This window comes from Oncorhynchus masou, chromosome 2 (genome assembly GCF_036934945.1).
Source record: "Oncorhynchus masou masou isolate Uvic2021 chromosome 2, UVic_Omas_1.1, whole genome shotgun sequence".
Lineage (NCBI taxonomy): Eukaryota > Metazoa > Chordata > Actinopteri > Salmoniformes > Salmonidae > Oncorhynchus > Oncorhynchus masou.
The window spans coordinates 46300689-46366181 of record NC_088213.1 but is presented as its reverse complement, the minus strand read 5'-3'; the positions used below and the strand labels follow the sequence as shown (position 1 = coordinate 46366181).

The window sequence follows — 65493 nt, the reverse complement described above, 5'->3', positions numbered from 1 at the left end:
TAGTGTGTAATTTCTAGTGGAGCATTAGCCATAATTTCAATGAGTTGATTAAAAGTCTTTGGTTTATTACTGAGCCATTTGTGCCACTAGGTGGGAGTATTGGTTACAGATTTCATGTCCACACTGCATCTCCAGCTGTTGGCTGTTTACTTGTACCGCAGAGAGCCTGGGCGTCACCATGCCAAGCCTACTCATCTCTAGACATGCCATGACCATAACATTGTCATTTGCTTTCTTCTTAACTGTCTTTGAACTTTTGGTGTCAACATGGCATCCGTAAAACAAGTTAAGTTTCCAAATTCTGTATGGCTCTGAGTTGTTTTTCTTCTGATTAATGTAATTCTTATTTCATGTCTGAACTTGACCTCAACCCTTTCCCCTCTGTACATCTCACATGTCATTGACAGGCCATCATCAATGTTTTAGGAAGATGTTTATGGGCTGTTTTAACTGAAAGCATTGTATTCACTAAACCTCAACTAAATCTTGTAATGAATGATGTGTAAATTGAGGTGACTAAACTGCTTGGAGTAACCCTATATTGTAAACTGTTATGGTCAAAACATGTTGTTACAACAGTAGCTAAGATGGGGAGAGGTCTGTCCATAATAAAGCGCTATTCTGCCTTAACAGCAAAAACAACAAGACGGGTCCTACAGACCCTAATTTTGTCAAATCTGAACACGTGGTAAGGTGCCACAAAGAGGGACTTAGGAAAATTACAATTGGCTCAGAACAGGGCAGCATGGCTGGCCCTTAAATGTACACGGAGAGCTAATATTAATGAAATGCATGTCAATATCTCATGGCTCAAAATGGAGGAGAGATTGACTTCATCAGTACTTGTTTTTGTAAGAACTGTTGACAAGCTGAATGTACCGGGCTGTCTGTTTAAACTCCTGGCACACAGCTCGGACACCCATGAATGCCCCACAAGACATGCCACCAGAGTCTCTTCACAATCCCCAAGTCCAGAACAGACTATGGGAGGCACACAATACTACATAGAGCCATTACTACATGGAACTCTATTCCACATCAGGTAAATGATGCAAGCAGTAGAATCAGATTTTTTTTTACATAAAAATACATCTTATGGAAGAGTAGCTGCTGCCTTTGCAGCTGCTAATGGGGATCCCTAATAAATACAAATCTGTGTCTGGGAAACCCACCCATAGTGTGAACAAACAATATACAGTACCAGTCAAAAGTTTGGACACCTATTCATTCCAGGGTTTTTATTTTTACTATTTTCTCAACTTTGAAAGTTTATTCAAGTGCAGTTGCAAAAACCACCAAGTGCTATGATGAAACTGGCTCTAATGAGGGCAGACACAGGAAAGGAAGACCCAGTTACCTCTGCTGCAGCCACCTTGGTCAAATTGCTGCAAAGAAACCAATACTAAAGGACACCAGTAAGAAGAAGAGACTTGCTTGGGCCAAGAAACACAAGCAATGGAATCGGTGGAAATCTGTCCTTTGGTCTGATGAGTCCAAAAATTAGATTTTTGGTTCCACCCACCGTGTCTTTGTGAAACGAGGAGTAGGTGAATGGATGATCTCTGGATGTGTGGTTCCCACCGTGAAACATGGAGGTGGTGTAGGGGTGCTTTGCTGGTGACACTGTGATTTATTTAGAATTCAAGGCACACAACCAGCATGGCTACCACAGCATTCTGCAGCGATTTGCCATCCTATCTGGTTTGTGCTTAGTGGGACTATCATTTGTTTTTCAACAGGACAATGACCCAAAACACACTTCCATGCTGTGTAATGGCTATTTGACCAAGAAGGAGAGTGATGGAGTGCTGCATCAGATGACCTGGCCTCCACAATCACACGACCTCAACCCAGTTGCGATGGTTTGGGATGAGTTGGACTGCAGAGTAAAGGAAAAGCAGCCAATAAGTGCTCAGCATATGTGGGAACTCCTGCAAGACTGTTGGAAAACCAGGTGAAGCTGGTTTAGAGAATGCCAAGAGTGTGCAAAGATGTAATCAAGGCAAAGGGTGGCAAATACTTGTGATCGCAAATACTTGTGATTTGTTTAACACTTTTTTTGGTGACTACATGATTCCATATGTGTTATTTCATAGTTTTGATGTCTTCACTATTATTCTACAATGTAGAAAATAGTAAAAATAAAGAAAAACCTTTGAATGAGTAGGTGTGTACAAACTTTTGACTGGTACTGTAGGTCTTAGGCTGAGAGTATATACAGGTATATACAAGGCCCTGTGATGAAATGTGTTGGCATTTGTATTATTTCTCTGAATTTAGATACTATAATGATAAGGGGCTAAAACATTTCAGTCTCTTTCAAACACAAGTACCTTGAACATCCTTTTAATTGAACCCCTGGCCTAAACCTGCTCCTTTCTTTTCTCTGTTACAAAGTGGTGGCTGATTCTTTATATGGTTTCTTAATGCATAGTCTGACATTTTGTCTTCTTGACATTCCTGGTCTCCTTCATAGAGCTTTTCTCTAAACTATACCAGAGGTGAAAACATTCCCAGTCATAGCTGTTCCCGATATCATAGACAGGCACATTGTTGGCCCTACATTTTGTTTGAGGGCCAAGAACGGTGACGATTCATGAGGATCTACTAATGAGGCGAGCTGACACAAAGACAATGGTGATGAGTACACCGGACCTGCCAGGCCTGGAAGAGGTTTCCGAGGGGCCCAGACCACAGCGTTGTCTCAGCTCAGCAGAGCAGCATGGAATCTGGTGTGGGATAGGCACTAACTAACGCCATTCACCCACAGCTCATTAACCCTTCACCTCTTGTTCAGCTGTGGCTCTCTCCACAGAAGAGAGGAGGGCAAAGAGAAATCTCTCACACGCAAACCCACGTACATGCTTTTCCTTCGTGCACCATTAACTTTGATTTGAGTTTGTACTGTATGTTCTGAATGCTGATTATATGTGCAGCCTTGGTGGTTGTAGTGCAAGATGCAGATAATTAAAACCCAAACCTGCCTTGTTACTAAATGGATCTCAGAGAGAGGACTATTTGCATTACCCACAGGCCGGGCTGAGCTATACTGGTAATGATGCACGGACCGGTTTGTGGTTTTACTTTACCTTCTATAACGGTATTTGAATGTTTGGTTTGTTAATTGCGATGTGCCGTGTGTATCATCCATTTTTATTGTTTATTTCGCTACTTGAGTAATCTCTCGCTCTGCTCTCAATGGCGCTTTCCACACACAGACCTAGCCCCGCACCCTGTCATTGATTCAAGGAGCGCATTTGTTGTTGCTTGACCATGAGACACTTGCGTTCAGTCTGCATGGTCAATGCAGCACATATAACAATGTTGATGAAAACTATGCTGTTTTCACTTTGCTTCTTAATATAAATCCACTAGCTAATAAACTATTTGTTTGTGTTTCTTACATATGCAAACAGCTAGTTTGTAGCTTTCATTAGCAAGTTAGGCCTAAATCTTGTCAGCCACTAATCGCTAATGCTAATTGCTAGCTAGCTAATAAATTAGTCAGAGCAAGCTTAATTAGCTATACAGCCTCATAATACCAGAGGTGGTGTAGACCTAAATCAGCATGTTGTTTGAGAAACAGTATCTTCTAAATCAGAGAGGAATATGTGAAGAAAGAATATGTTAGCTTCATGAAGTAAGTGTTTCCCCTAGGAAACACTTATCAACACTTTGGTTCTTACCCTGTCACAATAATTTCTCCCTAGCATTTTCATTCATCGTCATGTCAAACAACACTGTATTTAAAGTTCCCACTATTATATTCTAACTATAAAATTAGAATAATAATTATATTTACATGATTCCAACAGTTCACCCAAGTGTTTTCTCTAAATTGCAAGTCAAATCACAATTGCAACATTTGGTAAAAAATAAGGCCTAGATTGTTTTCCCATATCGTGAAGCCCTATGTGGAAGTGTGTAAATTATTTTAAATGAGTTCAGGAAATTCAGAAATTGATAAAAATACTGAAAATTATTTTGGTTGAATTGAACAGTATAAAACAATCAGAGTTGGAGAAAGACATATTGAAATCACTTTGTTTGGGGGCCACCGCATCGCAGTGCTTGTGGCGCCACTACAGACCCAGGCTGTGTCATAACCGGCCGTGACCGGGAGTCCCATCAGGCGATGCACAATTAGCCCAGCGTCTTCTGGGTTAAGGGAGGGTTTGGCCTGGGGGGACTCCTTGTGGCGAGCCAGGAGCCTGCAGGCTGACTTTGGTCGTTAGTTGAACGGTGTTTCCTCCCACAAATTGGTGCGGCTGGCTTCCGGGTTAAGAGAGCGCGGTTTGACGGGTCATGTTTCGGAGGACGCATGACTTGACCTTCACCTCTCCCAAGCCCATTGCGGCGTTGCATCGATGATATCACGAAATTTGGGAGAAAAAGGTTTTGTCAAAACAAAAAATATAAAGAAGAAATCACTTAGAATGTATGTGTTGCCACCCTAGGGTCACAGACTGTTCATAAAGCAAATTCAGAACAATTTTTATTATTCAAAAACAGAAAAATACTGCCAAATAGCATCATACCATCCAATATTTTGTCCATAATCACAAGTCACTGCCATCAGCTGTGACTTTGTTGATATTTATTTATTAATTTTGTTATTTTACCTTTATTTAACTAGGCCAGTTAAGAACAAATTCTTCTTTTCAATGACGGCTTAGGAACAGTGGGTTAACTGCCTGTTCAGGGGCAGAATGACAGATTTGTACCTTGTCAGCTTGGGGGTTTGAACTTGCAACCTTCCGGTTACTAGTCCAATGCTCTAACCACTATGCTACCCTGCCGCCCTGATATGGTAGGAGTAGTTTGAAGTTACGCTATTATGGATATCTAATCCATAATCTGTTTCAAAGTAGGGAATGTGTTGTTGGAAATGTGCAGAGGGAAGTAAGGGTTTTGTGATTCAGTTACTGTGGTTCCATCCCAATTATCTTTCCATCCTCCTGAAGTGTGCACTCATTCAGAACTCATTAGTCATTTTCTTTGAAATCCATGAAGGGACGTGAACAAGTGCACACCTCGGGGGAAAATTGATGGTGGTCTGCCCTCATATTGTTAGTCAACCCTGGTTAGCCTCCTACATGACAGCACTGCCAAAGCAGAGGGAGGTTTGCACAAAGGCATGTAGTCCAGCCATAACATCACTCGTGTTCATGGGTCACTCGCCTTGGGCTAGTCTGCAATGGGTGTGTAAAGTGTGACCAACAGGGTCACAATGGTGTTTGGAGAGTTTAGGTCTCGTGCTTCTGACTCTGAAGCTCTGTTATCTCTATTGTCATACTGCACCTCCTTAAAGTTAAGGTTATATAGTCTAGTGTAACTCTGAAAAGTAGGATTGCTTCGGGTGAGGGTTAAAGCTTTTGAATTCTGGTTGCCTGCCACAACCACAGCAGTGATCCGCCAGAGCCATCTAGTTGTAAGTCAGGATCATAATATGTAGTGAGCATGACTGCTCATCTCTGTAGTAGGCAGGAAGGGCACCTCAGCTCTCTCTTCAATGCACATATTTGATATATTGCATTTGTTTACAATATGGCTGGCTTTAAGGTCTTTCACAGGGTCACTGAGGCACTGACACAATTATTGAACTAAATAAGATATCGGATTTCAAGTTTCAATAGCTCTTTAACAAAGCTTGCCATGGCTACTAAATTGATATATTCTGAAACAGTGGAGGATGGAGGAAATCCATGCTTTTAAATAAATAAATTGAGAAAAAGCCTATCCCTGAATCCCAAACCAACCCCTAGTCCTTACACCCGATTCATTTGTGTAGACCTGAGCGGGTTGGATAAGTGTAAGCAATATGGTGACAATTCCACCTGGCCTATCAAAGGGCAATAACATATAACTAGTAACTGTAACGGATTACATTTAGAAAGTAACCTACCCAACCCTGCTTCTACATCTCTGTCTCCTCCCCTTTCCCCTTTAATTCTGCTCCTGTTCTCCAGGATCTAGGAGTTGTGCCATGCTCCGAGAAGCCTACCGTATCCCTTCCCCAGACCTGGATCCACTTGATGTCCTCTAGGTGTTCTGCCAAACTCTGAGATCCCACTTTTCATTACATTATCTACAGCTGCTGTTATTGTCATGTTGTTTCGTCTGCTAAAATGAACTGTGCTCGCCATATCATTGTGGGCACAGTGTTATACACAGACGCACGAGATACAGAACACTAGCACTGCAAACACTCCAAGAGTGAAGAGAGCAGCTGTGCCTGGACTTTGCCGTCTCCCTCTTCAAGTCCCCCTTCCAAGACTAGCTGCCTGTTGAGGGAAAAAGACATGCAGATCCACCTATAGCGCCCACCTCCTCGCTATCCAACATGATATCTTAGGAAAACATTCCTCTGTCACAGATATCAATAGGCCATGCTCATGCTCACTTATGTTAATACATTGCATTTAATGATAAAAGATGTGTTAGAAGGTTGATGCTTATGTCAATGCATCACAGTCAATTGAAAAACACAAGTGTCAACAAATTGACAGTTATTTCAATATATTGCATTCAATGGGAAAAGTTGAGTGTCAAAGAATTGATGCTTATGTCAATACATTGCATTCAATTGGAAAAGATTAGTGTCAACTGTCAACCAATTGACACTTATATCAATGCATCGTATTCAATGGGAAAAGATAAGTCTCACTGTCACGTCCACTCTCACTCTCGCTCCAGCTCCAGCTCCCCCACTCCAGCGCTCGACATCAACGGTCTACATTTACATTTACATTTAAGTCATTTAGCAGACGCTCTTATCCAGAGCGACTTACAAATTGGTGAATTCACCTTCTGACATCCAGTGGAACAGCCACTTTACAATAGTGCATCTAAATCATTTAAGGGGGGGGGGGGGTGAGAAGGATTACTTTATCCTATCCTAGGTATTCCACTAACCACCACTAACCACCGGTCCTGGCAACCCATCTTTATGCACACCTGGCAACCATCATTACGCACACCTGTGTCTCATCATCAGTCACACCTGGACTTCATTACTCCCTTGATTTACTTACCCTTTATATAGCACTCTTTTGTTATCAGTCATCAGGTAGTATTGTTATGTTTCATGTCAGATGCTTCACTTGTTTTGTATCGTGCCATGTTAGTTATTATTAAACTCACTAACTGCACCTGCTTCCTGACTCCCTGTGTCAATGTTACAGAATAATACCTCTACAAATGGAAGCTGCAGTTAACCAAGAAATCTCCCAGATGGTCAGCGAACAAGAACACCTACTTCGTCAACACCATAACCAGCTGGCTCATTTGAGAACAGCTATGGATGAGGTCCTCAGCGTTCTTCAATGAGTAGACATTACTCAAGGGGCGTCATCTCCAAACAGCGGAGGATTCTCTACCACAAGTTGACCCAGCGAGCCAGTATCCCAGCCCATCCTGCAGTCCGTCCTGGTCAGCGATACCCGATTGTCCCCCCGGACAAATATGATGCGACTCCATTGAAATGCATTTGCTCTTATGGCTTCCAGTGGAAACACCAGTGCATCTAAATCTGCTTTATCCTCTAGGTATTCCTTGAAGAGGTGGGGTTTCAGGTGTCTCCGGAAGGTGGTGATTGATAGTCCTGGGAGTTTGCCCCAACCACCGAGAGGTCCAAGGTTGCTGGACGGACGTTGGAGCGGGCCACGGTCATCTGGGAGAGAGGAGAGGAAGAGCTGGGTCCCTATGAGGGGTTCATGGCTCTGTTCAGGGTGGTCTTCGACCATCCACCAGAGGGCAGAGAGGGGGGTAAACTCCAAATACGACAGGATGTCCAGACCATGGCATAGTACGCGCTCACCTTTCGGTTAGTGGCAGCATTCAGCGGATGGAATGATCTGGCGCTCCGCACCTTATTCAGAAGAGGATTGCAGGAGGAGGTCCAGACGGAGTTGGCTACCTTGGACGCTATCATCACGATGGCCATCTGTCTGGATAACCTTTGGGAGCGTCGGTACCCCCATCGCCTCTCTCCCTCCTCCGTTGATCATTCAGAGCCTGAACCCATGGAGGTGGGAGCCACACATCTCTCCGCGGCTGAGCAACGCCATCGTAGAAAGCTGGGCCTCTGTCCTTATTGTGGACAGGAGGGGAAACAGCTTCAACGGTGTCCGGTACGTTCTAACCGGGGGTCCACGGGAGTAGAGGGACAGCCACGTGGTCACCCGTCTCCTGGGTTAGGCACTTTCCCCCAAACCTTTCCTAGAAACAATTTCACTTGCTGGCTGTCCTTAATGTTTTGTTTCTACAGCTCTTGTGGGGAATTGTATTGACCAGGCCCTCGCTTCCTCCCTTAACATCACCTCATTCCCTCTCTCCTCACCTTGTCCGGTTCAAGCACTGGATAGTCAACCACTGGGATCTGGGACAATCACACACAGCACCACTCACCCTCACCATGGAATCCATAATACCCTTCCTCATTAGTGCACCTGTACACAAGATCATCCTATGCCTCCCACAGTTTCAACGTAATAACCCTACCATCTCATGAACGAGGATGAAAATCACCGACTGGGTACCTCAATGCCGGAAGACCTGCTTACCCTTTCCCTGTGGTTCTGTGTCGGTTGAGAGTCCTGTGGTTGCCCTTCAGCCCAACATCCCGGAGGTATACCACGATCTTAGGGAGTTTTTTTCCAAGACCCACGCCACATGTCTCCCTCATTGCCCCTGGGCCCGTGCCATCGACTTGCTTGCGGTCTTGCGGAGGCGCAGAGCCTGCATCTACCCTCTGTTGGTGGCCGAAACCAAGGCTATGGAGGAGTACATCCAGGAGGCTCTCCAACAGGGTTTCATTCACATGTGCACCTCCCCTGCATCAGCAGGCTTCTTCTTCGTGGCCAAGAAGGACGGAGGATTGTGCCTGTGCATCGATTACAGAGATCTGAATTCCATCACCATGAAGTACCGCTACCCTCTCTCGTTGGTGCCGGCTGCGATTGAACAACTCTGTGGGGCTTGGTTTTTCACGAAGTTGGACCTGCAGAGTGCCTACAATTTGATCCGCATCCGGGAGGGGGATGAATGGAAGACGGCCTTCAGCACGATGTCTGGTCACTAGGAGTACTTGATGATGCCTTTTGGATTAACCAATGCTCCGTCAGTGTTCCAGGCATTCATCATCGAGGTGTTTCGGGACATGCTCGGAGACCAGGTGATTGTGTATATTGACATCTTGGTCTACTCGGCTACCTTGGAGGAGCACATCGCTCACGTCCGAGTAGTCCTAGTCCTTGAACAACCACGTGTACGTCAAGGCGGAGAAGTGCCACTTCCATCAGGAGGAGGTCTTCTTTTTGGGTTACCAGATTGGCCCGCAAGAAGTCATAATGGATGAGAGGAAGGTGGATGCTGTCATGGCCGGCCCAAACCACCATAAAAGGTTTACAATGATTTTAGGGATTTTCCAACATGTTTCCGCCGATTCATTAACTTCTTGACGCTACCAATTCCTTAAGCGGGATAATTGTCATCAGTAACCGCTGAATAGCATAGCGCCACAGTCAAATAATATTACTAAAAAATATTCATATTCATGAAATCACAAGTGCAATATTGCAAAACACAGTTTAGCCTTTTGTTAATCCACCTGTCGTCTCAGATTTTGAAATGATGCTTTACAGCGAAAGCAATCCAAGCGTTTGTGTAAGTTTATCGATAGCATAACAAAACATTATGTACACTAAGCATTAAGTAGCTAGGTCACGAAAATCAGAAAAGCAATCAAATTAATCGTTTACCTTTGATCTTTGGATATTTTCACTCACGAGACTCCTAGTTACACAACAAATGTCCCTTTTGTTCCATAAAGATTATTTTTATATCCAAATACCTCCGTTTGTTTGTCGCGTTATGTTCAGTAATTCACAGGAAAGACCCGTCATGACAACGCAGACGGAAATTCCAAATAATATCCATAATGTCCACAGAAATATGTCAAGCGTTTTTTATAATCAATCCTCAGGTTGTTTATAAAATATATATTCGATAATATATCAACTGTGAGTGTAGGTTTTTCAATAGGACCGGGAGAAACAATGGCCGCTTTCCTCTGTTACGCAAAACTCACTCTGAGAGCCCCCACCTATCCACTTACGCAATGTGATCTTTCTCACTCATTTTTCAAAATAAAAGCCTGAAACTATGTCTAAAGACATAGGGAAGCCATAGAAAAAAGGAATCTGGTTGATATCCCTTTAAATGGAGGATAGGCATGCATAGGAACAGAGAGGTTTCAAAATAAGAGGCACTTCCTGATAGGATTTTCCTCAGGTTTTCGCCTGCAATATCAGTTCTGTTATACTCACAGACAATATTTTGCCAGTTTTGGAAACTTTAGAGTTTTCTATCCTAATCTGACAATTATATGCATATTCTTGTTTCTGGGGCTGAGAAATAAGCCGTTTCAAATGGGTATGTTTTTTAGCCAAAAACAAAAATACTGCCCCCTACACGCAAAAGGTTAAGACCTTTTAGCTCGATTGCCTCCTCTCACTTCTCTCCTCAAGTGTGGTCCCCAGAAATTGATGGAATTCTGCAGCTGACGAAGCTTTCTGCCTGCTGAAGAGTTGTTTCACATCAGCCCTGTTGCTAAAACATCCAGATCCTACGCTACCCTTCATGGAGAGGAACTATGGTGTTGGCGATCAGGAGCTTCTAACGGTGAAGTTGGCATTAGAGGAGCGGAGACACTGGATGGAGGGTGCCCAGGACCCATTTTTCATCCTCACCGACCATCGGAACTGGAGTACATGTGGACAGCGAGGCGACTGAACCCGTGACAAGCCAGATGGGCCCTTTTCTTCACCAGATTCGATTACACGCTGATATATCGCTTAGGTTAAGAAAATGTCAATGACGATGCCCTGTCCCGTCTTTACAATTAGGGAGAGGTTCCTGTCTTGAGTGCACCTATAATCCCGAGTTGTAGCCCCCATGCTCTGCGGCATAGATGTTATCAGCCAGCCTTGGCTCCATGTACTCCGAGCCAGACCGAAGGTCCTGCGGTGGATGAGTGTTTCATGCGCACAGAAGAGGTATGGAACGATGCCCACACGAGACTCCAGCGCACCATCCACCATCATAAATAGCAGACAGATCGGCACCGCAGTGAGGCTCCCGTGTTCCATCCTGGTGTTCACATCTGGCTCTCCACCAGGAACCACTCGCTCCGACTGCCCTGTAAGAAGCTAAGTCCCCAGTTTTTAGGGCCGTTCAAGGTCCTCTGGAGGGTCAACTCCCCACTAACTACCGGATCTCACAATCTTTTCATGTTTCCCTCAGGCCGATTGGTTCCTGGTCGCCTGGCTGATGCCGTCCCCCACAAGATTTTTTGACCAAGGTGTGGAAGGTATATATGTGATCTTTTTGGTGTTTAACGGAGGAAACCAATTTGACTTTTACTTATAGTGTTGGCATGCATTGTGCGACAGAACCTTTCCTAACTTAGTACTAGAAGAGATGCCTCTGTAGTGTTAGGGTCAAACTTGTCACCATTTTTAAATATTAGTGTGATAAAGCCTGGGCTCCAGATCTCAAGAAGGTAGCTTACCTTCATCACAAGCTTGAGAATAGGCTTTCATCATAGTGCTGCTGTGTTTCAGCATTTGTTTCGAATGCTGTCTGACCCACAGGCTTTACCACGCTTGAAGGTCTTGATTCAAAAAGGTACCACTTTCATCTGTACAAACAATAGTATGCAAGTATAAACACCATGGGACTACGCAGCCATCATACTGCTCAGGAAGGAGACGTGTTCTGTCTCCTGGAGATGAATGTACTTTGGTGCGAAAAGTGCAAATCAATCCCAGGACAACAGCAAAGGACCTTGTGAAGATGCTGGAGGAAACAGGTACAAAAGTATCTATATCCACAGTAAAACGATTCCTTTATTGACATAACCTGAAAGTCCGCTCAGCAAGGAAAAAGCCACTGCTCCAAAACCGCCATAAAAAAAGCCAGACTACGGTTTGCAACTGCACATGGGGACAAAGATCGTACTTTTTGGAGAAATGTCCTCTGGTCTGATGAAACAGAAATAGAACTGTTTGGCCATAATGACCATCGTTATGTTTGGAGGAAAAAGGGGGAGGCTTGCAAACCAAAGAACACCATCCTAAACGTTGAAGCACGAGGGTGGCAGCATCATGTTGTGGGGATACTTTGCTGCAGGAGGGACTGGTGCACTTCACAAAATACATGGCATCATGAGGTAGGAAAATGATGTGGATATATTGAAGCAACATCTCAAGACATCAGTTAAAGCTTGGTCGCAAATGGGTCTTCCGAATGGACAATGACCCCAAGCATACTTCCAAAGTTGTGCCAAAATGGCTTAAGGACAGCAAAGTCAAGGTATTGGAGTGGCCATCACAAAGCTCTGACCTCAATCTTATAGAAAATGTGTGGGCAGAACTGAAAAAGCTGGTGCGAGCAAGGAGGCCTACAAACCTGACTCAGTTACACCAGCTCTGTCAGGAGGAATGGGCCAAAATTCACCCAACTTGTTGTGGGAAGATTGTGGAAGGCTACCCAAAATGTTTGACAGAAGTTAAACAATTTAAAGGCAATGCTACCAAATACTAATTGAGTGTATGTAAACTTCTGACACACTGGCAATGTGATGAAGTAAATAAAAGCTGAAATGAATAATTATCTCTACTATTATTCTGACATTTCACATTCTTAAAATAAAGTGGTCATCCTAACTGACCTAAGACAGGGAACTTTTACTCTGATTAAATGTCAGGAATTGTGAATGTTTCTTAAGGATGTGTTTAACAGTGGATTAATCTATCAATCAATTTTTATCATTGTGGGTGTTATACCAGGTTAGGGGATAGAACAAATATACTCTCTTTTCTCTCTCTCTCTCTCTCAGGGGCTTTTTTGGCATGGGAAATGCATGCCAAAGCAAGTGAAATAGATAATAAACAAAAGTGAAATAAACATCACACTCAAGTTTCAAAATAAAGATGTTTCAAATGTCATAATGTCTATATACAGTGTTTTAATGGTTTTAATGATGTGCAAATAGTTAAAGTGCAAAAGGGAAAATAAATAACATATAGGTTATATTTACAATGGTGTTTGATTTTCACTGGTTGCCCTTTTTCTTGTGGCAACCAGTCACAAATCTTGCTGCTGTGATTGCACACTGTGATATTTCACCCAATAGATATGGGAGTTTATCAAAATTTGATTGGTTTTCAAATTCTTTGTGGGTCTGTATAATCTGAGGGAAATATGTGTCTCTATGGTTATACATTTGTTGGGAAGTGCAGCTCAGTTTCTACATTTTGTGGGCAGTGTGCACATAGCCTGTCTGAGAGCCAGGTCTGCCTTGGCAGCCTTTCACAATAGCAAAGCTATGCTCACTGAGTCTGTACATAGTCAAAGATTTCCTTCATTTTGGGTCAGTCACAGTGGTCAGGTATTCTGCCACTGTGTACTCTCTGTTTAGGGCCAAAAGCATTCTAGTTTTCTCTGTTTTTCTGTAAATTCCATCTAATGTGTCAAGTATTTTTTTATTTTTTTATTTTTGTTTTCTCATGATTTGACTGTGTCTGATTGTATTGCTGCCCTGGGGCTCTATGGGGTCTGTTTGTGTTTGTGAACTGAGCCCCAGGACCAGCTTGCTTGGGGAGTTCTTCTCCCGATTAATTTCTCTGTAGGTGATGGCTTTGTTATTGAAGGTTTGGGAATCGCTTCCCTGTTAGGTGGTTGAATTTAACGGCTCTTTTCTGCATTTGGACAATTAGTGGGTATCGGCCTAATTCTGCTCTGCATTAATTATTTGGTGATTTACGTTGTACACTTAGGATATTTTTGCTTGTCCCATTTTGTGAATTCTTGGTTGGTGAGCGGACCCCAGACCTCACAACTATAAATGGCAATGGGTTCTATAAATTATTCAAGTATTTTTAGCCAGATCCTAATTATGTCATATTTTATTTTTATTTCTTGCCTTGTGTCTCAGACCGTTTACAGCTTTGTGAAAGTTACCTGTTGCGCTGATGTTTAGGTTTGTCTAGGTTTTTTGTGTGCTCTAGGGCAATGGTGTCTAGATGGATTTTGTATTTGTGGTCTTGGCGACTAGACCTTTTTTGGAATACCATTAATTTTGTCTCACTGAGATTTACTGTCAGTGCCCAGGGCTGACAATCTGTGCAGAATATCTAGGTGCTGCAGTAGGTCCTCCTTGCTTGGGGACAGAAGAACCAGATCATCATTAGACATTTGACTTCAGATTCTAGTAGGGTGAGGCCGGGTGCTGCAGACTGTTCTAGTGCCCTCGCCAATTCGTTGATATATATGTTGAAGAGGGTGGGCCTTAAGCTGCATCCCTGTCTCACCCCCACCCTGTGGAAAGAAATTTGTTTTTTTGTACATTTTAACCGCACACTTGTTGTTCGTGTAAATGGATTTTATAATGTTGTATGTTTTTTTCCCCCAACACAACTTTTTTTTAAATAAACAAAACATGAGAAGACTTTGCCTTTGTTTTGTTTGTCAATTAGGGTGTGAATATGTGTCTGTCGTAAGGTAATTTCGTAAAAAGCCAATTTGACGTTTGCTCAGTACATTGTTTTCACTGAGGAAATGTTTGAGTCTGCTGTTAATGATAAATGCAGAGGATTTTCCCTAGGTTGCTGTTGACACATATCCCCCGGTAGTTATTGGGGTTAAATTTTTCTCCACCTTTGTGGATTGGGGTGATCAATCCTTGGTTCCAAATATTGGGGAAGATGCCAGAGCAGAGGATGATGTTAAAGAGTTTAAGTATAGCCAATTGGAATTTGTGGTCTGTATATTTTATTTCATTTAGGACACCATCAACCCCACAGGGCTTTTTGGCTTGGAGGGTTTGTATTTTGTCCTGTAGTTCATTCAATGTAATTGGAGAATCCGGTGGGTTCTGGTAGTCTTTTGTATTTGATCATGTTTTTGCTGTTTGTTCTTTGTTTTAGAGCCAAAAAGATTGGAGAAGTGGTTTATCCATACATCTGTTTTGGATAGAACTCTTCATGGTTAGTTTTCCAATTTTCCCAAAAGTGGTTAGATTCTATGGATTCTTCAATTACTTTGAGATTTATGAGTGCTGTTCCTTCTTGTTACTTAGTGTATTTCTGTATTGTTTTAGTGATTCACCATAGTGAAGGAAGGTTCAGGTTTTCTGGGTCTCTATGTTTTTGGTTGGATAGGTTTCTCAATTTATTTCTTGTTTTTGCATTCTATATCAAACAATTTGTCATTGTTAATTTTCTTAGGTTGTCTGCTTGCCATTTTTAGATTTGATAGGGAAGCTGAGAGGTCAAATATACTGTTTAGGTTTTCTACTGCCAAATTTCCACCTTCACTATTACAGTGAAACATTTGTCTAGGAAATTGTCTGGAAGGAATTTGTTGTTGTCAACTTTTTGGGGGGTAGATTTCCACACTATTTTGCTCACAACTATTGCATTTCTTAATAATATTCAGTTCCTTTGGCTTTGATGCCTCATGATTGAGCTTAGCTCTGTTCAAGTAATGTGATTTTGCTGAGATCTCATAGGGGTGTCAGTGGACTGACTGTGAATGCTCTAAGAGACCATGGGTTGAGGTCTGTGCTATAGTAGTCTACATTATGACTGCCAAGAGATGAGCTATAGGTCTACCTACCATAGGAATCCCCTCGACGCCTACTATTGATTATGTACATACCCAGCATCAGACAGAGCTGCAGGAGTTGTGACCTGTTTTTGTTGGTTGTGTTGTGTCTAGGAGGGCATATGGGGGAGGAAATGCTGTCACCTCCAGGTAGGTCTTTGTCCCCCTGTGCGTGGAGGGTGTCAGGTTCTTGTCCAGTTCTGGCATTTAGATCGCCAGAGACTAGTGAGCCTGGAAATTGTTGATCTCCCCCTCTAGGATGGAGAACCTGTCCTTGTTAAAGTATGGGGATTCTATTGGGGGGATATATGTAGCACACATGAGGACATTTTTCAATGTTGAGAGAGTTTCCTTATTTTTTAGCCAGATGTAAAATGTTCCCATTTTGACAAACTTCAATAATGTGTTTGGTCTGCTCTTTACCAAATTAGCATACCCCCTGAGAATCTTCCTTGATTCACACCTGGTAGTTTGGTGGATGGGACTACCAGTAACATAGAGGGCAATGAGTGGGCCAGTCTCCTTTATACCATGTTTCTTGTAGGATGACAATGTCTGTATTATCAATTTCTTTTAAGTCTAGGTTCCTGCTCTTTAGGCCAAAGGCAGATGACCTCAGACCTTGTATATTTCAGGATGAGATAGTAAAAGCTTTGTGTTCCATAGTGTCTAGTGTTGGTTTTGTGTGGTTTAGGCCCGGGCCATCACAGTGGATGTGAGCAGAGCATGTTGAGCATCTGATACATACCTCTTAGGTAGCAGGATGGGGCTTGGGTGTGTGTAATTGTGGGGGTTGGGCCTGTTGCTCTGCTCACGGCACGGGCATATGTCCTGCTGTCATGTTGACGTCCTTGCCGCAGGGGCGGGGGCATGGGCTGGGCAGAAGGGGCATAGGTCTGATATGGGGGGGCCTATATAGGGTGTGGCCAGGGTTTGCTTGGGGTGGTCTTAGCTGGTTGAGGGGGGGGGGGGTGCTCCTGTGTGAGGTGCTGGGGCTACAGTTGAGGATGACGTCCTTCAGGGTCCTGTCGAAAGTTGGGATTGCTGCCTTGTAGAGGTGGACCTGGTCATGAAGGATGTTCAAGTCCAGGGTGGATTGGTGGGCCAGGTATATACATTAGGTTTTGAGGCACAGTCTCGCAAAATGCTTGCATTCACCCGCTGTATGGTGGCAGGGTGGAGACAACCACTTGTGCTTTGGGGAAAGTGGAAGAAGCTTTTTCAAATACTTGTGGGCTGTTGCCAATCTTTCCTGCTGGGCCCTCAGGTCATTTGTGCCCGGGTGAATTATGATGTGGCTGGGGAACCTAGTCTGTTCTCTGACAACAGCTCCAGGGCATGCCTACTGTTTGAGCTCCAGAGTTTAGCCACTTTGTGTTTGGGAAAAAGTTTATCCTCTTGAATGCATTTGCCATTTAAATCAGTCTCTGGCTTTTGTGTGTCCTCAGTGGGTGGGGGGTTGTCAGGAGGTCTATCGGGGAAGCTGACTGGAGGGTTGTTAGCAGAGGGTCGGGTTGGTGGGTCCTGTGTTTTTAGTCCCATTGTGGTGTTGTGGTCCGGGTCTGGAGTGGGCTTTTCTGTCTGGGGTAGTGTCCTGCTCTCTGGCACACCTCAGCTTTCTGACCTCGTCCTTCAGTGCCGTGTGTGCCTCTTTGGGTTCTCTCACTTCAAATCAGTCCGTAGAGCAGCCAGCTCTCTCAGATAGCTGTTCATCTCTACCTTCTGCCCTCCTGATTTTGTTGGGAGGGTTGTGTTGGTTTGTTTTGTGGGCTTTTTTTATCTGGATTGTGTGGACTAGCTCTCTGAGCTCCACCATGTCTCTCTCCAGCTCTGTGAATGTATCCCTCTCAATGATGGAGGAGCAGTGCAGTTGTGGGACTTGAGTGTGTTCAGTGCTGGGGGGGGGGTTACTATCCTCATCTGCAGGATACTTTGAAGAGGTGTGATCAGACACAGTCAGGATGGGGGAGTCATCACAGAGACCTTTTCCTGCTGGGCTCTCTCTTTGATCCTGTAAAAGCCCTGCTGGAACTGCATGAGGATGCCCTACACCATTATTGTCCCAGACTTGTACACTTTGACAGAGGTTGTTTCAATGTCCTCAATGTCTAGTATTCTAAGTTACCACCCTGGGCCAATACCCTCTCTCTTGACATAGGGGTAGTGTGCCCTTATAGCACTGTGGCATGCCAGGGGATGGTCCGTGTGGAACATTAAGTTCCTTACGTTCTCCTTGCAGCAGTCAGCAAATAGTGTCTCTGGATTGTCCTTGGGGAACTTCCTTTATTTACTTTTTTTAATTTACTTTTTTTTTTTTTTTTGCTTCAGAAGTAGCTTCAGACTGAAAATTACTCACTCAATTTTATGTTGGATGGTATCTCTAGGTTCTGCATGTTTCTTCTGCAGGTTTTGGTTTGTTAAAGTTTTTTCTTGATAGTTGTTGGCAGTAATAGTCTATTCTGGTAATTGTTTCCAAAACTAAGGTTTTAGGTATGGAAGTTTGATTTGGATTGAAGGTTAGTATCCTGTATAAGTCCTTGTGAAAAAAAATTCTAGTTGATCGACATTTATCCAACTCTAATTCTATTTTCTTTTGCAGAAGAACTCAGGAGTCTCTCGCTCTCTCTCGCTCTCTCACTCTCATTATGTCACAGTAATGTAGTGTGACAGGTTAATCCAATCACTCCTCTCTCACTCCGGCATGCCTTATCCTCTACCACCCGGTCTCTCTCGCTCATTTTCTTACTCACTCCATCCCTGCCTGTGCAACAACCGGACTCCCATCCCCAAGGTAAGGCTTGTACTGTCTCTGTTCAGGAGAAAAGAGACAATACACTTTATTTAGTGTGCTGCTGGTACCTGCATAGGTTATACAGTACAGTCAGAAAAATAGGGTTCTTCAGCTGCCCCCACGGGATAATCCTTTTGGGTTCCATATAGAACCCTCTGTGGAAAGTGTTCTACATACAACCCGAAGGGTTCTACCTGGAACAGAAAAGATGTATCCTATGGGGTCAACCGAAGTACCCTTTAAAGTTCAGGATAAAACCTTTTTTTCTAGGAGTGTACAAATCGCCTGCTAAAACACATTCATAGAGGTTGCTTTGGTTTACTTCCTGGCTGTGTCTGTAAAGAACTTTAAATGGTCTCTTTTTATTTGTTCACTCTTAGAAAAACCAAACAGGGTTATTTGGCTGTCCCCATTGGAGAACCCTTTGAATGAACCCTTTTAGTCGTAGGTAGAACCCGTTTGGGTTCCATGTGCAGCCCTTTCCACAGAGAGTTCTACATGGAACCGAAAGAGTTCTACCTGCAAACAAAAAGGGTTCTACTTGGAACCAAAAAAGGGTTATCCTAAGGGGACAGCCACAGAACCCTTTTGGAACCCTTTTTTCTAAGAGTGTTCTGATGAAACATGTGTTGTGTTGACACAATCTAAATACAATCTGATACAATCTAAAAAGTTGTGAAGAGCTTGTTTCACTGTTTCAAAAGACAGGCATTTAGGTCTGATTCTGTTTGTAGTGATGCTAAAAGCTGCCATCAAGGCAAAGGGTGGCTACTTTGAAGAATCTCAAACATAAAATATATTTGGATGTAACTTTTTTGGTTACTACATGATGCCATATGTGTTATTTCCTAGTTTTGATGTCTTCACTATTATTCTACAATGTAGAAAGTTGTAAAAATAAAGAAAAACCATTGAATGGGTAGGTGTGTCCAAACTTGTCTGGATACTGCATGTTAAAATAAAAAAAGTGTGCACAATATTTGAGTTTTAAGAAAAGTTAAATGCAAATCTAGCTGTAATGCACACAGTGATGTGCTCTCTTCTTAAAATTCCACATGTAGTTTTATATCTGGATTAAACAAAAAATGTACTGAAAGAGAAACATTGGTTGATCCGAATAACTATCAGGGGTTGGCTATATGACAAAGTGCTGTGTTATGTCTTTGTTACGTGGATGTTAGAGGAAGTTGCTTTACTTTACTAAATCATTTCCGGCTGGTGCTTCAGTGATGCATCATTTTCTGTTGTTTTTTTCAGAGATCTTTGACCACCACGTTTGTAATGCAATGTGAAAAATATGTAAAAAATACATGGTAATATGTCAATAATACAGTTTGTATTACATGTATTTTGTATGTATAAATACATGGCAGATTACAGAACTGATTGGAAAACATTTTCTGATTCAGAGTGGGGTTCCCAGTGCCCCCTCATTGTAGCCCTGTAGTTAAGAGAAGATGCATGAAATTGGATTATCTTACCCCAGGATCTTTCTTTCATCACTTAACTTTACTGTTGTTTTCATGCGAAAGGGGCTGAATGTATCAAGCTTCTCAGAGTAGGAGTGCTGATCTACGATTGTTGTATTGAACAACAAAAAAATGATTAGATGGGTTTTCTGAGAGCACAGTAATTTAAGTGTTCTGGAGAGTAAGCCAATGTATTCTCTGTTCCAACTCTTTTCTCTTCAGTGTCAGTGAAGCTGCTGCAAGACCCTGTGACAATGGCTGCTGTAAGTTGATTTAGTAACTATTCAAAAGGTTACAAGCCTGGATGTCAGTCTGTTTATACTTTAGCCAACTAGTGAACTATTCTAAAGGCTTTTATAGCTAGAGTCGCAGTCTACTTCGGCTTAACCAGTGCAACGGTGTTGTATCGAGGTGTATGGGTTGCCAACAAGAGTTGTTTCTCACTGGACAGCAGTTGCTTCCCCCCTGGCACCTGTGCCAAATGTCTAGAGTGGTAGCTAAAGTGGCCAATTTTGAGAAATAACTTATACTTATATAACTTAATATTGGTAGTAAACATCTGGATGTTACCATGATATAGTCTTGGGCTCCCGAGTGGCGCAGTGGTCTAAGGCAATGCATCTCAGTGCTACAGACCCTAGTTTGATTTCAGGCTGTATCACAATCGCCTGTGATTTGGGGGTCCCATAGGGCGGTGCCCAATTGGCCCAGTGTCATTAGAGTTTGGCCGGGGTAGGCAGTCACTGACTTGCCTAGTTAAATAAAGGTAATTGGGGAGAGTTTGCGCTGCAAGCCGGCTACACAACACGGGACGCAGTGTCCTTCACCTGGAGCCAATATCAGGCCAGGATAACAGATAAAGCACGTTTATAGTATTGATTTTCACTGAAAATGTACAACTATGTCTACATTTTTGTAAAAAAAACAACAAATGTATCTGATAAAAATGGAATGATTCGGAACACTTTCCCAAGTCCCAACTTCGGCAGGCAAGTTTCAAATTCTCGCTGAAGTTTCAAGCCACAACCATAAACTAGCTAGCTGGGAAGGGCTCATCAGGACGATTGACTGAACTGAATCCGTTCCTCTACGCTCGACTCTCAGCTGCGCGTCATACGCCATCAATTTGGTCACCATACTTGTTTGTATATTCTCCCCCTTTCGGGGTACAAATTAATGTCACTGTACGTCGTTCGTTAACTCTGTTGTTGTTGTAAAATATGCAGGATCTGGCATGGGCTCCTCCTAATCTAAGAGGTGGCTTTAACAGCCCTCTGTCATACCCTGATCTGTTTATCCTGTCTTTGTTCTTGTCTCCACCCCCACAAGGTGTCTCCCATCTCCCCTCATTATCCTCTGTGTATTTATACCTGTGTTCTCTGTTTGTCTGTTGCCAGTGCGTTTTGTTTGTCAAGCCTACCAGAGGTGTTCCCCTTGCTCCTGTTTGTTTCTAGTTCCTGTTTTCTGGGTTTAGACCATTCTGCCTGCCCTGACCCTGAGCCTGCCTGTCGTCCTGTACCTTGTCTCACCACACTTAATTGACCTCTGCCTGCCCTGACCCTGAGAGTGCATGCCGTTCTGTTCAACTTCTCCCTCAACCAGGATCCAAGAACATCAGGCCGGAGGCGTTGTCACGCCGCTATAGCCCTGCAGCTACACCCTCAGACCCCGAGAACATCCTTCCCATCTCGTGTCTGGCTTTAGCACTCGGGGAATAGGGAAGCAGGTCCGTGAGGTGCAGCGTTCCCAGTCGAACCCGGGGGGGGGGGGCAGATAACCGGATGTTTGTGCCTGATGCTGTCTGCTCCTCGGGTCCTGGAGTGGGCCCACTCCTCTAGGCTTGCCTGCCACCCGGGCTCCCATCGGACCCTGGCCTTTGTGTGACAACACTTTTGGTGGCCTACCATGGTCCCGGACGTCCCTGCGTTTGTCACAGCCTGTCCGGTCTGTGCGCAGAACAAGACTCCTCGGCTAGCTCTGGCTGGTCTTCTTCAACCACTGCCAGTCCCTTACCATCCCTAGTCTCACACATCCCTGGACTTTGTCACAGGTCTTCCTCCACCATCTTGACAATAGTGGACTGGTTTTCCAAAGCCACCCACTTCATTCCTCTCCCCAAACCATCTGCCAAAGAGACGGCCCAGCTCATGGTGCAGAACATCTGCCGGACATGGTCTCTGACCGGGGTCCTCAGTTCTCGTCCCGGTTCTGGAAGGCCATCTGCACACTCATTGGGTCATCCCTTCCTTGCTCTACCACGGGTCTCTTGCCCTTTGAGCATTCCCTCTTCCAGGAGGAAGAGGTTGGCATAACTTCGGTCCAGATGTCTGTCCGCTGCTGTCGTCGTACCTGGAAGAGATCCCGGTAGAGAGCCCGGTAGACTCTAGGTATCGACGACAAGCGGACCGCCACCGGACCCCGGCTCCCCAGTATCGTCTCGGGCAGAAGGTATGGCTGTCCACCCGGGATTTGCCCCTTCAGGTGGAGTAAAGCAAATTGTTATTGGCTCTTTGCCCATCTCCAAGGTCATTAGCCCCTCTGCTGTTCATCTTCTGTTTCCCCGTACCCTCCGTATACATCCCACTTTTCATGTGTCAAAAGTCAAACCCATGTCTTACTACCGCCCTTTGTCTCCTGACCTCTCTCTGCCCTTGACCTGTCGTTTTGCCTGCCCCCTGTTACTTCAACACTGTCTGTATCTGGGTCTTCCCTAAAACATGATACCTTCCCTGTAATCATGTGAGGCAGATTAAACACTCCATTCACTCACTGGTCTGAATAATTTGTGGTCTGTCCCTGGGATGTAGTGCAGGGGGATTTGTGTGTATGTGTTTGTGTCTTCGCTTGAATGTTTGTTTGTATCTGCTGATGTGAATTTCTCAAATGTTTTTGTCTGCACCAGCAGTTGGTCCGTAGACATTGAGATTCACCCTGTATTGACATGAATTGAAAAAGAACTGAGCCCAAACACTCTCTTAGAGGGTGAGGTTTCTCATTCCAATTGAAGCATTTTTTAAGTATTCAAATATGGCCACCAAAAGACAACAGCAAAGATTCAATAATGTTACTTTCACCGATTTTTAAATCATGTTGGATCAATGATTACACAAGGAAGGGAGGTAAAAGGACGGAGGAAAGGATTGGAATTCAAACAGGTATCTGTCTGTGAAACCCTGATTGTGTCCATCTGTCTAGACCGGAACGTTCCGTATGGTGTCGGAGGAGGAGCAGGCCATGAGGTCCAAGCTGGAGCATCTGACTGTGAAGGACCACGGGCCTGTGTTTGGACCCTGTCCCAAACTGCCTGTACACACAATACAGAAGGTACTAACTATAACACCTTAAATCCTTGTTGTTTATGACATTTTAAATCCTTATAAAATATGTATTATAAAAAATTATGTATTGCCAGTTTTTATTAGGTGCACCCATCTAATACCGGGTTGGACACCCCTTTGCCTCCAGAACAGTCTGAATTCTTTGGGGCATGGAGACGTTGCTCAATTGGTATCAAGGGATCTAACGTGTGCCAGGAAAACATTCCCCACACCATTACACCACCGGCACCACTCTGTACTATTGGAACTAGGCAGGATGGGGCCATAAACTCATGCTGCAGACGCCAAATCCTGACTCTGCCATGACGCTACAGAAACCAGGATTTGTCGGACCAGGCAACGTGTTTCCACTCCTCAATTGTCCAGTGTTGGTGATCTCATGCCCACTAAAGCCGTTTCTTCTTGTTTTTAGCTGAAAGGAGTAGAAGCCGGTGTGGTTGCATGTTGCAATAGCCCATCTGTGACAAGGACTGATGAGTTGTGTGTTCCGAGATGTCATTGTACACACCACTGTTATACTACACCCTTATTTGCCTGTTTGTGGCCAGCCTCTTAGCTTGCAAGATTCTTGCCATTCTCCTTCGACTTCTCTCATCAATGAGCTGTTTTCACCTACAGGACTGCCACTGACTGGATATTTTTTGTTTGTCGTACCAGTCTCATTAAACCCTTGACACTGTCATGCGTGAAAAGCCCAGGAGGCTGGCCATTTCTGAGCTACTGGAACCAGCGTGCCTGGCACCGACAAATATACCACTCTCAAAGTCGCTGCCTGCTTTATATAGCAAGCCACGGCCACATGACTCAGTCTGTAGGAGTGAACCATTTTCACGAATGGCGTGGTGTACCTAATAAACTGGCCACTGAGTGTATGTAATCAATGTTAGCACTATCATTACCAGTGATTGTGGTTGGTGACAGGTTATGTCTTGCTAAGGCAGCAATATAGAATTGTTGAATGCCGAAACAATTACAGCTAAAAGTCTTATCTCTCTGTCAGTAAGGACACTGTCATCTTTTTTCTTGCCAATTGAGGATGCTTTCACACTTTCAGTCCATTTCAGACATTTTTTGTGAACTCAGTGCAGTTCTCTTAATTTTTTGTGCAGTGTGAATTCTGCAAAGTAACATAGATCTCTCAAAAAGAGCCCACGAAGCGAATAAAAGAGGTGGTCTGAGTTGGTTTGAACGAAATTCGGCAGTCTGGTTCCCTTTTTTCGGGCAATGTGAACACAAAGCTCTCCCCGGGTTCGCTTGGCATTATTCCCGCACCACACACTAGGCTAAGGCGACACTGTTTCTCCTTCCATAACCCATCACGTTGGTGCCACAAAAGAGAGAAGATGATGAGCATGTTCACAAAAAAAGTGCTGTTTTTAAGTATTGGTTAGTGATTGTCAAGAATGCACAGAAATTACTGACACAATTTTCAGATTATTTGTTTGCAATATGTGATCTATAGGCTAAGAGCTTCATAAGCTGTTTATTCAATTGTGGGCTTTCAGTAGTGTGAGAAAATCACAACATAGGGTATACAATCAATCTTAGCTCTTAAAGGAGCAGTAGCCTACATTGGGTGTACAATTTTCAATTACATTATTATTAAATCTGCAGTTATTCTTCTGCTGTTTATTCTGTTACCAATAATATTTACATATTAATATTACCTTGTGATTATAATTATTATGTTTAATGTTTTAACTAAATGCAATCTATTAGCTTCCAAAATGAAAGTAGGTATATATAGCTGTCCGATAACACGGAATCGCTTGTCCTGCACTTCGTAAAAACCCAGAGAGCATTAAGTGAATGTTGGAAAAAGATCTTGGTTCCTTTCTTAACATGGCAACATGAATGTAAAGAGGACTCAGACCACAAACTGGGTGAAGTGAGCTTTCAAGGGGTCCTCATTCAATGGAGAGGGCAGTGTGAAAACAAAGAGAACTGAGTTCTTTAGCTTTTTTTACCCCAGAGTTCACTTTAAAGAGGACTGAGATCGGTTCTTTTAAAGAGGATGATATGTGAAAACACCCTGAGTTACAGCAAGAGTCACGTCTATTCCTTCCAAATGAGATTCACTCGTGTCTCTTCCAGGCGAAGGATGAACTCAATGAGACGGAGGAAAGGCGAGTGTCATCTCTGAAGGAGCTTAGGGCCATGATGAAAGAAAAGGCGGGAGATGGGGATGACCTGGCTAAGACGGTGCAGGAGCGCTTCGGGGACAAACCCGACTCCCTGCTGCTGCGCTTCATCAGAGCCCGCAAGTTTGACGTTGCCAGAGCCCATGAGCTCCTGAAGGGTGAGTGGGAGAGGCTATAGTAAGAGGAGCATTGCAAAAATATCAGTAACTTTCTCAAGTTTTCCATTAATACTGGACGATATTCTGCTGATTTCTTCCTGATTCTGGAATCTTCCAATCAGGATTTCTGGAAAAACTGCGTAAGAGGTAGAGAGGTTGCGTACTCTGTGTACACTCACAGGGTTCCAAAAGGGTTATTCGGCTGTCCCCATAGGAAAACCTTTTTTGGTTCCACGTAGAACCCTTTTGGGTTCCATGTAGAACCCTCTGTGGAAAGAGTCCTACCTGGAACAAAAATGGTTTTTCAAAGGGTTCTCCTATGGGAACTGCCGAAGAACCCTTTTAGGTTCTGGATAGCTCCTATATTTCTAAGGGATACATGTTTTCTGCATGATGCTCCTTTTCTCATTGGCCGGAAAGATCAGACTAGTTAAATCCATCCATCAGGAGTGAATTGGCCAATTGGGCTGGTCCATTTTCAGCCCAGTGGGACTGTCTGACTTGATCATTATTTGGCAAATAATGGAGGCCTCAAGCACAAAAATTGTCTGATGTGGGGGCTTCAAAGGAAAAAATGCCATCCATCCACCCACCCACATCTATCTGTGAATCTCTCCCTCCCACCATCCATCCACTCACTTACCAACCCCTCCATCCATTTATTCAAGGTGTGGTAAATTATCAGTCAATGAATCAAAGAATTGTAGAGAAGAATATTGGGAAGACATCATATGAAGTGTTGTCATCATCTTCATCCATCCTGTCTGAATGCCCCTGTTCAGATGAACATCTCTCTGTCCCACACCGCATACTGTACCTCTGCTCTCCCATGTTTTCTCTGCCATAAACGTTGTGCAAAAGATTGAGTAATTTAGGGCCAAATATATATTTTTTGCACTGTTTTGAATCTCTGAATCCTGTTCATCACCAGGACAGAGAGAAGGCTGTTAATTAATTGTAGACTTAGTTGTTTTCAAAGTCTCCCGGACAAAGGAGCTTTTTTATACACAAATAGGGCAGAAAGTCTGTTAAGCCGATACGCATCCAGTGTTTTGCTGGGAACAGAGACAGGCTGTGCTTTCATCCCTCTTCCTCTCTTTCAACCACACACACAGACTTGCACACACACACACACACCTGGCTATAAACATGCTACGGAGAGACATGCAAATAAACATGTCTCTTACAGTGGACTGACTGGGTTAAAGGAAGTGAAATAGTTGTAACTTTTGTTGCATTATACTATGATTATGTAACACACACATTCTTTCCTTGTGGGTTCAATGTGAAAGAGGAATGCACTTGTTTCTGGGGTTAATTGGTTGTCCAGTATAAAGGGATTGGCGAGGCACACACACACCGTGAGGTTAATTGGTTCTGCAGTATGAAGGGGTAGGGCAGGAGAGAAGTGGAGAAACACTGGTGTTATTGTCTTTGCTCACCATGTGAAAGCACAGCGACAAATGTTTACAACTGTTTGCAAACTGTCCTAAATACTAGTGGTGGAGGGTACTTTGCTTTTAGTTGAGTCAAATGCATCAGCAAGGGTCGAACTCTGTATACAGAGCCCACAGCGCACTCGCCCTCCATGCACTTTACACATTTAGATGTAAAGGTGCCTGAAAGAACCTTTTGGGTTGCCACACTGGCGGAACCTTTCTATTTCAAAAAGGTTCCTTGAAGAAGCCCTCTGAAAAAGGTCTTTGAGGAACCCCTGTGTAAAGGTTCAAACCGGAACATTTTTGTGATGGGAGGGGTTACATTTTGAACCTTTTTAATAGTATATTATAGAGGTGGCAGCCGAGGCTTACCGTCAAATCAAAGGGCACTCCTTCGATATAAAGTTTGATATTTTTTGTTTTATATTTATTCTTTTTTTATGAAAATGAAAACGTGTCCGTTTGTAACATTTCACAAGGTTGGAGTAATAACATGTTCAGTTACTTAAGACGTTGGCTTAGGTTGTGCCATTCCATTTTTGAGAAAATGAACAACTAAGAAATAATGTTAGACTTTTTTCTCTGATTTCTCAAACCCCAAACCCCGCCCTGGTCTGTTTCGCATGCGTTCCAATAAGTCGAGTGATGTTGTGCCTCTGGGTTTAGAAACTCTGTGATAATACAGTTCATGCGAAAATATTTGGATCTGGTAAGAGGCCGACATTTGTAAAAAAAAAAAAAAAAAAAAAACTATTTGTATAGAAATGCAAATATTGTGATTTTAGAGCCACAAAGTACCAATAGCTTATGATTAAAGGGACTGCATGGGCTCTCACCATCATGTCACATGCAAAATGATCAGCTTTCTTATTAGCCTATTTCGATCGCAATTTTTACATGGCAGAGAGTAACAATTCCAGACAGAATAAACTTCAGTTTGTTGACTCCAAGATCCTATGATAACAGCCTATATGGTTTGTGCGGTTTTCCGAGGCATTATAGTTTGACAGGTGCTGTTTGCAATTAAAGCAAGAAAACAAGAACTGATTTGATAAATTGATTCTTATTAAAACCAAGTACTCCGCACATATTTTGCATGAATGGACTACATCAAACTTTTTGGAAATTTCAAGTTTACTTTCTCATCCATGAATGCATCTCAAGTGCAAGTGCGCTGTTCAGCAACTCACGTTAGCAGGATGGGCTGCCTTTTCATTAGGAGGGAGGTCAATTTAAATATTACGTGGACACCTATACATTTGACAGCCAAGCACAAGATATCTGTGTAGCCTTTTATCATCTAGACATGATGTTGAAATATCTTCATGCCTAGAATAAAAACCTCCAGGCTTCCATCATAAGACTCAATTAAATGAAAGAAAAATGAATGCCTTTTTGAAACATCCTTGCTTTCTTTGTTAAATCTTACAAGAAGCTGCTTTAAAAATCATGCAGATAATAGCAGATGACCAACATCAATTTAGGGATATTGACTAATTGTCCTGCTGATAGCCAATCAGGTGTCAAGTGTTCAGATTGATTATAATGAATCTTTCCTCGATGGAGTCTGGGGAGATTCGGTGTGCTGCTGACAAGTTCGAGGGGATGGGCCAAAACAAAACACAGAGTCTTGCTAAAGGCAATTCCTATTCAACATATGCTGTTTGAGTCTACTTTTCAAATAAATATTGTAGGCCTAGTTGTATTATTGACAATTAGATTCTAGAGCAAATTGAAAGAAAATGAATTATTTAAAGTTAAACACTTTTCTTTCGGTTTCTTAGTTTGTTCTAGGCTGTTGAATATGTGCAAGTTTTTATTTATTAATAAATATATTAGTAGGTTTACAGATGCGGAAAGAGCGCATGCAGCTCAGATTATGTTTTTTGACAAAGAAATACACTGAGTAAAGCAAACATAAGGAACACATACCTAGTGTTGAGTAGCACCCCCTTTTGCCCTCAGAACAGCCTCAAGTTGTCTGGATGTCCTTTGGATGATGGACCACTCTTGACACACAGGAAACTGATGAGCATGAAAAACCCAGCAGCAATGCAGTTGCAGTTGACACAAACCAGTGCACCTGGCCCCTACTACCGTTAAAAAGTACTTAAATCTTTTGTCTTGCCCATTCACCCTCTGAATGGCACACATTTCACAATACTTGTCTTAATTGTCTCAAGGCTTAAAAATCCTTGTGGATTTAACAAGTGACATCAATAAGGGATGATAGCATTCACCTGGTCAGTCTATGACATGGAAAAAGCAGGTGCTCTTAATGTTTTGTATACACAGTGTAGTATATAATCTTTTCAGACAGGTTTAAACAGCCAAGTAGGGGTGTCAGCCTTATGAACTGTACTGAATGAAGGGACTTCATTCAACTGAATTTGCGGGTGTTAGGAGTAGTTAAATCATTGACCCCATTTTGCTGGGGTTTTCAGTCAGGTTAATGTATTCACTAAGGTTAATGTATGAACTCTTTAGGATTGACCTCATTGGTCGTAGCCTGAGGCCAGTCTGTTTGTTTACAATGTAAGTCAACTTTGTGTTGCCTAAATTCCTCTGTCACTTCAGACTGGCTTCAAACTGACACCAATGGAGTAGGCAAGAGCCCAAACAGATCTGGGAACCGGCTACATTGGTGTTGTTCGGGCAATGTTAATATGTGCTCTTCAAGAGGAACCTCATTGATTTCATATCTGTGGCTGTTTCTGCACAGGTTATGTGCGCTTTAGGAGGGACTACCCTGAGCTGTTTGAGAACCTAACCCCCGAGGCGGTCCGCAGCACCATTGAGGCAGGCTACCCTGTGGTCCTGCCCAGCAGGGACAAGTACGGCCGTGTAGTGCTCCTCTTCAACATCGAGAACTGGGACCTGGAGGAGGTCACCTTCGATGAGGTAGAGTATACAATCTACTGCTGCAAAATTTCAGAAGCTTTCATTTTTTTGTTTTTATTTTAGAAATCCCAATTGGAGGGAATCCTCCAACTAGGATTTTGAAAATCCTGCGAACTTTAGGAAAGTTTGCTGAATTTTTGTAATCTTCATCCAAACCCAATGAGCAGTTTGGTTCTGTATGTTCTGTGTAGCCAATTTTGTCCTCAAGTCCCCAGCACCATCGAGGTGGGCTATCCAGGGACTATACAAACAGGCTGTCACTCTACCACCAATGAGGCCAATCCTAAAGAGTTTATACTTTGGGCCTGAGAGAGGTGTTAAAGAAGATCTGGACTACCAGGAAAGCTTACCTCTCAAACTGAAAGCCAAAAGCAATGAGCTACTTCATTTACTACACTGTAGTTTCTCTTAGGACAAACATCAAATCAAATTCTATTCGTCGCATACACATTTCTTAGCAGATGTTATTGCAGGTGTAGCGAAATGCTTGTGTTCCTAGCAATTCACAACAATACACACAAATCTAAAAGTAAAAGAATGGAATTAAGAAATATATAAATATTAGGACGTGCAATGTTGGAGTGAGATTGACTAAAATACAGTAGAATAGAATACAGTATAAACATATGAGATGAGTAAAGCAGTATGTAAAAATTATTAAAGTGATTCCATGTATATACGTATTTTTATTTAACTAGGCAAGTCAGTTAAGAACGAATGATTATTTACAATTATGGCCTACCCCGGCCAAATCCGGACGACGCTGGGCCAATTGTGCACCGCCCTATGGGACTCCCAATCACGGCCGGATGTGATACAGCCTGGATTTGAACCAGGGACTACCTCTTGCACTGAGATGCAGTGCCTTAGACTGCTGCGCCACTCGGGAGCCCAATGGATGCATATAGGGAAGGAGCCTATAAGATGTAGGGTTTTGTAACTGAGTGGTAAACCAGCTAGTGATGGCTATTTAACTGTCTGATGTCCTTGCGATAGTAGCTCTCGGTCCCAGCTTTGACACACCTGTACTGACATTGCCTTCTGGATTATAGCAGGGTGAATAGGCCGTGGCTTAGGTTGTTGATGTCCTTGATGATCTTTTTGGCCTTCCTGAGACATTGGGTGCTGTAGGTGTCCTGGAGGGCAGGCAGTGTGCCCCTGGTGATGCGTTTGGCAGACCGCACCACTCTGCTGTTGTGGGCGGTGCAGTTGCCATACCAGGCGGCGATACAGACCGACATGATGCTCACAATTGTGCATCTTTAAAAGTTTGAGGGTTTTAGGGGCCAAGCCAAATTTATTCAGGCTCCTGAGGTTGAACAGGTGCTGTTGCATGGTTGAACCATTTCAGATTGTCAGTGATGTGTACGCTGAGGAACTTGAAACTTTCCACCTTCTCCACTGCGGTCCCGTCAAATGTGGATAGGAGTGTTCTCCCTCTGCTGTTTCCTGAAGTACACGATCAGCTCCTTCGTTCTGTTGATGTTGAAGGAGAGGCCCTCACCTCCTCCCTGTAGGCTGTATCGTCATTGGTGGTAATCAGGCCTGCTACTTTTGTGTCGTCTGTAGACTTGATGATTGAGTTGGAGGCGTGCGTGACCATGCAGTCATGGGTGAACAGGGAGTACAAGAGGGGGCTGAGCACCCACCCTTGTGGGTCCCTGTGTTGAGGATGAGCGAATTGGAGGTGTTGTTTCCTACCTCACCACTTGGGGAGACCCATCACGAAGTTCAGGACCCAGTTGCACAGGGCAGGGTTCAGACCCAGGGCCCCGAGCTTAATGATGAGATTGCAGGGTACTATGGTGTTGAAGGCTGAGCTGTAGTCAATGAACAGCATTCTCACGTAGGTGTTCCTCTTGTCCAGATGGGATAGGGCAGTGAGATGGCGATTGCATCGTCTGTGGATCTATTGGGGCGGTAAGAAAATTTAAATGGGTCTACGGTGTCAGGTAAGGTAGAGGCAATATGATCCTTAACTAGCCTCTGAAGTCCACTCTGAATGCCTCTTCTCCACCGGCGCTGTCTTGGAGTAGCCTCTGGGATAAGTTGAATTGCCCTGGGGGGTACTACCAAATAATCAAATTCGGGAAAGTCTTATTCCTGATCGTAATGCTGTTGAGTTACTGCCGCTCTGATATCCAAAAGTTCTTTCTGCCTGTATGTAATAACACAAAGAACTTTCTGGGCTAATAATGTAAGAAATAAAACACCCAAAAACAAAATACTGCAAAGTTGCTTAGGAGCTTGAAGCAGAGCTGCCATGTCTGTTGGCACCATATTAGAGACTCGTGATACAATCAATCCTTATGAATTTCTCTCTCCTTTCTCCCTTTTCCCCCACTCTCTCTACCCCTCTGTAATAGACCCTGCGAGCATACTGTGTGATCCTGGAGAAGTTGTTGGAGAATGAGGAGACCCAGATCAATGGTTTTGTGCTGATTGAGAACTTTAAGGGTTTCACCATGCAGCACGCCTCTGGCATCAAACCCACTGAGCTCAAGAAGATGGTGGACATGATGCAGGTCAGAGCAGCAACACACACAAATCAACAGACAATATCAGACTTAGAGGCAGCCTCACACAGAAAATAGTTATACCTACAGATTGTTAGTTCTGGATGCAGTTCAGTAAGGCACAACGTAGAAAGACATTTCGCAACAACAAAAAACGAAAATGGGCATTTTTAATGGGACCGTTCAAGTGGTAACACTTTACTTGGCGATAACCATGTCATAATATGTCATAACAGCAGACATAATGTCTCATAACCTTTTATAATATGGTAATAACACTGTCATTACACATATATTTAGACCTTTTCTGACATATGACACCCACATAAGAGTGTATAAATCCACAAAATCTACCACGGTAGTTATTTTATGACTCGTTATGACACTTGCATAACAGTGTCAAAACCCACAAAACCTACCACACAAAGCAAAACTTTACATTACACCATAGCCTATGTGTCAAAAGTATGTTTTTTTGTTGATGACCATATTCAATTATTGTAATTGCGCACACATGGACGTCAGACATGAACCTACCCCAATGCTCTGTTGCTGTCATAAAGTGTATTTTCTACTAGTTATTAAAAATGTGATGAAAAAAACACGACTGTAAAGAACTCATTACAACAACAACAAAGGATTTAGAAACAAACGTTTAAACAAAAGGAAACTTCTTGGTAGGGAAAAAACCTATTTGAATAAATGTGTATAATATATGGGTCATGACAGTGTTATCACCATATGACAGGTTATGACAAGTTACGTTAGCTATTATGACATGTTATGACACTGGGTGTCAAGTAAAGTGTTACCGTTCAAGTAGTGCCTATCTGTTTCAGTACATTAAAACAATTATAATAATGAATGCCTACTGAACAAGGCAAGGCCACTGGTCTGATTAGGGCCATCACTAGCATTCGTCCATTCTAACATTACCATCTAGGAACTACTCAGATCTGATCAGACCAGACAGTCCAAACAAAACAGAAAGACCAATGTGCAGCGTGTGATCAGCCTAGCTGTCCCACTTCCCACTAACAGAAAATGAAGACCACTCAGTATAATCTGTATTATCTGTATTATTTGTATTATGTGCATTAGGATCCTTATTGGAATGTCTCTTTAGATGTGCTAAATGTTCATATTGCCTACGTGAGTCTGACCCAGCCTGTGTTGGTCTCTGTTGTGTGCACTGCAGGACTCGTTCCCGGCCCGTTTCAAGGCAATCCATGTGACCCACCAGCCCTGGTACTTCACCACCACTTACAACGTGGTCAAACCATTCATGAAGAGCAAGCTGCTGGAGAGGGTAAGGAGGAGGAAGAGGTGGGGGAGGTGGAGAGTATAAATAGAGGTGCAAGGGGATGGTGGAAGAGGATGAGATGGAGGAAAAGGAGAATGGCAGCAACCCATGTGCCAGTCTGTTTTTATTTTTATTTTAGCAAACACTCTTATCCAGAACGACTTACAGGAGCAATTAAGGTTATGCTTTGCTAAAGAGCACATCAACATATTTTTCACCTTGTTGGCTCGAGGATTGGAACCAGCAACCTTTCAGTTACTGGCTCAATGCTATTAACCGCTAGGCTACCTGTTTCTCTTTCAGCCTCAACCATTTTCTTGTTTGGCAAGGTTTGTGCACTGTAGCTTAGATACCACAAGATGTCAGCATTAGGGAACATAATCAATGTATTTGGCGTAATAGTTTTTCTGTAGTTCCATACAGAATAATAATAATAATAAAAACAACAATGAAATAATAATAATAAAAAAAATTGTCAGCAACAACAAAAAATAAATACTGCTACAACTATTAATACAACTAATAAAACAAAGTGTATATGTAATACAGCCATACATATTACATGGTGATGTTTCTAATAGTTAAAAATGGTTGTTTTTTTTAATTTGAAAATGGGCTTCCTTAAATTCACTGTGTGATTTAATGCCCTGATTTCTATAGGTAAATTATTCCAGTCAGTTGGGCCTTTGTATCTGAAAGATCTTACTCCAATCTCATGATGTACCTGTGGAATTTCTAATTGCTGCTGTTGTCAAAAGAAGTAGTCTGAGTCATGTATACTTACATGTCCCTGTATATAGTAAGGAAAACCTAAATTGATACATTTAAAAAGAAATTAGTACCAATCAGTGGCGGCCGCTAATTGGATGAATACCAGATGCGTGAGGTGGTTGGAGTTGTCAACAAAGCAGCATGGGAAAAATGAATCCAAGTTTTCTAACTACCGGTAGTTTATTTGAGAATATATATAAATTGAGTTGTGCATTTGAACAACAGCATAAATACAGCTATTTCACTTTTGTATGCAAAAAACTGAATGATCACTGCTGCACATGCTGCCACTGTTTTGAACAGATTAAATTATATTATTTAGAACGAGCTGCCAGCTGATGTCACTAACCCACGAGTTCACCAGGGAGAACGCAACAAGCATGCAAAAGTGAAAACCCATTATCTAAGTGGGGATAGCTAGCTAACATGTCACAAAGGATGATGCTCTAATAAGTTATTAACTTTAATTCTGAAATAACTTCATATTTCCAAGTTAGTCAGATATTAGTATAGGAAGACTTGAAATTGCTTTCAAGCCGCTTATCAAAGGTAGATAACTACTTAGACCAAAAAATATTCACAATGTTTCTCAAAATTACTGTAGCTGGCTATTTTAATTTGATCATTATTTGTGATACACAAGGTTTTACGCCCTTTCACCGACAATAGAACCTGATGAACAACATGGGGGGGAAACAATAAAATTGTCCATGCTTTTTTGTCCGACCAGATCCACGATGAGAAGGTTCTAGCTAGTGTATTCCTCTGTCCTTCAGCTCTTGTTCGATTATAGTTGTATGGTTTATTAGGTGCACATGCTCCCATGACTGTTATGATCATTTATATACAATTAACTTTTTGCTTTCGGGCCATCTGTACCTAATAGAGCAGATCTAGTCTCACGTGTAGAAGTAAGCCACATGGCACAAGCAACTCATTGGGAGATTAGAGCAGACCCAGAAGTTCTGGCTGAATTGATACACATTTGAATGCCGCAGGACGGTCTATTTACTTTGTGCTGTTAAAATTGATGCTATGAAATCCTGCCATGTCATTGAGGCAATGTTTCACACGGCCTCTGCATGCAGCTGCTGCTGGCAGCAACTGAGGGGCAGAGTAACTGAACTGCTTGTTTTTAACAAAATATATATGAAACATGTACACATTTACCGCACTTCTATGAGCATTTAAAACATAACCCATGAAAATGTATATATATATATTTATACTGTGTATACATACATGTATATACATATACACACACACACTACCAGTCAAAAGTTTTAGAACACCTACTCAGTCAAGGGTTTTTCTTTATTTTTACTATTTTCTACAATTTAGAATAATAGTGACGACATCAAAACTATGATACTATGAAATATTTAGATTTGTTTAACACCAAGAAAGTGTTAAACAATCTAAATATATTTTAGATTTGAGTTTCTTCAAAAAGCCACCCTTTGCCTTAATGACAGCTTTGCACACTCTTGGTGTTTTCTAACAGTCTTGAAGGAGTTCCCACATATGCTGAGCACTTGTTGGCTGCTTTTCCTTCACTCTGCGGTCCGACTCATCCCAAAACATCTCAATTTGGTTGAGGTCGGGGGATTGTGAAGGCCAGGTCATCTGATGCAGCATACCATCACTCTCCTTCATGGTCAAATAGCCCTTACACAGCCTGGAGGTGTGTTGGGTCATTGTCATGTTGAAAAACTAATTATAGTCCCATTAAGCCCAAACCAGATGGGATGGCTTATTGCTGCAGAGTGCTGTGGTAGCCATGCTGGTTAAGTGTGCCTTGAATTAAAAAAGAAATCAGACAGTGTCACCAGCAAAGCACCCCTACACCATAACACCTCCTCATCCATGCTTTACGGTAGGAAATACACATGCTGAGATTACCCGTTCACCCACACCGCGTCTCACAAAGACACGGCGGTTGGAACCAGAAATATCCAATTTGGACTCCAGACCAAAGGACACATTTCCACCGCTCTAATGTCCATTGCCCGTGTTCCTTGGCCCAAGCAAGTATATTTTCTCATTGGTGTCCTTTACTAGTGGTTTCTTTGCAGCAATTCGACCATGAAGGCCTGTTTCACACAGTCTCCTCTGAACAGTTGATGTTGACATGTCTGTTACTTGAACTCTGTGAAGCATTTATTTGGGCTGCAATTTCTGAGGTCAGGGCATTGTGATGGCCACTCCAATACCTTGACTTTGTTGTCTTTAAGCCATTTTGCCACAACTTTGGTACTGTATGCTTGGGGTCATTGTCCATTTGGAAGACCCATTTGCAACCAAGCTTTAACTTCCTGACTGATGTCTTGAGATGTTGCTTCAATATATCCACATAATTTAGCGAAGTCCCTCCTGCAGCAAGGCACACCCACAACATGATTCTGCCACCCCCACAACATGATTCTGCGACCCAAGTGCATCCCGGTTGTGGTGGTGTTCTTCGGCTTGCAAGCCTCCCCCTTTTTCCTCCAAACATAACAATGGTCATTATGGCCAAAGAGACCCTTGATGAAAACCTGCTCCAGATTACTCAGGACCTCAGACTGGGGCCAAGGTTCACCTTACAACAGCACAATGACCCTAAGCACACTGCCAAAGCAATGCAGGATTGGCTTCGGGACAAGTCTCTGAATGTTCTTGAGTGGCCCAGCCAGAGCTTGGAATTGAACCCGATCTAACAACTCTGGAGAGCCCTGTAAATAGCTGTGCAGCTACGCTCCCCATCCAACCTAAATTTCAGTCTGTACCAGAGCAAAGGATTTATTGAGGCAATTCTTATTAAATTCACTTAAGATTATACATTTATTTGACCAATACATTGAATTAACAGTGGTGATGATATTGTTTATGGAGTCTACTAAATGTAAACAATCATCAATTACTTTTTCTCTTGTAGTTATTTTAATAAATAAACCTTCAATATCGAAAGGGATAATCTCAGATGAAATCTTCATAGAAAGTAATTAATCGAGGATATAGGTTGCTACTGCCCCACCTCAAGTGTATCTATCAATTCTAGATAATATGTAACCCTGGATTTTTTACTCAATGTCTGAAATGTTGGTATTCAACCATGTCTCTGAAATGTTTAATTATGAACGTATTGTGCACTTACCTTTTCCTCTCCTCTAATTTTTGTCTGTGACTCCTCCTCTTGGCAGGTCTTTGTTCACGGTGATGAGTTGGATGGCTACCTGAATGATTTTGACGCTGACATCCTGCCTGCAGACTTCGATGGGAAAGCCCCCCTCACTGACTGCAAGGCCATCGCTACCAAACTGTTTGGGTCCGAGGACACAGCTCTCTAACACCTTACTGTCACATTATGAAGCAAGGCTGGATCAGTGAGGCAGATCAGAGAGGCAGAATAGGTGGGGTTGAAATTTCTACCATGTTGCCTATAAGGGTATTCAGTTCGATCAGCTCTTCAAGTGGGCATCAAGATGAGTGTGTTGGATTTAGGGGGCTAGTGGTTGATTTGCGACTGGGCAATAGGAACACAAGCGAGAAAGAATAGGAATGTTGAATAGAGGACATGGACAGTAAAAGTACATAATATGAATTGTTTTTTACAGCACAGAAAAGTGTAGCTCCTCCATATACAGAAGTTAACTTTTGAATATGCACAGGGAACAAGACGGTCCCTACTGTATGTAAGAGCACAGAGAATGACATTTGGTGATGAGATGACCCAACAGCTTATTACTGTAGTCTGAGGTGAATTTGGTGTTCTTTGCCTCAAAGGTTACTTTCACGGTGACTTTACTAGAGGAGCCTATTGCCTAGCCTGAGACTGCTAAAAAAACATATTAGATATATATATAATTTAGTAATACAAGAATGATAAAATAATATATTTCAGTTAAGCTAGTTGGCTATTAAGAATATGATAGATGGTCTATGAACAAATCGTATGAAAATATGTACATTCCTTAACATAGTGCCATTGCTTAACTCCCCTGCTCACATTACATTTTGTGTATACCGAAGTGTCTATATACTATGGGAACTCCTATGGTGTGCTTAGCTAGGATTGCAGAGAGAGTATAGTAGACGGTTGATGTCAAAAAGTGATTGATTTTCCTGTGTCAGGGTGTTTGAACATTTAAGGACATCCTGTCCGGATGTTCTCATGTTGTTTAGTGTGTGCTTATGTAACTTGATACTGCAGCTGTCTCTTTGAAGTAAAGCACGTTTGAAATAAAAAGTAATGGGCTGGTGATTGATGTGTTGTGTAGTGACCGTGCTGAACTTAAGGAAATGTGTTTGAACATTTGAAACAGTTGGGTAATTTTTGCAGTGAACTTAAGGAACTGCTGTGTAGTGAGCTTGTGACCCCTTGTAGAATGAAAAGGTAATTTCAGGGTAGGTCTGCTGATTATAAGTAAGTGTTAGACTTCTCCTGTGAACACTACGAGTGACAAGAAACTTCAGAGATAAACCACAAACTATAGAAAACATGTCTCCTAGACTAATTCTAGGTGTAATGTGTCCTTCATGTCTGGGCCACAATGACAAAACCATTGATGCCATTCTTTGTGATGCACCTGATTGTTTTAAAGGTGGGATTGATATGAGTGAAGGCCATATGGGTTACATTTTCCAACCAGATTATTAATTAAACAGTGAAGATTTTTATACACAGCTGCCTCAACACCCCTTTTCAGCCAATAACCGGGAGTTTTTCTCCTGAGATTCACGAGAGAAAGAGCAAGTCTTATCTTAAGCAAATGTCAGATCAAACAGGCCCTGAGTAGAACATCCCTGTCTGGGTACGCATTGGAAGAGGAAGTCTGCGGGTGAGATGATTTGAAGCCATAAGAATCCTTTCAGTAGCGTATAGTCCACACTCCAAAATGACAATTTTAGATTGTTCTGAATTCAACTGCACAAATGCCACCAAATCTGAAAGTTTGTATGTATTTTCAAAAGCTTGCACAAGAGGTCAACTATTTTGTGCCTGTCTTTAGCTTCAAGTGGCGAGATTTGTTTAAGGTGCCTGGTTTGATTAAACAAGTGCAACAGTTTTTTTCCATTATTGTGAACCTATACGAAGATGGTCCCTACTGTCCTCAAAACAAAATTTGGGCTTAGCGGATGAAGGTTGATCTATCATTGAAAAGAAAACATATGAAACCTTGAAGGCCATGGAGAGTGTCACGTCTACTCCCGCTCCTCCCCTCTGGCGTTCGACGTCGTAGGGATACTAACCACTGGTTCTGGGATCCATCATTACGCACACCTGCAGATCATTATGATACTCACCTGACCTCCATTACGTTCCTGATTCCCTCCCCTTTATCTGTCACTCCCTTAAGTTCCTTCCTCAGTCAGTATTGTTCCTGTGTTCATGCATTATCGCCACTATTATGTTTTCTCGTTTAAGGCTTGTTGGTTTATTAAACATTTCACCTGCTTCTCGACTCAGAACGTCTCCATTACATAATACCGACTCAAACGATGGTAGCAGCTGGAAAATTGAAAATCTCTCATGTGGTCGACAAACAGAGTTTGTCTGTACTGTGGACAAGGAGGGTACAAGCTCCAGAGGTGTCTGGCATGTCCGAATCTGGGATTCACAAGAGCAGAGGGACGGTCAAGTGATCTTCCACCCCCTGGGGCAGGAGTGAGTATTCCATCTTCATCACTGTCTGCTAGGCTCTTTTTGGTGTCCATCACACTAGCTGACTGTCCCTCATGCACTGTGTCTATAGCTTTAGTGGATTCCGGTGTTGCGGGGAACATTATTGACCAGATCCTTGCCTCCTCCCTTAACTTCATCTCATACCTGCTCTCCTCCTTTTTTCGGTTCCTACCTTGATAGTCGGCATTTAGGATCCAGAACCATCAACCACATCACTCAGCCTCTCATCGGGGAGTCCATTCAGCAGGAGAACACCCCCTTCTTCATTACCAGTGCACCAGTCCACAAGATCGTCCTCGGCCTCCCGTGGCTCCAATGCCATAACCCTACCATCTCATGGTAGAGGATGAGAATTACAGACTGGTCACCCAAGTACCGGAGGACCAGCTTCCCTGTCCCCTGTGGTTGCCCTTCAGCCCAACATCCTGGAGGTATACCATTACCTGCGGGAGGTATTCTCCAAGACTCGCGCCATCAGTCTTCCTCCTCATCGCCTCTGGAACTGTGCCATCAACCTGCTCAGCTCCTCCGCGCAGACACATCTACCCTCTGTTGGTGGCGATGACCCAGGCCATGGAGGATTGCATCCAAGAGTCGCTCTAACAATGTTTCATCCACACGTCCAAAAAATAATAATTTCAGGACTCAACGAAATCACCACAAATTATCTCCCATTGGTGACGTCAGTCATTGAACAGCTCCGTAGGGCCCGGTTCTTTACCAAACTGGACCTGCGGAGTGCTTACAATATCATCCGGATCCGGGAGGGGTGTGAGTGGAAGACGGCATTTAGCACAATGTCTGGTCACTATGAGTACTTGGTGATGCCATTTGCCTTAGCCGATGCTCCATCAGTGTTCCAGGCATTTGTTAACGAGGTGTTCAGGGAATTGATCGGACGCCAGGTGGTTGTGTATATCGATGACATCCTGATCTACTTGGCTACCCTGAGGGTCACAACACTCACGTTCGAGCAGTCCTGGAACGCCTCCTGGCTAATCACCTGTTGTTCAAGGCTGAGAAATGCCAATTTCACCAGAGGGCTCAAATTAGCCCGCAGTGTGTGAGGATGGATGACAAGAAGGTAGATGCAGTCAGGTCATGGCCAGTCCCAACCACCATAAAGGGGTTACAACGGGTAATGTTATGTGAATATATTCACGCAACATCTCAAGACATCAGTCAGGAAGTGAAAGCTTGGTCGCAAATGGGTCTTCCAAATGGACATTGACCCCAAGCATACTTCCAAAGTTGTGGGAAAATGGCTTAAGGACAACAAAGTGAAGGTATTGGAGTGGCCATCACAAAGCCCTGACCTCAATCCCAGAGAGAATTTGTGGGCAGAACTGAAAAAGCGTGTGTGAGCAAGGAGGCCTACAAACCTGACTCAGTTACACCAGCTCTGTCAGGAGGAATGGGCCAAAATTCATCCAAGTTATTGTGGTAAGCTTGGGGAAGGCTACCCAAACCGTTTGACCCAAGTTAAACAATTTAAAGACAGTGCTACCAAATACTAATTGAGTGTATGTAAACTTCTGACCCACTGGGAATGTGATGAAATAAATAAAAGCTTAAATAAATCTCTACTATTATTCTTACATTTCACATTCTTAAAATAAAGTGGTGATCCTAACTGACCTAAGACAGGGAATCTTTACTAAGTCAGGAATTGTGAAACTGAGTTTAAATGTTTTTGGCTAAGGTGTATGTGAACTTCCGACTTCAACTGTATATTCAAATTCACACATTCTCATCTTTTGGTTGCTAATCGTTTGTTAGATTAGTTTGTTCTTTATGTTCTGTTGCCATGCTCACTCGCAACGTTCTAATCCCTTGCTTGCTTGCTAGCTGTGGCTAACACAATCACAACATCTACAGCCAGAATAACAGCAAAGTACATATGCTTTAACCAGTTTTAGAAACTTCAGAGTGTTTTCTATCCACACATACTAATCATATGCATATACTATATTCCTGGCATGACTAGCAGGACGTTGAAATGTTGCGCGATTTTTAACAAACTGAGAAAATTCGCAGCATCCTTAACAGGTTTTTTAATCATTAATACTTTTTGTGCACTCTGGAAAACAACACATACTTAGTTTTACACACATTCAAATGTAAGGTCATAGGCTTTCTGCAAAACAATGAAAGCCAACTGTAGTTAATATAAACCATGGTCAACAGTGGGAGCAGTAACATACACAAAAGTATTGTCTGTATGCAGGTGTATATTTTTTTTTACATACAAACCAATATTGTTAAATGTTAAATGTATACAATAACTTTTATACCACAGCATTGTTGAATACTTATTTCTAATTGACTAGATTGGGTATTGTCACACCCTGACCTTAGAGAGCCTTTATATGTCTCTATTTTCTTTGGTCAGGGTGTGATTTGGGTGGGCATTCTATGTGTTGTATTTCTTTGTGTTTGGCCGAGTGTGGTTCCCAATCAGAGGCAGCTGTCTATCGTTGTCTCTGATTGGGAATTATACTTAGGTAGCCTTTTTCCCACCTATGTTGTGGGATCTTGCCCATGTATTGTTGTTGTTGTTGAGCCTTACAAGGCTGTACGTTTAGCACATTCTCGTTGGTGAGCGCGGTCTTGTTTTGCGGGTTATCATTAATGAATATGATTAACCTACCCCACGCTGCATCTTGGTCTAATTCCACCAACAACGATCGTGACAGGCATTCTAATATGGATATTAAAACCAGATCAGGACAATTGGAAAATATATTGGGACAATTGGAAAAGATACCGGGACACCTTGGAATCATGGCACAATGTGCTACACTTGCAGGCAGTAGTTACTATAAAGTTACAGAAAGCTAATCCAACAAATACACAAACTGAAATTGGATACATTGTAAACACAGGTCCCAATGAGGAAAAAACGTAGTTAGCAAGCTATCATTGATTGGTTTCTGCAGAGACATATTTTTGTTCTGAACACAATGTGATGAACATGAATTTCTCTGGTCCCCCTCTGCTGCTAAAACTGTCAAATCCTTCCACATGTTTCTAGTTTGTCCAGCTGTTTTCAGCAACTATTTTTTTATTTGGTTTGTCATATTGGCAGGTTTGCTAGCCGCAAACTCTTTGGCTAGCTTCTAGCCTAGTGTTTGATATGCAATGCGATCTCCTCGTAATTAACAGTCAGTATTGATGAGTGTCTTGACGCGAAGCCAAACCTTTCTAGCTATACCAGGCAAAATTGGGCATTATCGTTGTTATGTATGTATCTAAATTAATGTCAATGGAAAGCAACTACTTTACTTTATTCAAATCTAGCTTAATTTATGCAGCACTTTTCAGACATTGACTATAATGCAATGTGCTTTACAAGAAAAAAAGGAATAAAAAAACTCTGAAAATAAAAGCTGAAATATTTACTACACAACAAACATAAGACAAAAAACATAATGACACAAACTGAAAGACTAAAAAGCAAAAAATCTATTTTAAATATGTCCCTGCATTCACATATGTGGACATCTGGATAGACGTTAAACCGCCTTTCCTGCAGTCAATGACCACATCACCCTCTAGTGGCTTAATGGGTGGAATGCTCTTAATATTTTTCATAATTTCATAATTAATAAACATTAAAAAAACAGACAAATCTTGTGTTTCTATGTCAAACAGTTTTGTTATTGCAGTCTTCTGTTTTGTTTATAAAGTGTAATATTGGGGTGCAAACTTAAAATGTAATACATTTCATCTCCATATCTAACATGGTACAGGTGCCTTTTTAAGCCCATAACCATGTGTGTGAGGTTTATACTTTTGTTCCAAAGCAGATTTGTTTAAGACTACCAAGAATCACTGTGTGTGACCCTGATTTAGCCCACTGAAGTAAAAGGTTAATTAAAAAGCATATTCATAAATTTGTCAAGAAGCTGAGTATAAAAAGGGTATTCTTCTAAAGAAATAGGTCAGGCATCTCACTTACTAGTAGAAAGCAGATCATTAAAATGTTCGTACCAGTCCTAGGCTATGGCAACATCATCTACAGTATATGAATGCAGCTGCCACTTCATTAAAGCCATTAGATGCAGTTTACCATAGAGCACTTTGTTTTATTACGGGTATAGGTTCAGTACACATCACTGCATTCTCTATCAGAAAGTAGGCTGACCGTCTATGTCACACAGGTCGATTTATTGTTCTCTTTCCATGTATAAATCTCTTTTACAAAAACTCCTGTTGTACTAAATATCATTAATAACCTTTAGATGTATGAGTTTTACCATACCTGGTCTCGGTGATGAGTAGCTAGAGAAATTCCTTTGGTCTGTACAAAGTGAGGTAAATCAGATTTTTGCACCTTACTTGAGGAATAATCTCATTAAAGACCGACAGCCTTTACTGATGAATGTGTTTGTTTTATACGGTTGCATTTTGTATTCCTTTTTTGCACTTTGTTTAATAAATGTATTGTACAGTGTGTGTGGCAGGCTTACAATGATGGCAAAAAAAAACTACATTTGAGAGTGCGCTGATCCTGGTGTAAATCAAATCAAATCAAATTTTATTTGTCACATACACATGTTAATGCGAGTGTAGCAAAATGCTTATGCTTCTAGTTCCGACCATGCAGTAATATCTAACAAGTAATCTAACAATTTCACAACAACTACATTATACACACAAGTGTAAAGGAACGAATAAGAATATGTGCATAAAAATATATGGACGAGCGATGGCCGAACAGCATAGGTAAGATGCAGTAGATGGTATGGAGTACAGTATATACATATGAGATGAGTAATGTAGGGTATGTAAACATTATATAAAGTGGCATTTTTTAAAGTGGCTAGCGATACATTTATTACATCCAATTTTTTATTATTAAAGTGGCTAGAAATGAGTCAGTATGTTGGCAGCAGCCACTCAATGTTAGTGATTGCGGTTTAACAGTGATGACCTTGAGTTAGAAGCTGTTTTTCAGTCTCTCGGTCCCAGCTTTGATGCACCTGTACTAACCTCACCTTTTGGATAATAGTGGGGTGAACAGGCAGTGGCTCGGGTGGTTGTTGTCCTTGATGATCTTTTTGCCTTCCTGTGACATCGGGTGGTGTAGGCGTCCTGGAGGGCAGGTGGTTTGCCCCCGGTGATGCGTTGTGCAGACCTCACTACCCTCTGGAGAGCCGTACGGTTGTGGGCGGTGCAGTTGCCGTACCAAGCGGTGATACAGCCCAACGGGATGCTTTCGAATGTGCATCTGTAAAAGTTTGAGTGTTTTTGGTGACAAGCTGAATTTCTTCAGCCTCCTGAGGTTGAAGAGGCACTGCTGCTCCTTCTTCACCATGCTGTCTGTGTGGGTGGACCATTTCAGTTTGTCAGTGATGTGTACGCCGAGGAAGTAAACTTTACACCTTCTCCACTACTATCCCGTTGATGTGGATATGGGGCTGCTCCCTCTGGTGTTTCCTGAAGTCCACGATCATCTCCTTTGTTTTGTTGACATTGAGTGTGAGGTTATGTTCCTGACACCACACTCCGAGTGCTCTCACCTCCTCCTTGTAGGCTGTCTCGTCGTTGTTGGTAATCAAGCCTACCACTGTAGTGTCGTCTGCAAACTTGAGGATTGAGTTGGAGGCGTGCATGGCCATTCAGTCATGGGTGAACAGGGAGTACAGGAGAGGCCTGTGAACGCACCCTTGTGGGGCCCCAGTGTTGAGGATCAGCTGGGTGGAGATGTTGTTTCCTACCCTCACCACCAGGAGGCGGTCCGTCAGGAAGTCCAGGACACAGTTGCACAGGGTTGGGTTGAGACCCAAGGTCTCAAGCTTAAAGACGAGTTTGGAGGGTACTATGGTGTTAATGCTGAGCTGTAGTCAATGAACAGCATTCTTACATAGGTATTCCTCATTTCCAGATGGGATAGGGCAGTGTGTAGTGTGATTGCGATTGCGATTGCGTCGTCTGTGGACCTATTGGGGCGGTAAGCAAATTGGAGTGGGTCTAGGGTGTCAGGTAGGGTGGAGATGATATGGTCCTTGACTAGTCTCTCAAAGCACTTCATGATGACAGAAGTGAGTGCTATGGGGAAATAGTCATTTAGCCCAGTTACCTTAGCTTTCTTGTGAACCGGAACAATGGTGGCCCTCTAGAAGCATGTGTGAACAGCAGACTGGGATAAGGATTGATTGAATTTGTCCTTAAACACACCAGCCAGCTGGCCTGCGCATGCTCTGAGGAAGCGGCTAGGGATGCATTCTGGGTAGGCAGCCTTGCGAGGGTTAACACGTTTAAATGTTTTACTCACATTGGCTGCAGTGAAGGAGAGGCCGCAGGTTTTGGTAGCGGGCCATTTCGGTGGCACTGTATTGTCCTCAAAGCGAGCAAAGAAGTTGTTTAGTTTGTCTGGGAGTAAGACATCGGGGTCCGCGATGGGGCTGGTTTTCTTTTTGTAGTCCGTAATTGACTGTAGACCCTGCCACATACCTCTCGTGTCTGAGCTGTTGAATTGTGACTACTTTCTCTATACTGATGCTTAGCTTGTTTGATTGTCTTGTGGAGGGAATAGCTACACTGTTTTGTATTCGGTCATGTTTCCGGTCGCCTTGCCTTAATTAAAAGCAAGGGTACGTGCTTTCAGTTTTGTGCGAATGCTGCCATCAAATCCATAGTTTCTGGTTGGGGAAGGTTTTAATAGAAGCTGTGGGTGCAACATCACCGATGCACTTGCTAATAAACTCTCTCACCGAATCAGCGTATTCATCAATGTTATTGTCTGACACTATGCGGAACATATCCCAGTCCACGTGATCGATGCAATCTTGAAGCGTGGAATCTGATTAGTTGGACCAGCCTTGAACAGACCTGAGCACGGGCGTTTCCTGTTTTAGTTTCTGTCTATAGGCTGAGAGCAATAAAATGGAGTCGTGGTCAGATTTTACGAAAGGAGGGCGAGAGAGGGCTTTGTATGCGTCGCAGAGGTTAGAATAACAATGATCCAGGGTTTTGCCAGCCTGGGTCGCGCATTCGATATGCTGATAAAATTTAGGGAGCCTTGTTTTCAGATTAGCCTTGTTAAAATCCCCAGATACAATAAATTCAGCATCAGGATATGTGGTTTCCAGTTTACATAGAGTCCAATGAAGTTCTTTCAGGGCATTCGATGTGTCTGCTTGGGGGGATATACACGACTGTGATTATAATCAAAGAGAATTCTCTTGGTAGATAATGTGGTCGGCATTTGATTGTAAGGAATTCTAGATCAGGTGAACAAAAGGACTTCAGTTCCAGTATATTGTTATGATCACACCACGTCTCGTTAATCATAAGGCATACACCTCCAACCTTCTTCTTACCAGAGAGATGTTTGTTTCTGTCGAATCCAGGTGGCTGTACCGAGTGATCCATGTTTCCATGAAACAAAGAACGTTGCAATCTCTCATGTCTCTCCGGAAGTCAACCCTTGCTCGGATTTTGTGTACCGTGTTGTCTAGAGACAGAACAGGATCGGTGGGCGATGTGCCTGTCTACGGAGCCTGACCAGAAGACCGCTCCGTCTGCCCCTTCTGTGGCGCTGTTGTTTTGGGTCGCCAGCTGGGATCCGATCCATTGTCCTGGGTGGTGGAACAAACAGAGGATCCGCTTCGGGAATGTCGTATTCCTGGTCGTAATGTTGGTGAGTTGACATTGCTCTGATGTCCAATAGTTCCTCCCGGCTGAATGTAATAAAACTTAAGATTTCCTGGGGTACCAATGTAAGAAATAATACATTAAAAAAACAAAATACTGCATAGTTTCCTAGGAACGCTAAGCGAGACGGCCATCTCTGTCGGCACTGGAAGTAATCATGCTGGAGGTGGTACACAGCTGGAGGTTGAATGTTTGAAGGGGTATGGGACTATAAAACGTTTGGTTACCACTGCTCCACAACATAGAGAATTATCAAATCATGTATCTGGATTTTGTCTAGATTTAGGACTAACTGAGCATACCTACAGTAGTGGTGCATGGTTAAAATCACTGGGGAAGCCAGGGAGAAAAAGCCATATTACAACCTATGTGTTATCATAATTGTGTTGTTTGCTCTATGACCTGTAAGTTCAAATGCCACCGTGATATATAGTTCTAAGGCTGAGACAATAAGTAGGCAACAGTTACACAGATGCAGAACAAATTCATCCACACATTTTTTAAATCACAAAACCGGAGAGCAATATCTATCCTGTGAAGTCCACAAAGCATATTGCATGTAACTAACAATTACATGACCTACAGCATGGTCAAGCAAGTTGATGTTTCCAACATTTTCGGACACTAAGCATTGATTTAATACCACTGAGTTACCACAAGTCGCAAAGAAACAGGAGCCGCCTCTACTATTCCAGGACCATTTCAACTTCAACATTTCAACTTCAACATTTCAACATTATCAAAACCCCTAAGCATAGTCTAATATAGTGAAAACTTAAAGATACCAAAAACAATTTAGTCCAATCAACGTTAGCTAAATATGATGTGTGTATGTGTGTGTGCGCACACGCAAATAGAAAAAAACTCACCATACTTGTAAAGGAACACTAATGCCATTCTCCTACCTTTCATGTTGCCGAAACGGTCTCGGACTCTGGTATACAGAGCTTTTGTTGTCCTAGGCTACCTGGCTAAAATGCTTGCTCGCTAGTCTAACTTCCTTTCATTGGCAACGATGTGCCAGTTGGTTAACATTCGCCTGCTACATCTAGCGAAATATTAAACTTCCATTCTCTCAGGCCAGAGGCACAACGTATGAATTTATGATTGGATCAGAATCGCGGTTATAATCATTGGCCAGTACGAAGAATTAAGTAAAATCACAAGCCCAAATGTCTCATCCATAGCTAATTTAGGAAAGGGACAATTTTAGCTAGCTAGCTAGCTAGCTATCAACCGAAGGACAACATAACGAGTTGCAACAAATCAAGTTTTTTTGTCAATTATGTTTGTATGTTTGATATGATGTGATTGGTGTGAAGCCAAATACAATATTGGCTTCTATTGACACTTTTTTATGGTGCGCCAGGACCATTCACAGTTGGCCTCATTCAGTTTAGCTCAATGGTGATTGGCTTTTATTTAATTTATTTTTTATCAAGTTAGTCCAAATGCTAAATGGCTTCCCTTGCTATTGATTTCAAAGCTACTGGCTGTGTATGTCATAACTTTTAGGCCAGACAGCAGAAAATACATGGGTTACACATACTTAGACTTAGTGGCACTTTTTCTCTCGCTCAGAATCTTTCTGTGGTGAGATATTTTCAGCGTTTGCGAATTGAAGGAAAATTATAAAACAAAGATATTTTTTTTTCTTTGTCTATTTTTTTGGGAAGCCTGGTTCCCCTTGGCTGCCACAAATACACGTCACTGCAACCAAAACGTGGTTGTAATTCATTATTCCCTCCTGGGAAGGCCTGTCCACTCGGAGACCTCTCCATCACAGTTGACAATGCCATGGTGTCCCCATCCTCTAGTGCAAATAACCTTCCTTTGGTCTGTACAGTGTAAATAAGCTTTTTGTACCCTACTTGTGGAATAATCTCAACAATTCTCAAAAATATGATATTTTGGTGCCTCTAGGGCAGGGTAGGTAACTCTGTTCCTGGAGTGCTGCAGGCACTTTGCAGGATTTTGTTTAAGCTAGGCACCACACTTGACCAACTGAGCAAATCGATCAGTTCAATCTTCCAGGTTGGTTAAATAAAAAATGTCTGCGGCACTCTAGGACCAGGGTTCCCTACCCCGGCTCTAGGGAAATTCAGTCTGCTGATTGAGGACCTAAACTATTTACTGAAGAATGTGTTTGTTGTTTATGATTGTGTTTTGTATTCCTTTTTTGAATTTTGTAATTGTATTTGATGTGTATATTTTTGTAATTACAGAGCTCATTTGTAAAATAAAAGGTTACGTAAATTGTTACAACTTCCTTGAGACTTCTAAAGTAGTTCAAGAAACCATTCAGTCATGGATGGATGTAAATATACTGTAGTTAGACAAGCTAGCTACTCTAACTTGATTGATAGCCTGAAATGGCTTCTTGCTAGCTAGTTATGAGGTTGGGAGATTGGGAACCTATCTGTTGTTTTTTTTTACAGGACAAACCTGAGGGGGCACGTGGAGGGCATTCATGATGGAGGACATTCAATTCCTGTGGATGGGATAGATAGGCTTACTGGAGTGGGTAAGATCTCAGCTGGTGAGTTCATTCACAGGGCAGCTTGATATTTCTAATATTAAACTCATCTGGCATGAATCACCGAAGATACTCCATACCCGAGTTGAAACAAAATATTGTTTCACGTAAAAAAAAATGTAATGTTATGGAGATTGGAATGAATTAAGTATGCATCAAGGTGATTATTGTATAACCTACTGGTCAGGGGGCAGACCAGTGTCCTACCGAGTGTTGTGTTGAGGGGGGAGTCGAAAAAGACATGTAGTTCTGCTTTGTGGCATTTCAAAAAGGCTATACGTTTTTGTGGGTGAAGATGGTTGTCCTTGTTCGATAGAGCCATTGGACATCTTTCAGCAATGTTCCTATCGCCGGATTCATTGCTAAATATACAAGCAGACACATTTTTTCCAATATCTGAACGACTACAACTTGTGTTGGGCGGTGCTTTGTGCATGGGCCCCCGTCCCTCCCCCAAGGCAGGCTTTTTTGAAAATGAGGCGGACTCTAACAACAATCCTTTGGGTAAAATGGGAAGAACTGACCAAACGCAATGGCTTCAAGTGATTCCTCTCATCAACACAAATTTGACGATGGAGCATTTATTCGCTACATAATGACATTCAATCACACGTTTCAACCGGAATATAGCGAAGCGGATTCAAAACAAAGAGTTGGTTTTAGCTAACGTTAAAAGTTCAGCTACAGTTGATGTCGTCACCAAGAGGGCAGATGACAAATTTGGTGCCTATCTAAGTTATGTTTCCTGAAAGCCACCTACTTTACTTTATCTACCAATATTGTGTATTAATGGCTAACATACCACTGTGTTACAGTGGGGAGAAAACAAATTATTTTTCTGTTTGCTAACTTAGATAGCTAGCTAAACAACTACTGGTAGCTACAGTATATCTGATTGTAAAACCACCTCTCTTTTTAGTCATAGATATTGGAAACTACTAGCTAAACAGCAAGATACATCCAGCCACCTGATCCTAGGTTTACCAGCAAACGTTAGCACATGACGGGAGTTGGCTGGTGCCTGCTAACTTGTTATGCACCACACCTCATATACAGTACCAGTCAAAAGTTTGGACACACCTACTCATTCAAGGATTTTTCTTTATTTTGATAATTTTCTACATTGTAGAATTATAGTGAAGACATCAAAACAATGAAATAACACAGCGTTGCAAACTCTTGGCATTATACCAGCATGATGAATGCTTTTCCAACAGTCTTGAAGCAGTTCCCACATATGCTGAGCACTTGTTGGAATAATTTTCTCAGATACCGTAACTTGTGAATTCAAATAGACTTTATTACAAAGTAACACGCCGAGCAGGTCCATGGATCAACTGCCTATCCAGCCTCGGCACACACCTTTTATACCATTTTCATCCTTACGTCACACACACAATTTCTCCTCCTTATGTTTAATGATTCAACCCATTTTGGCCACCATTATCTTTTTGCCTTGCAATCATTTTAGCTTATTGGCACAGACATTAGGGCATTAGGAAACTTGGCCCCAGTGATGTACTGGGCCGTACACAGTACCCTCTATCGCGCCTTATGATCAGATGCTGAGCAGTTACCATACCAAGCGGTGATGCAACCAGTCAGGATGCTCTTGATGGTGCAGCTGTAGCACATTTTGAGAATCTGGGGACCCATGCCAAACCTTTTTTGTCTCCTGAGGGGGAATAGGCTTTGTCGTACCCTCTTCACTACTGTGTTGGTGTGTTTGGACCATGATAGTTCATTGGTGATATGGATACCAAGGATCTTGAAACTCTCAACCTGCTCCACTACAGCCCCATTGATGAGAATGGGGGCGTGCTCTGTCCTCTTTTTCATGTAGTCCACAATCATCTCCTTTGTCTTCGATCACGTTGAGGGTGAGGTTGTTGTCCTTGCACCACTCGGCCAGTTCTCTGACCTCCTCCCTACAGGCTGTCTCGTCGTTGTTGGTGATCAGGCCTACCACTGTTGTGTCTTCGGCAAACTTAATGATGGCGTTGGAGTTGTGCCTGGCCAAGCAGTCATGAGTGAACAGGGAGTACAAAAGTTTTGAGAATGACACAAATGTTAATTTCCACAAAGTTTGCTGCTTCAGTGTCTTTAGATCTTTTTCCCAGATGGAATATGGAATACTGAAGTATGATGACAAGCATTTCATAAGTGTCAACGGCTTTTATTGACAACTACATGAAGTTGATGCAAAGAGTCAATATTTGCAGTGTTGACACTTCTTTTTCAAGATCTCTGTAATCTGCCCTAGCATAATGTCAATTAACTTCTGGGCCACATCCTGACTCATTCTTGCATTATCAATGCTTGGAGTTTGTCAGAACTTGTGGGTTTTGTTTGTCCACCCACCTCTTGAGGATTGACCACAAGTTCCCAATGTGATTAAGGTCTGGGGGGTTTCCTGGCAATGGACCCAAAATATCAATGTTTTGTTCCCCAAGCCACTTAGTTATCACTTTTGCCTTATGGCAAGGTGCTCCATCATGCTGGAAAAGGCATTGTTCGTCACCAAACTGTCCCCGGATGATTGGGAGAAGTTGCTCTCGGAGGATGTGATGGTACCATTCTTTATTCATGGCTGTGTTAGGCAAAATTGTGAGTGGGCCCACCCCCTTGGCTGAGAAGCAACCCCACACATGAATGGTCTCAGGATGCTTTACTGTTGGCATGACACAGGACTGATGGTAGCCTTGCCTCACCTTGTCTTCTCCGGACAAACTTTTTTCCGGATGCCCCAAACATTCGGAAAGGGGATTCATCAGAGAAAATGACTTTACCCCAGTCCTCAGCAGTCCAATCCCTGTACCTTTTGCATAATATCAGTCTGTCCCTGATGTTTTTCCTGGAGAGAAGTGGCTTCTTTCCTGCCCTTCTTGACACCAGGCCATCCTCCAAAAGTCTTTGCCTCACACCTGCCTGCTGCCATTCCTGAGCAAGCTCTGTACTGGTGGTGCCGCAATCCCACAGCTGAATCTACTTTAGGAGATGGTCCTGGCGCTTGCTGGACTTTCTTGGGCGCCATGAAGCCTTCTTCACAACAATTGAACCGCTCTCCTTGAAGTTCTTGATCCAATAAATGGTTGATTTAGGTGCAACCTTACTAGCAGCAATATCCTTACCTATGAAGCCCTTTTTGTGCAAAGCAATGATGACAGCATGTGTTTCCTTTCAGGTAACCATGGTTGACAGAGCAAGATCAATGATTCCAAGCACCACCCTCATTTTGAAGCTTCCAGTCTGTTATTCAACTCAATCAGCATGACAGTGATCTCCAGCCTTGTCCTCGTCAACACTCACACCTGTGTTAACGAGAGAATCACTGACATGATGTCAGCTGGTCCTTTTGTGGCAGGGCTGAAATGCAGTGGAAATGTTTTTGGGGGATTCAGTTCATTTGCGTGGCAAAGAGGGACTTTGCAATTAATTGCAATTAATCGGATCACTCTTCATAACATTCTGGAGTATATGCAAATTGCTGTCATACAAACTGAGGCAGCAGACTTTGTGAAAATTAATATTTGTGTCATTCTCAAAACCTTTGGCCACGACTGTAGAACCTTTGTTTTACGGTTCTTTATAGTACCTTAAAGGGTTCTTTATAGCACCATATATGTTCAATTTAGAACCATTTCAGCTTGGTTCTTTATAGAACCTTAAAAGGATCCATTTAGCATCAAAAGGGGTTATGCATGGTTACAAGCAAAATAACCCCATATAGACTATAGAGAACCAATTGTTTTTAGTGTGTATGGTGTGCCCACAGTGTTTGAATGGGCACTTCATCTCCACAACTCCTTTTCCACAGCAGAGACAGTTGGCAAGGCCATCTGGTGATGCTACCAAGAAGGGTTTCTTTGTTGAAATGAGAAGACACCGCCTTTGATAAGCAGGTGTTGTATGTGGTGGTAATGATCTCTGTGTACCTCCGGAATGCTACAGGCTCATGATCTCTTCCCCAGAGAATGGCGGTCGTCCTCAATGGCCAATCAAGGGGAGAAAGTGCTTTGGACACCAAAGAGGTTGGCGGATGTTGGACACTAGCCTTCATAGCGGCATGAGCAGTGGATGAGGATATGCATATAGCCCAGATGCACAGCAGCCTCGATTTTAAAGAGCAGTGCTGCCACATGTGAACAGCTTTCTCCCAATCTGAAAGAGTGAAAGGCCTGTAAGTTGTGATCACATTCATTATCTATCTAGTAACCCTAGCAACACAGTTAGTAACTAGCTAACTTAGCAACACTAGCTAGCTAGCTGTGTAGTCGTTTTCTTCAAACATAACTTCAAGATAACATTGTTTAACAAGGGAGATATCTACAGTTGAAGTCGGAAGTTTACATACACTTATGTTGCAGTCATTAAAACTTGTTTTTCAACCACTCCACACATTTATTGTTAACAAATTATAGTTTGCCAAGTTGGTTAGGACATCTACATTGTGCATGAAGTAATTTTTCCAACAATTGTTTACAGCCAGATTATTTCACTTATAATTCACCGTATCACAGTTCCAGTGGGTCAGACGTTTACATACACTAAGTTGACTGTGCCTTAAACAGCTTGGAAAATTCCTTTAAAAGCTTCTGATAGGCTAATTGACATCATTTGAGTCAATTGGAGGTGTACCTGTGGATGTATTTCAAGACCTACCTTCAAACTCAGTGCCTCTTTACTTGACATCATGTGAAAATCAACAGAAATCAGCCAAGAACTCAGAAAAAAATGTGTAGAACCCCACAAGTCTGGTTAATCCTTGGGAGCAATTTACAAATGCCTGAAGGTATCACATTCATCTGTACAAACAATAGTACACAATTTTAAACACCGTGGGACCACACAGCTGTCATACTGCTGAGGAAGGAGACACGTTCTGTGTCCTAGAGATGAACGTATTTTGGTGCGAAATGTGCAAATCAATCCCAGAACAACAGCAAAGGACCTTGTGAAGATGCTGGAGGAAACAGGTACAAAAGTATCTATATCCACAGTAAAACAAGTCCTATATCGACATAACCTGAAAGGCCACTCAGCAAGGAAGAAGCCACTGCTCCAAAACCGCCATAAAAAAGCCAGACTATGGTTTGCAACTGCACATGGGGACAAAGATCATACTTTTTGGAGAAATTTCCTTTGGTCTGATGAAACAAAAATAGAACTGTTTGGCCATAATGACCATTGTTATGTTTGGAGGAAAAGGGGGATGCTTGCAAGCTGAAGAACACCATCCCAACTGTGAAGCACGGGGTGGCAGCATCATGTTAAGGGTGTGCTTTGCTGCAGGAGGGACTGGTGCACTTCACAAAATAGATAGCGTCATGAGAAGGAAAATGATGTGGATATATATTTAAGCAACATCTCAAGACATCAGTCAGGAAGTGAAAGCTTGGTCGCAAATGGGTCTTCCAAATGGACAATGACCCCAAGCATACTTCCAAAGTTGTAAGAAAATGGCTTAAGGACAACAAAGTCAAAGTATTTGAGTGGCCATCACAAAGCCCCAACGCCCATCCTACAGAAAATATGTAGGTAGAACTGAAAAAGCGTGTGCGAGCAAGGAGGCCTACAAACCTGACTCAGTTACACCAGCTCTATCATGACGAATGGGCCAAAATTCACCCAACTTATTGTGGGAAGCTTATGGAAGGCTCCCCGAAATGTTTGACTCAAGTTTTAAAAAATGTAAAGGCAATGCTACCAAATACTAATTGAGTATATGTAAACTTCTGATACACTGGGAATGTGATGAAATAAATAAATGCTGAAATAAATAATTCTCTCTACTATTATTCTGACATTTCACATTCTTAAAATAAAGTGGCGATCCTAACTGACCGAAGACAGGGAATTTTTACTAGGATTAAATGTCAGGAATAGTGAAAAAAACTGAGTTTAAATGTATTTGGCAAAGGTGTATGTAAACTTCCAAATTCAATTGTATATTAAATTATGAACTATTTATTTTCATTTCTCCCAGTCAATGTGTGCTTAGTACTGTGTTTTCTGGCAATAAGATGGATAAACAGCTTAATACAAATCGCAACGCAATAATCTTTACTGTTATTCTGGCTGCAGAGGGAGTCACTGTGTAGCCAGCCGTAGCTAGTTGTCTAGCTAGCAGCAAGCAAGAGAAGAGCTCTGCCACTGAGCATGGCAATGGCACATAAACAATGAACGACTGGGTTACTTCTGTAAATTTCCAACTAATTGAACAAACGACTCTCTCGCAGCCAAAATATGAGAAAATATGAATTTTCTTATAAAAAATAAAGTAATCAAAAAATATATTTATACCGGTAAATGTGCTTTGGCAACTGTGGTATAAGCGGGATAGATGCCTCCATTCTTCGCAAAGGGATTAGGCTTCACCTCATCCTGCTGCATCCTTCCGCTCTGTTTTCCATTGTTTACTTATTAGACATTCTAACGTATACCACAATGTCTTGGTACTTATTTTCAATGCAACATTTGAACAGCAATTTTGACCAACACTTGGTTATGATATATATGTCAAGATACTTTGGTTATTTTAGTAATTCTTTTTCACGTTTATAGTCCAAAGATATGTTTTTATGGGGAGTGAAATATTGTTTATGTTAAACTGTTGAGAAAAGAGAACCTATGGGGACTCAGGGAGACACTCGTGTTTTTATATGCTTCACATATCCAGAAGGCTCATTCTGACAATAAACAGGTAGATTTACAGTTTCAAACAATGTTTAAGGCATGTCAGTACTTTAGTACTACACTGTTATTTACTACTAATGTAGAATCTAACATGTTAAGGATGGTCTACATGTACACAATACAACACATCCCCACAGCATCTGAGGCGGCGTTCACTGATACTGACATTCGATTGTATTATTATGAGAAAGTAGCATAATATAATACATAATATAATAAATGTAGAGTTTATGTTGTTTAAAAGTTTAGAATATACAGTGCCTTCAGAAAGCATTTATACCCCTTGACTTATTCAGCATTTTGGCGTGTTAACATGTTTTAGATTATTTTTAACTTCAATGACAATTAAATACAGAAATATCTCATTTACATGAGTTTTCACACCTCTGAGTCAATACTTTGTAGAAGCGATTACAGCTGTGAGTCTTTCTGGGTACACCTGTAAGAGCTTTCCACACCTGCATTGTGCAACTTTTGTCCATTATTCTTTTCAAAATTATTAAAGCTCTTTCAAATTGGTTGTTGATCATCGCTTGACAACCATTGTCAGGTCTTGCTGTAGATTTTCAAGTAGATTTAAGTCAAAACTGTGACTCGGCCACTCACTGTCTTCTTGGTAAGCAGCTCCAGTGTAGATTTGGCCATGTGTTTTAGGTTATTGTTGTGCTGAAAGGTGAATTAATCTCCCATTGTCTGGTGGAAAGCAGATTGAACCAGATTTCCCTAAAGGATTTTGCCTGTGCTTAGCTCCATTCTGTTTATTTTTTAACACAAAAAACTCCCCAGTCTTTAACGATTACAAGCATACCTATAGCATAATGCAGCCACCACTGCTTGAAAATATGGTTGAGTGTTTTGAATATGTGTATTCTGTACAGGCTTCCTTCTTTCCACTTTGTCAATAAGATTAGTATTGTGGAGTATCTACAATGTTGATCCATCCTGAGTTTCCTCCTCTGTAACTGTTTTAAAGTCACCATTGGCCTCCCTGAGCGGTTTCCTTCCTCTCTGGGCAAACCGTGAAAGGAAGGACGCCTGTATCTTTGTAGGAACAGGGTATATTGATACACCATCCAAAGTATAATTAATAACTTCACTATGTTCAAAGGGATAGTCAATGGCTGCTTTTTTAATTTCTACCCAACTACCAATAGATGCTCTTCTTTGCAAGGCATTGCAAAACCCCCATTGTTCTTTGTGGTTGAATCTGTGTTTGAAATTCACTGCTCTATGTGTGGGGTACATAGATGAGTTAGTCATAGACTCACCACTGGCGTACGGGACACTCCCATAAAGAGGGGGCCCATGAGTTTTGCGGGCCAATGCGCCTGTCATTGATGTCTCTTTGTTTTCTTTAAAACATCATTTTGACAGTAACACTACAAAAAGCCATGCATAAACCACAGATTTCCATATGTACTAGGAAGCTAAGTGTTTGTTTCTTGTAACTGAAAAAGTGAAAAAGAACAAATAAACTGATTTGAAAGTACGAGGGGATATCAGTGAACAAATGCTGTGGTCAAGGCTACGATGGTGCCAGTGCAATGAGTGGAGCTTACTCGGGTGTTCAAAAGCGCATGCATATCATAATGCTTCTTAGGTAGTTCTTTTATAAGTTTTAGTTCAGAAAACGATCTCCTCGCTGAAGCAACAGTTACAAGGATAGCACAAACAACTTGATTGCCGTAGCAACGTCAGAGAAACTGGGTAGAAGGGAGTTGTGCTTCAAATACAGCAGTTCTGTAACATCTTCTCCTTAAAGCCGGTCTCAACACGTTATGGAAAGAGACTAACTGTATAGGAAGATCTGGGGACAGGTCGTCTGGATACTGGACAGGCAATAAATTGGCAAATGCAAGCAGATTATTCTTACGCAGACAATAGTTCTTGAAGAAAAACAAAAAAAGCTGTTTGCGATTTCTTTCATACTGGTGAACTGGCATTTGAGTTGAATGGTTGCAATACCAACAGTCCCTTATCTCTGGTATATATTGGCATGCATCATTCAAGACAAAGTAAAAATGTTTTGTAGCACAATGGACATATACCGTAATTTCCGGACTATAAGCCACTACTTTATTCCCACGCTTTGAACCTGGCGGTTTATACAGTGACGCGACTAATTTATGGATTTTTCCTGCTTTCACAAAATTCATGCCGCCAAAAAATTTTGCACCGTCACATAATGTGACGTAAATCGAGCACGCTCAAACTTCCCATCATTCTGATTACGGGGAGTAATTTTGTCACCCTCATCATGGCAAAGACACAGAGAAATGCTTAAGATGCAGCTTTCAAGTTGAAGGCGATCGATCTGGCTGTTGGAAAAGGAAATAGAGCTGCTGCACGGGAGCTTGGCCTTAATGAGTCGATGATAAGACGTTGGAAACAGCAGCGTGAGGAACTGACTCAGTGCAAAAAGACAACAAAAGCTTTCAGAGGGAAGAAAAGCAGATGGCCCAAAGTATTTGCAGCCACTCGACATCAGTGTAAATCGTGCATTTATTAAGGTGGCGCTCCGTGTTCAGTGGGAGGCTCGGATGACAAGTGGGAAGAAATCATTCACTAAAACTGGCTGCATGCAAAGAGCAACTTATGGTCAAGTCTGCCAGTGGGTCCTGACAGCATGGAGCATTGTGGCGTGGAGCAAAAAATCCACTCATCAACGGGTTTCGAAAAGGCTGGACTGCTGCGTGTTGAAGGGGCAGCATGAGCTCAGCGGGGAATTTGCCTCCAGATGAAAGTGACGAGAGCGACAATGAAAACGATCCAACATCGGATGAAGCAATTCTGAGGCTATTCAACTCCGACACCGAAGGAGATGACTTCAGTGGTTTCAGTGCACAGGAGGAGGAAGATAGTGACCAATGACTTTCTTGGGAGGCTACTGTTTACTGCTATTTTTAAAATTTTTGTTACAAGCCGTGTTTCGTTAAAGCCTATTTATTTTTGTTACAAGCCGTGTTTCGTTTATTAAAGGCTGTGTAAAGTTAATTTGTTTCAATGTACCGGAAGGCACCTGCAGCTTATAGACATGTGCGGCTTATTTATGTACAAAATACATATTTTTTAATAATTCAGTGGGTGCTGTTTATATTCAGGTGCACTTAATAGTCCAGAAATTACGGTACTGCATAATGACTATCTGAAACTATCTGGGTTGGCAATACTAAGTACAGAAAACAGTCGGGCCGCACCCTGGACCTACAGACCGTGGTGAAAACATTTGAAGACAAAAAAGGAGGACTTTAGGACACCAGGGGAGTCCCAATTTGGATAAAATTTTATTTAATTTACCTTGAATAATGCAGCCCATTTGTGTAGGCTATTAGCCAGACAAAACCCACTAAGTTCAACAACCACAACCATCTCTGTAGCACTCCACCAATCAGGCCTTTATGGTAGAGTGGCCAGATTGAAGCCACTCCTCAGTAAAAGGCTCATGACAGCCCACTTGGAATTGACAAAAAGGCGCCTAAAAGGACTCAGACCATGAGAAACAAGATTCTCTGGTCTGATGAAACCAAGATTAAACTCTTTAACCGGAATGCCAAGCACCGTCCTTACAGTGAAGCACAGTGGTGGAAGCATCATGCTGTGGGGATGTTTTTCAGTGGCAGGTACTGGGAGACTAGTCAGGATCAAGGCAAAGATGAACGGTGCAAAGTACAGAGTGATCCTTGATGAAAACCTGCTCCAGAGTGCTCAGGACCTTAGACTGGGCCAAAGGTTCACCTTCCAACAGGACAACAACCCTAAGCACACAGCCAAGACAATGCAGGAGTAGCTTCGGGACAAGTCTTTACATGTCCTTGAGTGGCCCAACCAGAGCACGGACTTGAACCCAATCGAACATCTCTGGAGAGAAAAATAGCTGTGCAGCGACGCTTCCCATCCAACCTGGCAGAGCTTGAGGGGATCTGCAGAGAAGAATGGGAGAAACTCCCCAAATACAGGTGTGCCAAACTTGTAGTGTCATAACTAAGACAAAGTACTGAGTAAAGGGTATGAATACTTCTGTAAATGTAATATTTTAGTTCATTTTATATACATTTTGCAACATTTCTAAAAACAGTTTTTGCTTTCTCACTATGGGGTATTGTGTTTAAATTGATGAGGGGGAGAAAACACTTAGTCAATTTTAGAATAAGGCTGTAACGTGTCAAAATGTGAAAACAGTCAAGGGGTCTGAATACTTTCCAAATGCACTGCATATACACACACCACTTTAAATTTGAGTCATAAAGGAAAGCTGAGAATAATAATATTACTGTGTGTCAATATATAAATGTTTCCATCCAACCTTTATGCGAGTAGTATACAGAATAAAAGTATGAACTTTACATGTTGTGTTGGTCCCATGTTTCATGAGCTGAAATAAAACATCCCAGAAATTTTGAGAGAGAGATAGAGAGGGGGAGATTGAGAGAGAGAGAGAGAGAGAGAAGGGGAGAGAGAGAGAGAGATTGACAAAGTGTGAGAGAGAGAGGGAGAGAGGGGGAGATTGAGAGAGAGAGAGGGAGAGGGGGAGATTGAGAGGGAGAGAGAGGGGGGGGGGTTGAGAGAGGGGGGGGGGGATAGAGCGGGGGAGATTGAGAGAGAGATAGAGAGGGGGAGATTGAGAGAGAGAGAGATTGACAAAGTGTGTGTGTGAGAGAGAGATTGACAAAGTGTGTGAGAGAGAGGGAGAGAGATTGACAAAGTGTGTGAGAGAGGGGGAGATTGAGAGAGAGAGAGGGGGAGATTGAGAGAGGGAGAGAGGGGGAGATTGAGAGAGAGAGAGGGGGAGATTGAGAGAGAGAGAGGGAGAGAGGGGGAGATTGAGAGAGAGAGAGAGAGAGAGAGGGGGAGATTGAGAGAGAGAGAGAGAGAGAGGGGGAGGTTGAGAGAGAGAGAGAGAGAGAGAGAGAGAGAGAGAGAGAGAGAGAGAGAGAGGGAGATGAGAGAGAGAGAGAGACCAGGGAGATTGAGAGAGAGAGAGAGAGAGGGGGGGAGATTGAGAGAGAGAGAGAGAGAGAGAGGGGGGGAGATTGAGAGAGAGAGAGAGAGAGAGAGAGAGAGAGAGAGAGAGGGGAGATTGAGAGAGAGAAAGAGGGGGAGATTGAGAGAGAGAGAGAGAGAGAGAGAGAGAGAGAGAGAGAGAGAGATTGACAAAGTGTGAGAGAGAGAGATTGACAAAGTGTGAGAGAGAGAGGGAGAGAGGGGGAGATTGAGAGAGAGAGAGAAAATCAATACATCATCATACAAATAAACAAAAATAGATAATTAAATAATAAACATCCCACTCCTTCAGTCAAAGTCCAATCCAAATCACACCCATACACAGGCTCAGGGGCCTGGGAGGGGATCATCTTCAGTCAATATTCCCTACAATGTTTCAGCTGTTAATTCCTGAATACCCAAAAACCTTGCAGCTGCAGATACAATTACGTACAGCTTCTTGGACTTCTTGCTCGTTCGGGCAGTTCAATTAATCACTTGAACAATAAACGCATTTTCCGTCCTTCCCCTCTACCTTTGACGTTGACCGTCTTCACACTCCTCCCTACTAACTCAACAAGCCCCCTTCCACCATCTCCCCGAAGGCGTGTTTTCCCTTTGTGTGATCTCAACGGTGAAGATGCAGAGCATGGGTTGTGACACTTGCATAAAATGTACTGTACAGCAACGTGATGATGCGAGCAGTGTGCACGTGGCGTTACTTCCCCAACCCTGCTGAATGCTTATGGTTATTGTGAATGAGGCTTCAGGGATTTTACAGCAGAGGCACTACAAGGAATCCTTTGATTGAATGCTCCGTCCTCACATGTCCCTGAGCCTGTGTCGGGATGTGATTAGAACTGTAACTGAAGACGTGGGATGGTTTGGATTGATAGATATCTTCTTTTTTTATGTCACCCCCCTCCCTCTAGTGGCCAAAAGGCTGTATTATCATGGTCAGCACAATTGAGTGCTTCCACCATTTTAAAATAGTCAACTGGGTGGGACATCTAACTTCATTGGCGGACCCTCCTGGTCATCAGGAGGGATCAGCCAACCATGAAGAAGAAAATGGACTACTTCAAAATGGAGATTGCCTCAATGACACTGCCCATGCAACTATAATGGTACAGATACTAGTGCCACGTTCGAAACAACTGGGATGTCGGAGAAAGAGTTTAAATTATGATAGTGATCTTCAGGTCAGAACTCATGAAAAAGGGCTGAGTTTCCGATTTGGAATTCCGAGTTGGATTACCGTTCAAATCAATATTTTTCCAATCGGAGCTCGTTTTTTCAGAGTTCCCAGTTGTATTGAACGCAATGAAGTCGTAGATTTCTGAGTTCTGAGTTGTTTTGAACGTGGCAGAATCCTCTGTCTTCCTCCATGAGAACCGCGTCGCTCCCCAAGCAGGAAGTGGGATATTAGGAGATCCGGAAGAAAGCGGGCCTAAAAGGAATGTTCCATCACACCTCGAGGACTGTCAAGAGGTGCATTATTTCCACATCTCAAATATATATTTTTGACTGCAGGAAATTTTCATAAAAAGTAAGTCATTTAGATTAACATGAAAGTATCTACTACGCGCTCGCAGGATGAAATGCAGGCTGAATTGAAAAACTAGTCCGAGCTCGACCAGTGCCAAAATAATTTGACACAAGCAGAGCCAGTAACTGGAACAGGAAATACTATTAACTTACAATGAACCGCTTCATGTTTAGTAGCTAGACATCTAGCTAAGCTTGTTCTTCATGTCTGTCATTGTCTAAATAATATCATAATATCATTCTTTTCTGATTCCACTGTTATATCACTGCAAATTAAAATGTTACAAGGTTTGATGTCACAAAGATTAGCAATCAAAAAATGCTAGTAATGTAGCTAATTTACAAGCTAGCTATGTCAATGTTATTTGTTTAATGTCTCGCATGTGCACTTGACAAGGCAGCACATTTGAATGACTATTGCTGCTACAGTGGTCCAGTCGACCAGTCCAGCTAATACACGCAGAAATACTAGTTAACCACATTGAATACACAGCTGCCTGGATTTTTTTTCTTTCTTTCTCGCTGACGTTAGCTAATTAAGCCAATTGTCTTGGATTTGTATTATGGACGTAGCTTTTCTAACGAAACACTCAATCTACGTGTGTGGTGGTGCTGGCAGCCTTCAATACGATGACTACTCATCGTCAATGGGCAATACAATAAGTGACTATTGTGGTTAACTTGGAATCGCTAGAATAGATCGGTTAGCTGAAACAATACACTGAAACAATGCGCACGTTTCAAAAGGGCCGAAGTCGTGAATAGTTTTGACGCTGGATGGCCAGATCGGGAACAAGAAACTCCCGTGTGGGGAATCGTAAGTGGCTCGTTTTAAACTGGTTTAATCTTGTCCTGGACTTGATACCATGGCTTGTTTTGACTGATTTCACGTCAATGATTATGGCAAAAAAATCACTATATAGCTCGCCAACAACTGTAACGGTGTATTTGAGAAACAAGTGTTCATTGTGCAAATGAATGTTTTCAATAAACATTGGAGACGAAATATTGTTTACATGTTGTCAACATTTTAAGCCACCTCCGTCTGTTTTGCACCAGAGTTGCGCACACGTCGGTTTTGTAGCTTTTTTAAGGTGCTTTGCTTCACATGGGGTGTGGTATGTATGTCACAACTGCGCCAGAAGGAAGACCATTTTGTTGTTCCAGAGAGAGAGTCCCATGTAACAGGGTGCATCCTCCCTCCTTTTCCCATCTCGGAATGAATGGAGCCACGTTGCGTACTACCCTCTCATTGAATACAGATGCCAGCCTTGTGCTGAGTTAGGTCTTAGTTAAAAGTGGCCCTTCTTACTGGGACTTGGATGATGGCCAAAGGCAGCCTAAAAAATACAGAAACACCACATCCCAGCTTTTCAAAGACTTCATACTGGTTATTCAGTTGCCTGATAATGTTTTATGACATTCAGATGGGTTTCAGGTCCTATCAAATTCATAGGAAGATGCATGTTTGAATATTGATATGCCAACACAATGTTTGTTTCTAACCGCTCCCAGGAAAGTGCATTTATGGCAGTCACATTAGTGTGTGTGTGTGTGTGTGTGTGTGTGTGTGTGTGTGAGAGAGAGCGAGCCAATATAACCAGCATATTCTCCCCAGATGTGGAAGGCAGCAGCAGGTCAGTCCGTCACCGTGGCAGTGGATGATGGAGGTGATGACTGGGAGACAGACCCAGACTTTGAGGTAAGTCAACCATGGTAATGAAGTCCCATTTCGGTTTTAATCCAGAGCAATGGCTGTTTTTGCTGTTTCATCTTATTAACACCTCACCATATCCTCTCCTCCCTCCTTACCCCATGCCCACTAAATATTTTTCTTTGACTACTTTTCCTCTCTCTCTCCCTTTTCCTCCCTTCTTTCCCCATTTATATCTTCCTCTTTCCTCTCCTCC

At 42.5% G+C, this 65493-nt stretch overlaps 2 protein-coding genes across 7 annotated transcripts in view; both read left to right on the top strand.

Moving 5' to 3' along the window:
* The first annotated feature begins 18205 nt into the window (after positions 1–18205).
* On the top strand, positions 18206–38739 carry rlbp1a (retinaldehyde binding protein 1a). Of its 2 annotated transcripts, none has more exons than XM_064986374.1 (7): positions 18206–18460; positions 23125–23253; positions 25362–25566; positions 29728–29906; positions 32273–32431; positions 33621–33731; positions 37679–38739. In XM_064986374.1, the coding sequence occupies exons 1-7, from the start codon at positions 18371–18373 to the stop codon at positions 37823–37825; spliced, it is 1020 nt and encodes a 339-aa protein (XP_064842446.1). In that variant the 5' UTR covers positions 18206–18370; the 3' UTR covers positions 37826–38739. The 2 variants fall into 2 exon arrangements, with proteins under 2 accessions (XP_064842446.1, XP_064842455.1); XM_064986383.1 differs by lacking the exon at positions 18206–18460 and adding an exon at positions 20156–20192.
* Positions 38740–63432: 24693 nt separating this feature from the next.
* Positions 63433–65493, top strand: part of LOC135506024 (src substrate cortactin-like) — a 21916-nt gene continuing 19855 nt past the window's right edge. For 4 of the 5 annotated variants that reach the window (XM_064925389.1, XM_064925406.1, XM_064925369.1 and 1 more), the window contains exons 1-2: positions 63446–63584; positions 65202–65285. In XM_064925389.1, the coding sequence (XP_064781461.1) occupies positions 65202–65285 (84 nt within the window). In that variant the 5' untranslated portion in view covers positions 63446–63584. Of the gene's footprint in view, positions 63585–65201; positions 65286–65493 lie in introns of all 5 variants that reach the window. The other variant, XM_064925380.1, reaches the window with a different exon arrangement.

What these genes read in the sequence shown, in the direction of transcription:
- rlbp1a (XM_064986374.1), top strand. Translation starts at nt 18,371, where the DNA reads ATGCCTTATCCTCTACCACCCGGTCTCTCTCGCTCATTTTCTTACTCA. An exon ending in CTGTACACACAATACAGAAG is followed by an intron (nt 23,254 to 25,361) that starts GTACTAACTATA and finishes TGTCTCTTCCAG; the next exon opens with GCGAAGGATGAACTCAATGA. An exon ending in AGGAGGTCACCTTCGATGAG is followed by an intron (nt 29,907 to 32,272) that starts GTAGAGTATACA and finishes CCTCTGTAATAG; the next exon opens with ACCCTGCGAGCATACTGTGT.